The sequence below is a fragment of the Leptodactylus fuscus genome, chromosome 2 (assembly GCF_031893055.1).
Source record: "Leptodactylus fuscus isolate aLepFus1 chromosome 2, aLepFus1.hap2, whole genome shotgun sequence".
Taxonomy (NCBI): domain Eukaryota; kingdom Metazoa; phylum Chordata; class Amphibia; order Anura; family Leptodactylidae; genus Leptodactylus; species Leptodactylus fuscus.
Window position 1 is genome coordinate 221,081,034 of NC_134266.1, and position 72,089 is coordinate 221,153,122.

At 41.8% G+C, this 72,089-nt stretch overlaps 3 protein-coding genes across 3 annotated transcripts; all 3 read right to left on the reverse strand.

The window, feature by feature from the left end:
* Nucleotides 1–8,395: 8,395 nt before the first annotated feature.
* On the reverse strand, nt 8,396–21,075 carry PRIM1 (DNA primase subunit 1). The gene is made up of 13 exons (XM_075265707.1): nt 20,896–21,075; nt 19,587–19,744; nt 18,757–18,863; nt 17,324–17,397; nt 16,930–17,066; nt 14,579–14,637; nt 13,956–14,065; nt 13,512–13,600; nt 11,810–11,939; nt 11,546–11,615; nt 10,403–10,497; nt 9,664–9,762; nt 8,396–8,728 (listed from the first exon to the last, which is right to left on the reverse strand). The coding sequence occupies exons 1-13, from the start codon at nt 21,002–21,004 to the stop codon at nt 8,709–8,711; spliced, it is 1,257 nt and encodes a 418-aa protein (XP_075121808.1). The 5' UTR covers nt 21,005–21,075; the 3' UTR covers nt 8,396–8,708.
* Nucleotides 21,076–26,363: 5,288 nt separating this feature from the next.
* LOC142193850 (retinol dehydrogenase 7-like) lies at nt 26,364–38,544 on the reverse strand. Its single transcript, XM_075262862.1, has 5 exons — nt 38,463–38,544; nt 34,449–34,768; nt 30,248–30,506; nt 27,985–28,148; nt 26,364–26,726 (listed from the first exon to the last, which is right to left on the reverse strand). The coding sequence occupies exons 2-5, from the start codon at nt 34,759–34,761 to the stop codon at nt 26,536–26,538; spliced, it is 927 nt and encodes a 308-aa protein (XP_075118963.1). The 5' UTR covers nt 34,762–34,768; nt 38,463–38,544; the 3' UTR covers nt 26,364–26,535.
* Nucleotides 38,545–43,793: 5,249 nt separating this feature from the next.
* On the reverse strand, nt 43,794–56,288 carry LOC142193851 (retinol dehydrogenase 7-like). Its single transcript, XM_075262863.1, has 5 exons — nt 56,245–56,288; nt 50,313–50,651; nt 48,147–48,405; nt 47,023–47,186; nt 43,794–44,023 (listed from the first exon to the last, which is right to left on the reverse strand). Exons 2-5 carry the CDS (start codon nt 50,623–50,625, stop codon nt 43,794–43,796), a joined length of 966 nt encoding a protein of 321 aa, XP_075118964.1. The 5' UTR covers nt 50,626–50,651; nt 56,245–56,288.
* Between the last annotated feature and the right edge of the window lie 15,801 nt (nt 56,289–72,089).

A 72,089-nucleotide genomic window follows, 5' to 3' on the forward strand; every position in this document is an offset into this window, starting at 1 on the left:
TCTCTATACACAGAGGCACACGAGGGCTTCATTTTTGCAGGATGACTTGTGCTTCGCAATGATACCTTTTAATATTCTGTATGATGTACTGGGAAGCTGAAAAAAGTCACAATGGGGTGAAATTAGAGAAAAACTGGATTTGTGTGACTTTCTTACAGACTTAGTTTTTACAGTATTCACTGTACAGCTAATATTACACGTCACCAGTATTCTGTGGGCTGGTACAATTATGGCAATGCCAAATTTGTATAGTTTAATTTTTTACATTTTAACCCCTTAAATAATGATGCTCCAGTGGACCTCTTCACTGTATTAGCTACTGAGGCTTTATACTGGTGAGGTCCTGAAGAGTGAGGCGATCTATCTTAGGACCGGTTCACACCTGTGTTTGGGTCATTCTGTTCCTCTATTCACATGAAATAATGCGGAGAAAGAAAAGTCCAGCAAGCAGCACTTTTCTCTCCGAATTTTTTTTGTGTGAAAACTACACAGACCCTATTATAGTCTATGGGGTCTGCAGGTTTCCTTAGGTAACCATTTTTTTATGCGGACAGGTTTCTGTTTGGGGGAATACCAAAGCAGATTTCCCAAAAGCAGGCCTTACTCACATAGATGTGACTTTCCTATACACCGGTGGGACTTTCTCTTGTGTTAGATATTGAGGTTTTCTTATTAGTGTCCTTTGGAGTGATAAGATCTATTTGACATATGCAATGCTCACATTTCCTTGTGAGCCTTCTGACTGACTTATATGTTGGGATGTTTTTCCCATAAAGTTATACTTTGCCCATAATGCACCTTTCCCCTTCCTTGTGTGTCATCACATCTTCTCCCTGACTAGCCCCTTGCCTTTCTCCTCCATGTGACTCTAGGTTCACACCTGCGTTCTAGTCTCCGTTCTGTGGTTTCCGTCTTCTGCATGCAAGAAGACGGAAACCACAGACCGGGTCCGGCCGTGAGTGGCGTGAGCGTTTTATGCTCTCCGCCGCGAAACCTTTTTTTTTTTAATCCGAACACAGAGTACTGCATGTCCGACTCTGTGTCCGGATTAAAAAACCCGGTTTCGCGGCGGAGAGCATAAAATGCTCACGGCCAGACAGCTTTCTCACCCATTCAAATGAATGGGTGAGAAAGACTCCTGCAGGTTTCCGTCTCCTGCCTGTGTTTTATGCAGGAAACGGAAACCTGCATAACGGAGTGCCGGGCGCAGATGTGAACGAGCCCTGAGCATGGTTTCACCTGTCACCTCTTTCCCGCTCCAGCACACAGCCCTCACCCACAAAGATGGGTATTGTCTCCTTTCCTCCCATGTCTATAAACTGTGAGCAATTAGGTATCTGCAGCATCGTCCACTTTCAACCCTCAGCTGCACCCTCACTGAATCCTGCTTTTTAACTCTGTGTGGGAAACTATAGTGACTTCTCTGTCCATACTGCAAGTACAGTTACATCACAGGTACTTCTGTAAGCAAATATAAAAAGTGACTACCATCCACAGGAAAGCATCAGGAGTCAGAGCAGGTGCTGGGGACTTTTGTGTAAAGGGGACAGCTGCATGGACCTGAACAGTGGGTTCTGCCTATATGCTGTCTTTTCCCACGTTTACTGTCATCCTAGCAAAAACGTGTAGTGGAGCTGGACGGCCCTAGGCACCACGGGACCGGGACACGGAGAAGGTTTTGATATTTCTTCTCCTGGATAAGGGCTCGTTCACATCTGCGCCTGGTCTCCATTCTGCAGGTTTCCGTTTCCTGCACCAAACAGAGGCATATTGAATCACTCGCACGTTCATGTCACCTCCACCTCAAAAACATCTCCAGAATACGCCCTTCCTCACCAGAGATACACTAAAGACACTTATTGTCTCTCTGATTCATTCTCGCCTTGACTACTGTAACTCCTTACTAATCGGTCTTCCCCTCACTAAACTCTCCCTTCTACAATCTATTCTGAATGCAGCGGCCAGGCTCATCTATCAGGCTAGACGCTACAGCGATGCCTCAGGTCTGTGCTAGTCGTTACATTGGCTGCCTATTCATTATAGAATAAAATATAAAGTTATCACCCTCATCCACAAGGCTCTCCATAATGCTGCACCTCCCTACATTTCCTCCCTCATCTCTATCTACCGCCCAACCCGTGTTCTTCGCTCACTCAATGACCTAACACTTACATCCTCTATTATCAGAACCTCCCACGCTCGTATACAAGACTTCTCCCGAGCTTCACCACTTCTCTGGAATGCTCTATCCTGGACAATCAGTTTAACTCCCAATTTCTACAGTTTCAAACGTAAACTAAAGACGCATCTTTTCAGACAGGCCTATCACAATGTCTAACGTAAAACCTTCCGTACTATAATTAGAATCCCCAAAATTAACCCTCCTCTGTCCCCGCTCCCACATTACCCCACATGATATGATGTCTTTTCAGGCTAACTTTATAGGTCCAAGCTCCATCCACATGTTACAGGACACGACTAGTGATGGCTCATAAAGTGTTGTTTGTGTAATGACAGTCACCTCTATTACAAAATTGTCTGAATACTGTATAAGTAATGCCACCCCTGCTACCTCTTGTGTCACCCCCTCTACCTCATAGATTGTAAGCTCTTGTGAGCAGGGCCCTCAGTCCCATTGTGTGAAATGACATTCTTTGTTATATATCTGTCTGTATTTGAACCCTACAAATTGTACAGTGCTGCGGAATATGTTGGCGCTATATAAATAAAATTTATTATTATTAACCTGCAGGACTCTTTCTCACCCATTCATTTGAGCGGGTGAGAAAGCTGTCCAGCGGTGAGCGTTTTATGCTCTCCGCCACGAAACCGGTTTTTTAAATCCGGACAGAGAGTCGGACATGCAGGACTCTGTGTCTGGTTTAAAAAAAACCGGTTTCGCGGCAGGGAGCATAAAACGCTCACGGCCGGACCTGGTCTGTGGTTTCCGTCTTCTTGCATGCAGAAGACGGAAACCACAGAACAGAGACCCGAATGCATGTGTGAACCTAGCGTAAGTAATGAGCAGCTTTACTTACTGGGCCTCTGGTCATTCTCAACTGTTATGCTTGGTTCACACATCAGTATGCCATCCGTCCGTTTGAATTCAGTTTGAGACTTTAAAACGGACTGATGCACATACTGATTGTATACTGACACCTGTTTATGCTGATAGCATGTGTCCTTATCTCTACTCTGTTTACATTTTTCTACTTTTAATCCCCTTATCTGTCCTCTAGGGGGCGGACAGTGTTTGCTATCAGCATAAAAAGGTGTCAGTATACAATCAGTATGTGTATCAGTCCATTTTAAAGTCTCAAACTGAATTCAAACGGACGGATGGCATACTGATGTGTGAACCAAGCATTAGTCATACTGAGAACTATACTACACAGTACCATACTTATACAGCTTCCTAATAAACGAGTGCAGGACATTGCAGTATAGATCAGTGCTGATACTCTAAGCACAGCACTACGCTCAGCCACAGCTGCTAAGCTCCTCCATGTGCTAGGTGTATTGACTTTTCTAGTGCAGAAACTGAACCTCTCATGCTTGTAAGTGCTAGTAATAACTGTTTCAGTTTGGCCAGTGGCCTTGCTAGAGCCTCCCAGCATATACATAATAACATTCATCAAATATGGTATTCATTTTTTTTTTGCAGCATACTAATGTATACCAACCAGAAAGAGGCCTAGAAAGTAGAGATGAGCGAACACTATTCGAAACTGGCGTTTCGAAAAGCACGCTCCCATAGGAATGAATGGAAGCGGCCGGCACGCAGACTTTGCCGGCGACCGGCTGCGTCCATTCATTCCTATGGGTGCGTCCTATTCGAAACGGCAGTTTCGAATAGTGTTCGCTCATCTCTACTAGAAAGGAGTCTTGTCTTCAGTCTGACACAGTCACCTATGAACAGATTTAGCATATTTGTTGGGATCTTTCACGACATACATGATAAATGAAACCAAAACTTCCCAACTCTGAGAGGACAGAATCTACTTTGCTCAAGGTGCCCCATGATGAATTTACATATAAACCACTCTTCCATGTTATTTTGCAATAGTATAGTTACTCCTGGCAGAATGGCACAACATCATTTTACATGGATGGGAGGGGGGGATTGCTCCTAATTGAGCACACCCGCATCCTCCGACAGAAATGTAAAATGTGCTTTTTTTTTTTTATATAGAAAACTGTAAATCCCTCTACAGTTTATTAGTATTTACAAATCTGTAAGCACAGACATTTTTCACATGTGCAATGTTTTAATAGGACTTTTTTTCACAGTTTTACAGTTGTATTATTGTTAATTTCTGCAACCCCACTCCTTACTGTATGCGTTTAATCAAGTACTGCGGGACCCAATAGTAGTCTTAGGCTAGGTTTACTTATGCTCCGTTCTTTCCATCGTTTGGGTCTAATGGGGGACCCGAATAACGGAGAGACGGACTCCAGTTTTAGTGGTTACACACAGACATCGGAAGACTCCTTTGACTATAATGGGATCCGCTGAGTGTCCAATGAGTGTCTGTAGTTTCAAACCTGAAACCAGCAGAGAGAAAAGTCCAACGTGCAGGACTTTTCTCTTCGCACAGAAACAGCCAAATATCAGCGGAGACCCTGGTATGGGGGTGTCCTGCCTCTCCTTCCATGGCAGATGTTTTCACAGGCATATTTCATTAGCTTCGACATTTCTTAGCTCTTCATGTGATCCTGATCTTCATGTGGGTCTGATCCATGGAAAACCCACAGATTACCCACAACTCCTCCTTCCCTCACAGCTCTCCCACTTAGCTATGACCACAGCTTTCTTTTCCCAACCAGTTTACCAGCCCTCCCATAGTTTACGCACACACAAGTCCCTTTCCACCCTCTGCTATTTACCATGTACCTCACCACTCCTCCATAGTTTGCTGTGCACTCCATAGCTTACTATACATCCACAGCTTCCATGTCCCACTTCTTTTTTTCCAGGTTGTCTGTATTCAGAGAGTGAATCTTCTTATAATGTGTGCAGATTCTGCTGAGAATTATATATCTTAGAGCATGTCTGCTGCAGGATTATGGTTGGTTATGTTTCCCTTTAATCTAGAACCTGTGTGGTTGTACCAGGTGCTGAGGGGCAACCACCAGGAGCAGGTCATTGGTAAAATGACTGTATCCTCCAGGCTCTGCGGTGTCTGGTACCGCACTTGTTCCTGGTCAACTCACTGCTGTCCCCTACTTACCCTTTCTGAGCTGCCACCCAGCTAACTTGTAAGATTACAGGCTTCGAAGGTCGTCAAAGGGATTGTTGAAGAATCTCTTACAAGTGTCCTTAGAGTGCATTGGTTCATAGAACTGAATAGCAAATTTATAGTTTTCAGTCTCCTCTACTTGACAAGCTATTCAACAAGCCTCAAAGCTTCTTAAGACTTCACAAGTGGTCCAACCCTGTTTACAAGCCATCTCGCTCACTGAGAGCTCTGGAACATGTTCTTAAATATGGAACCAGTCCCACCATGAAAACCCAACGTCAAACTATAGGGAGCAGCAAACAACATGTCAAGTGGTGCCACTCATAGGCGTAACATCATTCTACCTTCAGATAGTCACATTTGTGTCTTAAAGGGATTTTCTGGACAAAATTTTTTTTTTATTTTTTTAAAATGTCTGTTAGGCTAAGTTCACACATGAATTACGTGTGAGGTAATTTGGTCTGGAAAAAACCCGCTTCCTAAGCGGTTTTTGGCCCTTGAGACTTTTTTTGGAGTGTTTTCTGGTAAAAACCACTTCAGAAAACGCCAGTTGGTTTTCCCCTCCCATAAAGTGAATGGACTATAAAAAAAAAACACGAAAACCGCAACGCGGTTTCTGGCTCCCATTCACTTTATGTTGCTTCTTTTTTCCGCTAGCGGCAACATCTCCATAGACCACCATTGTGATGGGGCGGATTATGACGTGGATACCGCGCCATAATCCGCCCCCTCTGTGCCCATCTGAACGGACCCTTAGAGCTATTAATGGGTTAATAAATGCACCCATATACCTTAGCTGTATTTTGAGTGATTTCTGGGAGCTCCTGGTATTTCCTGCATTTGTTTACACAGTTCAGTTTCCTGCTATGTAACTTCCTCAATAACCCCTCTCACCTTACTTTCCCCCCATACACCCTGGGGTTCTCAGTCAGCTCCTGGCATCTTCTCCATTTGTTTACATCCCTAACTTCCTGTGCTTGGTTTCCTACAAGTTCCATGAAGCCTCACTTCTCCTCCCTCTCACACTGACCCCCCCTCCCTGTTTCTGTAGCTAGCCCGCCCACTACATCAGCAGCCATCTGTAGTTCCATCAGGGGGAAAGGTAGGTATGAGGGGAGAGTACGGGGATATTGTATGTGACGCTCCATTTCTGGAATGGCAAAATGGAACGTCACAGGATTCACAGAAAATGTGCCTAGCGTGGTTATGTGACCGCTCCAGTGATGAAGTAATTTATAAAGTAGGTGGGATGGGGGTGTTTAGTTTAATACATACATTTTTAATTTATCCCAGACAACTCCGTTCTCCACTTTCTCCTGGGTCCTCCCTGCTACAGGGTCTGTTCTGTGTTTCACTTCTTCACTCCATGCAGCTTCGCTCTCCACTAGAGATGAGCGAGTACTGTTCGGATCAGCCGATCCGAACAGCACACACGCATTGAAATGAATGGACATAGCCGGCACGCGGGGAGGTTAAGCGGCCGGCCGGCATCAAAGCAGAAGTGCCAGGTGCTTCCATTCATTTCAATGCGTGCGTGCTGTTCGGATCGGCTGATCCAAACAGTACTCGCTCATCTCTACTCTCCACCACATATCTGACCAGGCAATAAATCACTCCTATGAGTGGCTTCAAGGGGCAAGCAGGTCACGTACTGCTGTGACATTTCATTTGCTAGCCAAACTACTCGTAAGGGGAAGCAGTGAGTTGGTAAATAAAACATCACAGTTGAGGTCAAAATAAATCAGATAAGAAGTTATATATTAGGAGATGTTTTGTATTGACACATCCTGTTATTTGGCCCATGTTTTTAAAAACTGGATAACCCCTTTAAAGCTTCAACTTAGTTCTACTGTGACTGTATGTAATTCCCTTGCACCAAGCGGTGGTTATAGACGGCCAGTTTTCTCATATACTGTTAGAAGGGAATCAGAAGGGATAGTTTTCACACATATATGTAGTGATACTCTTTGGATTTGTATGGAATAACAGAAGTATTTTTGTCAATTTATGTGGAAGAAAACAAAAATACATTTATCTTTTTGGATGTATAATCTAAAAACAAAACCTGACCACAGATATAATAATCATAACCAAATCTGTTCAGTGCAGCTTTATTTTTTGCGCCTGGTACAAGAACAATAGAGGAATGAGGTTTGTAGAATAAAAATAATTGTCCCCTTCCACAGATCAGTCATGCGGTTGTATAATCCAAGAATTTGTTCTTGGGAAAATAGTGATGATATTTTTGACTGCTGTGTGTGGAGTACTCGCCCATAGACTAGTAACGGGAGGGTAGGAGGTGTTCCTCACCACTCAGCGTCATGGTACGGAACGCCCCCTCACAATGCAGAGCTACGGACAGCACTGTGAGGAGGGGAGTTCCTGACAGACTGCCAAAACGCCGTTCTGACACTGAACAGCTACGGTAACGGCACAGATAGCTCTTCACCATAGGCACATAAAGGGAAAGCCTATAGTATGCTGAATTCAGGACACTGTCGGCTTTCTAGCAGTGTATTACACCGCATGTGCCCAAGGACATGAAAGGTCCTCTTTAAAGCAAAAATGGTTGCAAATGGCATCTCCTTGCTTAACTAGTCTGAATGCCTGTAGCATTCTCATGCAAGCCATTGTACTGTATGGTTTTGCAGCCACCACAAATTATCTCCTATTCACAGTCTAAGGAGTAATTTGCTGATCGGTGGGGCTTCTGACCACAGATTGCAAGAACTGGAGTGTTTCTGCATCTTAGTTTGAATGGTGGTCAGAAATGCACGTCCCTGCTCCTTTCATTTTAATGGGACCGCTGGAGAAATCCGAAGCACAGTGCTTGGCTATCTCCAGTGGCCACTGAAATGAAGGACGAGTAGGCATGTATTTCCAACAACGGTCTCGGTTCAAACTGAAGTGCAAAACACCCCAGTCCCCACAATTGGAGAGTCTCCCTAATGGTTGATTCCCCAATGGGCCACAAGTTACCCCCTAAACCTGTGATCTGGTTTGTTCCACAATGGTGTCCATCATTTGATCAAATACAATGCAACAGAATACATGGTGGAGGCTCAGAACAAAGTCTACATCGCTTATAAGCCTAGAGGAGTGTCTGTGGGGAGTGGGGGTCCGGAGAAATCATAATAAAAAGATATAGTGTCTAGGATAGGTACAATAAAGAGAGCCCACTTTTTATAGTGCCAAAATCACGCACATTTGCTCTAGGTAACCATCTTATGACAATGAACCACAGATGAGAACAGAAATCATACTAAACTATAATATAATTTATTTCAGAAGACCAGTCCTTTCACCGAGGCCGAAATTGGTCAGTAAGAAACAGGTTACAAAACTACATCCAACGTCTGTATAAAAATCCATAGTAACTGAGAGAAGCCAGAGTTCTTCAAGATGAATGACTTGTATTAAAACACCCAGAATTAGAGAGTGCCAAGCAAAGAGATGCTTTTATAATCTTCAAAACTCTTTCTTTATATCTAAGGTGAAAAAAAACCATAATATTCAGTATAATACAATGTAATAGTATAAGTTAAGCGTAATGTGTATGTTTACGGCATACATATAAATTATGTATATGTTACTACAACTAATATAACCTAAGGGAGAATATTTTGTGCTAACTTTTTATTTGCTAAGTACTTGTATGCCCACAAGTGGGATTTATACACTTTCCACACCATTTGGTTCCTATAAAATGATTCACATGGAATTTCAGTGTATGTCTGAATCACCGAAAGTAGATTTTGTAAGCTTAACTGGTGCTTGCCACCATTTACATAGTACGGTAGAGGTTTACTCTTATCTTGCCATACGTTTTTTGTGGTTATGCTAATGAGTCAGTTTAGGTCCCCAAAATATAAACGACTGGAGTCCAAAACCATTTAGTTGAATGGGAACTGATCTAGAGTAACCCAGCACGACCGCTACAGTGTACCAGTATCCCCTTCTAGTTCTGTAACCTGCTGTGTGTGTGTATGTAAGGGGGGGGGGGGGGGGGAGGTTGAGATGCTGGACCCCAACGATCCAATATTGATGCCCTAAGTTTGGGAAAAACCCCTTAGGCTAAGGCCCCATGGGTCATCCTGTAGCAAGAAAGTGCTGCGGGAAAAACCACGGCGGCAAAACATCACAGTTCTTCCCGCAGCGCTTTAGACAAAGTTCGCAGAGGTTTCCTCTCCAGACTGTTTCAATAATACCTATAGTGAAACCTATAAGTTATAGGTATAAACCTATAATAACTGACATGCTGCGTGTCCGCACAGCGGTTTTTACCACAAAGATAGCATGGAATTCGCTAGAATCCCATCCACTTTGCCTTGACTGTAAAATGCCGTGATTTTTCCCATGGGGCCCCGGCCTTAAGTGGCAAATTGTGGTTTAAATAAATTCTCCATACTGTGTTTCTACTTACCACTCTTCAAGAGCATTTGTCCTTTTCGAGACTGATCCAGTTGATCAAGAAACTGTTCAAATATTTTCACATATGGAGCCAGGCTGGTTCTTTTATAATCTAAAAAGTAATGGAAAATGATTAAAATTTTGATAGATTTGTTAGAGCAGTTATTTCTCAAATCTTCACATGACCCTCAGCAAATAATGAGGCATTCATCTGTAAGTTTCAATCAACACTCCCACATCTCTCCCTACCATATTGAACTAAGGATATTGCCAGCTGTAGACGAGTAGGAGTTCTCTAAATGGACAATAAGGATAAGATCACATACTCAGGTTTTTGTATAGTTTTTGAAGTCAAGGGTAAGGACAGATAAAGGACAGATGATACGTCTTTTTTTTTTTTTGGCATCATAAAACCAGAAGGACCCTAAAAGGTACCAGATAATAAGATGGAACTTTGCTGTCCTTACACAGAGGTAAATGAAACCTCATGGTTGCAGAAGTGACTTTTATTACTGAAGGGGGCTTTATGATAGGAACTTTTTTTTTTTAATCTGGCTCAAAATGAAGAACTACTTTAAGTGTAAAGGAATACTGTCACAAGCCAATATATCAGTTTTTGGAGGTTTTTTTTTTTCTCAACAAAAAAAAATAAAAACATACTGATGTGAACAATAATAATAACTACACGCACACAGATCACAATCGAGAACAATTTCACAATAGGCAAATTCATATCTATCTATATAAATCACCTCTAGTCCGTCGTTTCGCTTCTGGTTCTCCTTCATTAGGGCTACTTTGATCCTCTTCTTTTGTGTTTACATTGTCCAGCTCACTACATATTAAGCTGAAATGAACACAGATGATGTCTTATTAAAACAAGCTTATAAAACCAAATTATAGAATTCAAACAGACTAAAAAAAATCTTAAGTATGGGGTAGATGGCCATTTTGGTGTAGTTCGCTGGAGAACTGAACATACTGCTCAGTTCTATAGCGAACTAAAAATAGCGCTTGGACATGCGCAGCATCGCTCTAAACGGAGCAAAACTGCGCATGCCCAAGATTTCAACTGCATGAGCACGATCTGGGCGGACGAACATCCAGGGAGGAGGAGGGCAGACAGAACACAAGCAGTGGAGGGGCGTGAACAGAGGTATGATGTGGTGGTGGGTGCTCGGAGGCCCTGGGGAATGCCCACGGTGCTCCATGGGGTTGATTAGTGTAAACATTTATAAGGATTAAATAATGAAACAGTGGGGTGTCTTAAAAATATAAAGGCAGCAGTAGAATAGCCATTTATAAGGTTATTCAGGGATGTGTTTACTTAAAAATGAGTTTTACCAATGAGAGACTCCCGTTATATATAGTCTCAGACAACTTTAAGGGATGCAAATGTATTGAAAAAACATTTGCATGAAATTACAGGTGGAATTGTGTATCTTGATGCAGGTTTCACCCTGTTCATTTAAAGGGGTGAAATCCACAGTAAAAATTCACAGCATAAACTGACAATATAGCAGAGATCGGATTTATAGAATGTACATCTGATTTTGGGAAATCAAATCTACTTTTCTGACACTGTAAAACCCTGCAGATTTTCAGATGACAATTTGGGGTGGCAGAACATGTGTGAACCTAAAAGCTGTAAAGTGCCTGGAAAAATGCTCCACTGCTTTAAAAGTTTCACAAATAACTATTTTCCAATTTGATAAAAGTTAATTATATGTTAATTCTGGTTAAGACTATCATTTCCCTCTGATAAATTTGCACCAAACTAGTTTTTTTTTTTTTGTTTGTTTTTTTTTTTAAACTCTTCAAGCTTTCAAGCTGTTTCCTTCTTGTGTTTTAGAGATTAGCTGCCCAGGATATTACAATATATTGCTTTCGATTACCTTATCGTTGGGACTGCAAATGGATCAAAACTGTCCAACTTGTTTAAATCCATTGGAACAGAAATTCTACCTAGAAGACAAGACAAATAATTACTTCTAAGGGAGTCCACAGCGTTTCTTAGATTGGGTTCAGATTGTTAAGCAAGTGACCTGTACATATGATGAAAGTGTGCATTTGGCCCTAGTGACAGAAGAGCATAGCATACTACATCATTCTTGGAAGATTTAAGATAGCCAGATACTCTAGGAACTCTGCACACTTACCTGTTTTGGGATGGACACTGAAGGGACTTTTTAGCAAGTGATTCACCCCTTTGCTGACATTAACGTCCAAGCGGGGATAGCAATACTGTAACATAATTTCTTTATCTGAATATGCACCTTTTTTATGATCCTATAAATACAAAGAATGAAAAATTAATCTAAACATATTCATGTATTATCTAGGCAAATAAAACCTATGTACCGTATATACTCGAGTATAAGCCGACCCGAATATAAGCCGAGACCCCTAATTTTACCACAAAAAACTGGGAAAACTTATAGACTTGAGTATAAGCCGAGGGGGGGAATCCACCATTGCGGGTAAAAAGTCTGGTCATGTGCATTGCCGCTTAGTAACTCCATGGGGATCATAGTAATAGCAGTTAACCCCATCATGTCCCTCACATTAACCCCGTGTGCCTCACATAAGAGTTACTGATATGTGGGACATATGGAGGTAATAATTCGGTATCTTCATAATTAAGGTCCTTCATTAGTACCCTCATGTGTATCACATATTATTAACCCTTATATGGGGCACACAGGGGTTAATATGAGGGATATGATGGGGTTAACTGCTATTAATGTGAGGCACAGGGAATTACTAACACTAAATTAATAACCCCAAATACCTGACATTAATAGGCAGAGTAACTAAAGGAAGGTTCCTGTGTGTGTCACTTCACTGTAGCTTCCTCTCCTCCATACAACAGACATCTTCCATAAGACACAATAAATCCTGGCCACTCATCTGCAGGGTAGATGCTAAATCCTAGTGTGCTAAAGGACCTCTGATGACGTCATGACCATGTGATCGGACTCTGGTGTGGGCGGAGCTACTAGGATTTAGCCTCAACCTTATCTGCAGATGTTACATACCAGTGGCTACAGGACCTTTGATGACATCACAGTCTCGTGACCTCATGTCAAGCCAATCACAAGCAGTAGCACTAAAGGACCTCCCTCTTACAGGTCCTTCCAGTTTTCTGTGCTCTGTGGACCCTGACTCGTGTACAAGCCGAGGAGTTTTTTCAGCATGAAAAATGTGCTGAAAAAGTCAGCTTATACTCGAGTATATACGGTATGTTATACATCAACTTTTCCCAGTCCTCTAATCCAGAGGTAACCATATGCGGCTAAGCCTTGGCTCGTCTGAGCTATGCATCACACAGGCAAAACTGTACAGCAATTTATCACTGAAACCAGGAAGTGAAGGAGAGAAGATGAAACCCTTAATGCCCATTCATACAGCAGAATTTAGCATTGATTTTGAAGTGGATATTGTCTCAAGAATCAGCACCAGATTCCAGTATTAATCTGCCTCCATTCTTTTCAATGGAATGCAAAGTCTGAAATAGGACGCTGAAGAAACAAGCATACTGCTTGATCTTGCTAGCGATTCCGTGGTCGATCAGCTGCAGAACCTGTGGCATGCAGCACTCCGCTGAAGGGTCAGAATGTGAAGAAGTCACCCACCTCAATGCCTATTAATTTTTCACCATGTAATTAGCCCCTTATATGGGAAAATCACTTTAATTTGCATTCAGCTCAACTATAATAGAAGACAACATAAGCACAATAATGTTGTTTGTGGAAGTAATTTCAGATACCTTTAAATCAGAATAGAAAAATGACAATACAAGAATACAGACAGAGACCCTGCACCAAAGCTAATCATGGAGGATCATCAACGTTTACGCACCGGATTCTGTAAAGCTTTCTTTAACTTCGCCCAACGTTCTATAGAGGATCGTGCTTTCTGGAAGTCAGGTAGCAGATGCTCTCTCGCTGGTGGTTATATACATTAAGGAAACCTTCACTGCATGTACACACTGAAGATTATATGTGCATTTTCATGAGAAAATCAAGCCCCCACTATTCCCAAACAAGTACAGTTAGTTTTGGTGCGTGATGTGCTATTTAAGCCCTCCAATGTCAGACAGGCAGTGGGTGTGATTGAGAGCTCCTGTCAGAGACAGTCATAGCTCAGAATCACACCCCTTTCCTGTTCCTACCTGACAGTGCCATACTGACAGTACAGAGCCTAAATAGCATATCAGGTACCAAAAATAACTGTATCGATTGCTCAGGAACAGCGGGGGCTAGAAAAAAAAATAAAAACAACATAAAATAAGATAAAGGATATTATCCGGAATAAGTGCTAACACTTTGTCCCAGCACGACTTGTTCTCCAGGATGTCCTGATCCACCAAAGCATATTGTTCAAAGTATCTCTCTACAACCTTAATGGATTTCCTGTGAGATGAAGAACAAATACATTTATTCCTACCTTAAAAATTGCAACCCCACCTGAGAAAAAATTGGAAATTGAAAGTTACGCTAGGTTCACACCTGCGTTCGGGTTTCCGTTCTGTGGTTTCCGTCTTCTGCATGCAAGAAGATGGAAACCACAGACCAGGTCCGGCCGTGAGCGGTGGTGAGCGTTTTGTGCTCTCCGCCGCGAAACCATTTTTTTAAAACCAGACACAGAGTACTGCATGTCCGACTCTGTGTCCGGATTTAAAAAAACGGTTTTGCGGCGGAGAGCATAAAACGCTCACCGCCGCACAGCTTTCAAACCCATTCAAATGAATGGGTTTGAAAGAGTCCTGCAGGTTTCCGTATCCTGCCTCTGTTTTGTGCAGGAAACGGAAACCTGCAGAACGGAGACCGGGTGCAGATGTGAACGAGCCCTAAATTGAGAATTGACGGTCACTGAACATGTCCCTAACAAAAGCCGTAGTACTGACAGTAGTAGGATGGACATACTTTAAGAATGGATGGATTGGCTCAGAGAGATGAACTTTCTTTATAGTTTCTTCTCCTCCCTGCAAAGAAAACATTATGAAACTTATTGGAGAACAAACAATAAAAGGAATTTTCCAGAACGTTTTTTGTTTTCTTAAACAGTTACATAAATGAGTCATACAACTGTATAGGTGTGTGGACAAAAATATAGCACTGTTTGTTCAGACAGTTTTTGGACAGCGGTGTGCAGAAAGAAGATTTATATATTTAATTAAGTCTATTTTTTTTTTTTTTTTTTTTTAAACAAATTAAAATAATTCCAGAAAAAAAATTAAATGCCAAAGTACCATGAACTCTATTGATATACACAACTTACATTACACACTGTATACATGATGGTTAAAGGGGTCTTCTGGGACTTATTAATTCATCACCTATCCTCTTCAGTACTTACCAGGCAACTTTTGTGCAGTGGCTGTACTATACTGCGGCTCAGCCCATTCACCTGAATGGGACTGAGCTACAATCAGGCCATGTGAACAATGAATGTGACAGTACATGGTGAGGGAAGCGTAAGTTCACACAACTGACCCATGGGGGTCATGGGAATCAGACCCCACATAGATCTCCAATTGATAACCTATACTAATGATAGAAAGATTTCTCTGAATTATTTCAGAGAAATTCAGCTGATGAAGCAGTTATACAGTACAGACCAAAAGTTTGGACACACCTTCTCATTCAAAGAGTTTTCTGTATTTTCATGACTATGAAAATTGTAGATTCACACTGAAGGCATTAAAACTATGAAGTAACACATGTGGAATTATATACTTAACAAAAAAGTGTGACACAACTGAAAATATGTATTATATTCTCGGTTCTTCAAAGTAGCCTCCTTTTGCTTTGATTACTGCTTTGCACACTCTTGATCAGCTTCAAGAGGTAGTCACCTGAAATGGTCTTCCAACAGCCTTGAAGGAGTTCCCAGAGTTGCTTAGCACTTGTTGTCCCTTTTGCCTTCACTCTGTGGTCCAGCTCACCCCCAAACCATCTCGATTGGGTTCAGGTCTGGTGACTGTGGAGGCCAGGTCATCTGGTGTAGCACCCCAGCATTCTCCTTCTTGGTCAAACAGCCCTTACACAGCCTGGAGGTGTTTGGGGTCATTGTCCTGTTGAAAAATAAATGATGGTCCAACTAAACGCAAACCAGATGGAATAGCATGCCGCTGCAAGATGCTGTGGTAGCCATGCTGGTTCAGTATGCCTTCAATTTTGAATAAATCTCCAACAGTGTCACCAGCAAAGCACCCCCACACCATCACACCTCCTCCTCCATGCTTCACGGTGGGAACCAGGCATGTGGACTCCATCCGTTCACCTTTTCTGCGTCACACAAAGATACGGTGGTTGAACCAAAGATCTCAAATTTGGACTCATCAGACCAAAGCACAGATTTCCACTGGTCTAATGTCCATTCCTTGTGTTCTCTTCTGATTGTTGCCTGTCCTTAGCAGTGGTTTTCTAGCAGCTATTTTACCATGAAGGCCTGCTGCACAAAGTCTCCTCTTAACAGTTGTTGTAGAGATGTGTCTGCTGCTAGAACTCTGTGTGGCATTGATCTGGTCTCTAATCTGAGCTGCTATTAACCTGTGATTTCTGAGGCTGGTAACGCCGATGAACTTATCCTCCGCAGCAGAGGTGACTCTTGGTCTTCCTTTCCTGGGTCCATGTGAGCCAGTTTCTTTGTAGCGCTTGATGGTTTTTGCAACTTCACTTGGGGACACTTTCAAAGTTTTCGCAATTTTTTGGACTGACTGACCTTCATTTCATAAAGTAATGATGGCCACTCGTTTTTCTTTACTTAGCTGCTTTTTTCTTGCCATAATACAAATTCTAACAGTCTATTCAGTAGGACTATCAGCTGTGTATCCACCTGACTTCTGCACAACACAACTGGTGGTCCCAACCCCATTTATAAGGCAAGAAATCCCACTTATTAAACCTGACAGGGCACACCTGTGAAGTGAAAGCCATTTCCGGTGACTACCTCTTGAAGCTCATCAAGAGTGTGCCAAGAGTGTGCAAAGCAGTAATCAAAGCAGAAGGTGGCTACTTTGAAGAACCTAGAATATAAGACAGATTTTCAGTTGCTTCACACTTTTTTGTTAAGTATATAATTCCACATGTGCTAATTCATAGTTTTGATGCCTTCAGTGTGAATCTACAATTTGCATAGTCATGAAAATACAGAAAACTCTTTGAATGAGAAGGTATGTCCAAACTTTTCGTCTGTATTGTACATCAGCATTGTAATTGGTGTATATGGCGTCCTGATATTTTAATAGAAATAAGTATCGACATCACTGTACCTTCACTACAGTTAAATACTCGGCCACAGCTGATCTTTCCGCTTGAGAGAGTTTCCTTGCAGACTCATCACAAACCCAACAGTGAACTCCTCTCCTACCAGAGTAAACCCATAATCTGTGTTGGAAGCCAAAGTCCTCTGAAAAAGAAAGATTGGACACAACTGATTTTAGATAGTGTATTGTCTCATTCAGTAAGAGAGGTCACTTACAAAAACTATTTAGAAATAATAAAAGGAGGAACTCCTGACAGATCTGTACTGTAATGTAAAGTAGTCAAAGATCACAACAATGGAGCTAATATATCAGCATCAGACATGTTCCACTATAAATGATACGCATCAGCCTTATTTTCTGTTATATAAAATATATACCCTTATCAGCACTAGGTGCCTACCATCAAGGGCTCGGTCCAGGATCCGTATGGCAATGGTCATCAATGTCCAGCATTTATTGCATATATCTGCAGAACTAGACACCACATAATGATCAGACAGGTCAAAAACTCAACAGATGGCAAAATTATGCACTAAATTGTTTATACAGTGCAAATTCAACTCCAAACACACACACATATATTATATATATACCGTATATACTTAAGTATAAGCAGAGTTTTTCAGCAGTTTTTGTGCTGAAGAAGCCCCCCTCGGCTTATACTCGAGTCATTACTATGACCAGCCGCAATAGTAATGTATAGAGTCTCCCATAAAATAGTTAAAAACAAAAGAAGCTTTAAAAAAATATAAAAGAAAATAAATAAAAGTTCTAAATCCCTCCTTTCTCTAAAATACATATAAAAGTAGAAAATTACTGTGACACACATACACATTAGGTATCCCTGTGTCTGAAAGTGCCCGGTCTACTGAATATAGGGTATCTGCAGTGCTCCTGTTCTGTCGGGAAGGGGTTAATAGCAGCACTGCAGATACCCTATATTCAGCCAGGCTGAATTCCAAGTGAAATTTTCCAGTAGCTGCTGCATGTCCCCCTTCGGCTTATACTCGAGTCAATAAGTTTTCCCAGTTTTTTTGTGGTAAAATTAGGGGCCTCGGCTTATATTCGGGTCGGCTTATACTCGAGTATATACAGTGTATGTGTATATATATACATACATATATATATACATATATATATATATATATCACACACACACATACAGTCAGTGTGATAGTTTAAGGCATCAGTCAATCTTTTGTAAGCTTCAGAGGTGAATTCTGTAAATTTTCCTTTCTTTTAAATATTACTTTTTTGTAGCAGCATTTGCGGAATAAATTAAAGTATATTTCAAAATATATTTACAAATTTGGGATCCTTTCTGTAAAATCCTGCGATGTACGGGCTCTTGTATAATACAGTGAGAAAGGGGGAAGGGGGGTGTCACGTCAATCAGTTATTTCAGTAAATTAGAAGTTAGGCAGAGGGAGGGGGTTTAGTTAGGTGGTTAATTTTTGATTCACCCCAGACATCCACTTTAACGAAGCAGCCCAGTGAAAACATTGGTCATTCACTGCAGCCCTCGCCTGACTGTCTATCACACCCCACATCTTCTATGTCGTTTTCCTGCAGTTTACCATTCGGTTGTCTTTCTGTGTTTTCCCAAATAACTAAGAAACCATAAATTCCCCTAATATCTAAGAAACCATAAGTATACACTTAGGGCGGCTGAGTTGTCATCTTCTCTAATATAATTGTGTTATAGGTACTAGTATATTCATCTGTAACTTGTGATAGGAGTTTCTATTCAGGGACTGCAATAATATTTATTATACAATATATACACACACTGTAAAATGATCTTTAAATATATATGCTTTAAATCATTTTTACCTGCAGCACCTTCGAACATCGTCATAATCTGTCATATCGATATCAAATACCAGTTCCTTCTCCTGAGCTTGAAATGTTCCTGACTTCACAGAGTTGTGCATGCTGGGCTGCAATAATATTAATAAATTATTTAGAATATTAATGACTGACAGAAGAGAAAGAAAAAAATACCAATCCACTGCCATTCGATATTACTATCACACGTCTGAAACTCCATGGTGCTGATCCCGTGTGCCACCATTAAGGAGACTTATTCCAGTCTCAGTCAAAAATTTGATACAGTAAAATGTGCCAAATTTGTTCAAAAGAAAAGAAAATCTATCCCTTCTATAGGCATGTGTTAAATCAGATGATAATTTGCACCAATTTTAGTGCATTACAGTAACTCTCTTGGTTACCTGGAGGCAATGCCCAATTACAAAACACTTTTACAAAAGAACTGCTCAATTTTCTCACCACTTTTGAAAAGTGGCATAAAGCCTGACAAGGTGTAAATTTTGCCACACACTATATTTAATATTAAAATTTTCAACTTTCTTTATGTTGCAAAACTTACAATATTTTTCCCAATGTTAACAAAAATACAAACAACAAAGCAAGGGCAGATTTACATTTTTAGAACTATAAAAATGTAGCAAATTATAAATTCACTGAATCTTTAGATACATCTGCCATAAGATAAGAGCAGCGGACATCAATGGTAGTAAAGGGATGATGTAAACAGAGCCCCCTCCGTCTACGTCTGACTTTATGTCCTTTCTCATTGACTTTATTGAATATTAAAAAAAAAAAATGACAACTTCAGGTAGTAATGAGAAGCCACTCCTGACCTTGTGTGAATATACTGCGCCTATGTCTATTTTGTAGGGGTTCATCTTCTGCATTTCCTTCTCAAGCTCACTCATATTATTGAAGGACTGATACCGCACGTAGATGTCATCTTTCAAGGTGAAACTGAACTCTCTGTTTGGGAAGTAATTCTTTACAACTGGAATACAAGCACAAGCAGTTTTATTATATGCACAAACATCACGGTAGTAAAAGAAAAAAAATACCAATATAGAATGACTAATAATCCTATATTCTGTATATTAGCAACCACCAGGTATCTAAGCAAGTCTGTATCTTTAGTGAACCACCTTATATATACTACTAGAGATGTCTTAGCTAAGGACCGCTTTGGTCCGTGAAATAAGGACCAGATGTCGGTCCTATTTCCTGGACTGAACGCTGAGCTTTGACCGTAGTAGTCATCTATGACACTAGGACGTCTTATGTATCCACAGGATTATAGTATAGGACAGTCTTTATTTTATGGACAAAAATTAGGAAGGTTGTTTGTCATGAGAGGGCATATTCCATTCAGACTAATAAGCGAGAGCAGCTACTTCTGCGGGTACCTGCCCAGATCCAAAAAAGAAGAAACAACATGTGATACCGACATGTCACTGATCTACCAGTTATATTGGTCATGTACAGAGCTCTAAAGAGGGAACTTTTAATGTCCTCATCAATGTGCGGTATTATATACCGCTAGAAAGCCTACAGTGCACTAACTTCGGAGCACTGTCAGCTTTCCCGGTATCTGCCCCACTGCTGAATAAATCTATGCTGTTGATTTAAAGCACTGATAGCTCCCCATTGTCAGAAGGTGTTCTCATAGTTCAGCATCATCGCTGGGTGGTAAGGAGCGTCCCCTCTAACATTACAGGGCTATGGTAGAGTACAGTGGGGGCGTTTCTCAGACCCCAGCGATGACGCTCGGTTGTAAAGCTCACACTTCTGACAGTGGGGAAAAGCCAAGCACAGGGGGAAAGCCAAGAGTGCTCTGGATTCAGTGTAGTGCCGGCTTTCTTAACGGTATATAATCCCGCACACTGATGAGGACATGACAGGCTCATCCGGGGCACATACACTGCACCCACTGAGTCACCTGGCTCTGTCAGGGGATGGATGTGACATAGCAGTGCGGCTTCTCTTATATTAACGTCAGTATAAAGGCTATTCAGAACCCTGTGATCCCCTAGTAGGGCTGCCCTGTAATGTCACACTATAACAGGCTCCTCTCACCGCCCCCGTGCCCTGTGATCCCCTAATAGGGCTGCCCTGTAATGTCACACTATAACAGGCTCCTCTCACCGCCCCCGTAGTTCAGCCATCTGTAGTACTGATAGAAGGGAAACAGCCTCCTGTAGTAGAGCGGCAGCAGATCGGGCAGACTGGCCGGGTCATACTCTGACAGGTCCATGCTGCAGCACCACAAGGTCTCCGGCTCTCCCGCTCCTGACAGCAACAACACAAACTACGCGGGAATCACCACGCCACGCCCACTCGTCGTCCGTAAAATCTGACGTCACTTCCCGTTCCCGTCCACAGCATTATGGGAGATGTAGTTTTTCTGTCAACGCAAAGTCGCAACTCGACCAGAGGAGATTAGCACACAGAGAGTTGTTATGAGCAGAAGGGACAGTCTGTCTATCTGCTCCTCATCTTGTATGTTATCAGGGGTCACATAAGAAAAGTCAGAGATTGAAGAATGGAGTTCTCTGCAGTACTTCACCATTAGTAACCAGAAGGTGGCGCCAAACTGACCTGCAGCCACATGTGGGGAACACGCCACTAGATGGCGATCTAGTGCTATCGTGTATAAATCCCCTATGGGCCTGAGAGTTACCACGTACATAGACAGTCTCTACACTACTGATCTCTGGGTGCTTCAGGGATAAAAGGGCTTGTTCATACATTTTATTAGCCCACAACCCCTGTCTACAGGTCATACACTCTGGACTAATGCGCCCTGCTGCACACAAGCTCTATATTATATTCATAGGTCCACTAATCTTGTCCATGACTTCGGTCCCCATCCAGTCCTTTTGTGCACATACTATAATACCCCCTTACTAGCACCACATAGTATCATGCCCCTTGTACAGTAAATGACCCTATATAGTATATACTCTCCTGGTTCCCACACAGTATAGTACCAGGGACAATCCCTACTTTTGACCTAAATCATTCTGTCCCTGTCTTTTATAGAAATATATGTGCATTAATAAACTTAACTATATTGTCCTTAGCTGTACATAAGAGCCTAACTTATATGTCACAATTTAGTGTATTTTAGACCTTACAATGTCGATCTTCAGATATTGTTTGTGCTAATACATTCATAAGACTTATTCAGGGACATAGATGGAAATTTTGATGATATAAGTTCCTTGGAAAAATCAGGAGATGTTCACACGGAGTAACTCGGCGCTGATTCTGGCACGATAACTCGCATAAGAATCAGCGTTGCAAAACAGAATCCCATTGTGGGTTCTGTTTAACACACGTAACACATTGAAATCAATGGGAGGCTTTTTAACCCATTGCAGCAAAAAATTGCAGCGGCAACGCATCACGGTTTTGCCTGTAGCGCTTTTCACAAAAACTTTGCAGAGGTTTCCGCAACAGTTTTGGAAATTGCAGCGTGTTGGCTACGCACATTTTACCATTCTGCCAGATTTTTTCCAATCTGTGTGTGAAAAAAATGCGGATGTAGTATTATTAAAGTATGCAGCAGATGTGCCAAAATTATTAAGGGGCTCTGGTCTCTGATTTCTGGCGCACTACTGGAGGTCCCGTGTGTGAAAAATCTAAGTTACGCCAGTTAGGAACTGACATAGATTTTCTCTATGTTCACACCACAGTGAAAATTGTCTGCATTAATTTCAATATCTGTGAATGGGGCTATTCACATGACCAAAATCTTGACGGGACGTTGTCATAGACCATCAAAGTGTTCCCTATTTTTATCCACTGTAGGCTCCTCTGGCAGTTGCTTATCTCCCCTTGGATTGGGCATGTTGAATTCCAGTTGCTTAATTCTTCTTTCATTAGAGGGTTGGACGACCCAATCAAAATTGACAGGTTCAGCTGACATTGATCTTATGTGTATGACTGACTTGAATTGCAAACATTATATAGGATCTGATATAACAGATGGGTAAATGTAATAAATAGAGATGAGCGAGTACTATTCAAAAATACCGTTTCGAATAGCACACTCCCATAGGATTGAATGGGAGCGACCAGCGCGCAGGGGGTTAAGCGGCAGGACGCCAGCCTCGGCTTCGTCCATTCATTCCTATGGGAGTGTGCTATTCAAAACAGTAGTTTCGAATAGTACTCGCTCATTTCTAGTAATAAATGTAATATTCGGCTTGATGTCATACATATGACGCTAGGTTCACACTTGCGCCTGGTATCTGTCCACTTGCAAACCGTTTTAAGAGAAGAACGGTTTGGTACAAAAAAGATTCCAAACGGTTACACAGTGGATGCCCGAATCCATCTTTTTAGACAGTTAGTCAATGGGCGTCCATTAAAAAATTGAGTGTATGTGTCTATCTCCATTTTGGACAGTCCGTTTTTGTTTTTGTTTTGTTTGTTTGTTTTTTTGTTGTTTTTTTTTTTTTTTTTTTTTTTGGGGGGGGGGGGGGTGGTTCAACTGCTTCATTCCAAGCATGTGCAAAGGCAAAAACAGATTGCAAAACAGACACAAACTGATTACTGTATATACTCGAGTATAAGCTGAGATTTTCAGCACAGTTTTTGTGCTGAAAGAGCACCCCTCAGCTTATACTCGAGTCATGCAAAAAAAAAATTATTATTTTTTTTTTTTTTTGAGAGGGAAGGGTTGGGGGGGGGGGGGGTCTATGACTAGCCGCAATAGTAATGTATAGAATCTCCCATAAAATAGTGAAGAAAAGAAAGCTTAAAAAAATATAATATAAAATAAATAAAAGTTCTAAATCCCTCCTTTCCCTAGAATACATATAAAAGTAGAAAATGACTATGAAACACAAACACATTAGGTATCCCTGTCTCTGAAAGTTCCCGGTCTACTGAATATAGGGTATCTGCAGTGCTCCTGTTCTGTCGGGAAGGGGTTAATAGGAGCACTGCAGATACCCTATATTCAGCCAGGCTGAATTCCAAGTGGGGGAAGAAAAAACATTTTGTGGTAAAATTAGGGGCCTTGGGTTATATTCGGGTCAGCTTATACTCGAGTATATACGGTACTATTAGAGATGAGTGAGTACTATTCAAAATGGTAGTTTTCGAATAGCTCGCTCCCATAGGTATGAATGGAAGCGGCAGGATGCTGGCCCCGGCTGCATGCCGGCTGCATCCATTCATTCCCATGAGAGCGTGCTATTCGAAACTACCGTTTCGAATACTACTCGCTCATCTCTAATTACTATCCCTTTGTAATTCACTTTCCATAGACCTCAATTATTTGTTGCTGTCCATCTGGAATCCTTATTTTACTGAACGGAGAAGAAGTCCTGCAAGTCCAACTTTTTTCTTCACTCAAAAGAGCGGATACCAGACGGAAATGCTCCACACGGATGCTTTTTCAGCCCATTGAAATAAATTGATTTTGATTGAGGATTTTGAGACGGTTTCAAAATCTGATTTCGCGCTGAGAGACAAATGCAGATGTGAACCCAGTCTTATCTTATACAGATGAGATGAGATGTGTATAATTGGGTGTCATCCGCATAAAGATGGTACCGGAAGCCAAATCTGGTGATGGTTTGTCTATTGGGGGCTGTGTAGAGAGAAAAGAGCAGGGGGCCTAGGACCGAGCCCTGAGGAGCCCCAACAGCAAGGGAAAGAGGGGAGGAAACAGAGCCCGCAAATGATACACTGAAAGTGCGGTCTGAGAGATAAGAGAAGAACCAGGAGAGCGCAGTGTCATTGAGGCCGACTGAGCAGAGCATAGTGAGGAGGAGATGGTTAGTGTCAAATGCTGCAGAGAGGGCCAGAAGAATAAGAAGGGAGAAGTCACCATTGGATTTAGCCATTAAGAGATCATTGGAGACTTCTGTGTTCGGGTCATTCCGTTCCTCTCTCCACATGAAAAATGCAGAGAGAAAATCGCCGCAAGGAGCACATTTCTCTCCGCATTTTTGTGCGGAAACCGCACAGACCCCATTATAGTCTATGGAGTCCGCGGGTTTCCTAGGGTAACCACTTTTTTAATGCAAACTAGATTTTCGTTTGGAGGGGTCCCCAAGCAGACTCCCCAAACAGAAACTCATATGTAGATGTGAACCAGGCCTTATTTGTTTTATTAACTCTTCAAGTGTCTCCCTGTCAGACATTCTTCCATGAGTGGTTAGAGGATTTTGTTAGTCAATGGTGGGCTGGCAGCATGGTAAATGTGAAGGAAATGAGAATGCTTGATCATCAGAATCCATACACAGTACAGCTAAGGCTGTGTATGTTGGTATGTTGTACCCAATAATAAAAAAAAATGCACGCATTTTTGGACAATATATGCTGTTTTTAAAAATGCACGTGCTGGTTTCTTATATCTCTTTTTTCTTTTTAGCAAAAATGCACCGTGTGAACACAGCAATAATAAGAGGTGTTGTATCATGGGACCAGATTGTGTGATTGTGCTTAAGGCTGAGGCCCCATGTTGCGGAAAAGCAGCTTTTTTTGTTGCAGCTTTTGCTGTGGTTTTCTTGAGCCAAAGTCAGGAGAGGATTGAGCAGAAGGGAGAAGTATAGAAAGCTTCCTATATATTTCCCATTCCTCTTGTAGCCATTCTTGGCTTTGGCTCAAGCTGCTTTTCCGCACCATGGGGCCTCATATGCATATTCTTCTATACTATACATACAAATACATTTTCATATCTATATGTAAATACGTATACAGAGAGATACACTATATATATAGTGTCCAGAAAGTAAGTACACAAAATGAAAGGGTGGACTTTAGCCGGTATATGAAGCGTTTTTTTTATTAATGAACATGTGACCGTAAATGCACCGTCGTGGCGCAGCAGGTAGACCCAGATGTCGGTTTCCTATCCTTCGCTGCGCCATGTGAAAGGTGAAACGAAGAAGAGAAAGCGCTTTAATGGGAAATCAGTTTAATCACTGTTACTTATTTACAAGAATTGCAGAAAGTGCTGGCCGCCTACTCGATGCAAGCAGTGTAACACCGGGAGATGGATTGATGCACCTGTTCACAGACTCCTGGCATGGCCCTCACCACGATGAACGCAGCCTGAATGCGGTTTATGAGCTCATCGCGGGTTGCAACAGGTGTTGCGTACACAACGGACTTGACATGTCCCCATGTGAATCGATGCATGGATTATGTCAACAAAAAGCCTGAAAGCGAATACGCTTACATTCACTGTGTCGTTCTACCTGCAGCACCGCCATGGTGCATTTCTTTGTTTTCTTTTATGTAGATTGTGAGCTCCATATAGGGATCACAATGTACTTTTTTTCCCCTATCAGTATGTCTTTGTAGAATGGGAGGAAATCCATGCAAACACGGGGAGAACATAAAAACTACTTGCAGATGTTGTTCCTGGCGGTATTCAAACCCAGGACTCCAGCGCTGCAAGGTTGCAGTGCTAACCACTGAGTCACCGTGTTGCCCCCTACACCGCCATGGTGCATTTCTGGTCACATGTTCATTAATAAAAAAACGTTTCATATACCGGCTAAAATCTGCCCCTTCATTTTGTGTACTCACTTTCCGGACACCCTGTATATACTGTATACAACTATATAATGTGTATAATATATATATATATATATATATGTACACACAACCAAATATATGTATATGTATACAGTATATTGCAGGCACATGTTTTACATTCACATATGAATTTATACCTAAGTATATGCAGTTACATTTGTTTATTCATATAATAAGCATTTCATGCCTTTAGTCACATTTTCTTAGTGCCTGAAAATCCCTTTAAGAACCAAATAAATAATCAGTAACAAATGTTGGAAGATAAGACAGCGGCATGTAGTAGAATTTGGCATACAGGCCACCAGAATAACGGGTCCATGGATGTACAGCAGTCAGGGCGTGCTCCATACAGTCTGTAACAATTGTAAGTTTGGTGCTAGTCCGTGAGCACATAGCATCGAAAAATTTACAATCTGTGCAGAGAAAATACATATTTTTATAGCATACAGATGTACAGTTTTATCCTAATATCATTTATTGTGAATAAATAAATATGCCAATACTTATGCTAAAAAGGGCCTCTGATTTACTAAATACTTGTATTCCCTATATAATAACAATTCTAGAGTGTATTTCATTATAAGCTTGTGTTGTGCACTGTCTTTGTTATACCTCCTACCAATTTATGAATATACCACCATTCCCTTTGTGAAAGAGGTGTATACCAGTCTTGCATAGCACTGTTTGTAAAGGTGACGCCCATTTGTCAATTTATAGATACAGTTCACACAGGGTTTTTTGGTCAGGATTTTGAGGCAGTATGCGCCTCAAAATCCTGACCAAAAGACGACTCCCATTGAAATCAATGGGAGCCGGGCAGTTATTTTTTCCGGCTCCTGGAAAAAAAGAAGCTACATGCTCATTCTTTCAGGCGGATTCGCCTCGCAACATCCGCCTGAAGACGCTCCCTCCCGTCTAGGCCCATTCATTTAGGCCTAATCCGGAGCGGAGTGCACGACTGGATGCTGCCACACTGCACTGGCATCCAGTCACAGCTACCCGTATTGTAAAACCCATGTGAACTTACCCTAAAGCTGGGCTCCTACATGGTGTAAAAACACATTATTTTACAGTCTCTGCATAGTGGAATTTTATCCACAGATTGTAAAAAAATACGCGTAGGGGGCTTGCTGTAATTTTCAAAACCATTGAAGTTTTGGAAATCGCATCATGTCAGCTATACCTACGGAAATACTGGCAGTTTCCCTATAGGTATAATGGAAGCATAAAGTCCACAGAGGAAACCTCTGTGGACTTTCTGAAAAAAAAGCTGTGGGAAAAAACGTTGCATTGCTGCCTCGGTTTTTCCCACAACGTTTTTTCGCAGCTGCGCGCTGTGTGGCATTAGCCTAAGGCTGGGTTCACGCAGTGCTTGCATGGTTTTTTCTCTTATTATTATTTGCAGTAATGCTTAGCACATTTACTGCACCTTTCAGCTGTACGCCTTTACTAAACCTCTGGTCTACTGGCATAAAAAAAATGTGGTACTCATTACTGCAGTAAGAATGTATGTAGTTATTAATTTAAAAAATCACACTGTGAGGTCCATGACTTAAGTAGCAGGCACCATTCTGTGCCAAAATGAGTGGCTCACTTTTCATTTATGAAGTTTATACCACAATATCAATAAATATTCCCCATTATGCCTTTATGAACATATACCATACTTACAATTCTCATAGTATTCTTCCCCATAGTCGTTTTTTATATTTGGGGGTACTTTTTTCCAGCAGTTTGTTACATTTTCTCTTAATCTTGTTGCATTCAGGATTTCAGTTTTAAAAAAATCTGGAGCAATGATGGAGACTTTGACGCCAAATTGTTTGAGCTCTCGTCTGCAATAATCAACAGAGAAAGGTCATTTTTTAAAAACATTTTTTTAATTAGAATCTGTTCCCGCTCCTGACATGCCTGAATACTTATGTTCTTATAATATAACAATTCTGGAGCATATTTTCTTAGATTTCTATTAATGTGCAATTCCTTTGTTATTCCTACATAGGAATATATTTGTAACTGACTGACTTGATATACTGCAGAAAAAAAAATGCAACATGTTCTACATTTTTTGGCTTTTCTTTGTTGCAGTTTTTGTAGTGTTTTTTGAGCCAAACCACAAATGACTACAGAAGGAATGGGAAATATATAGGAAGTTCTTATACTTCTACCTTCTAGGCAATACACTTCTGGCTTTAGCTAAAAAAAAAAAAAAACGCAAAAAATCTGCAACAAAAAAGCTGCGTTTCTGCGAAGTGTGGCCATAAAGCTGTGAATTGCTATATGGGGCATTAGCATAAAGGGCCAAAATGCTGTGCTAATTAATGTAATAATTAAACAAGTTTCAGGCATATCTGTTGGATAGGTAATCAGTATCTGATTGTTAGGGAACTGACACCTGAAAAACCTATGTATCAGCTACTCAAAGTGGCAATGACATGTGCTGCTTCTGCTTTACAAGCTAAATGGCATTACATTCATTCTTCACAGGGACTGCTCGCAGCTCACTCCCATTCACATGGATGAGGCTGAGCTTCAGTAACCAGCATAGACCCTTCACAATGTACAACTCTGTGCTAAGTGTTCAGTGATAAGGCTGCAACACTCACCAAAATGTTGCAGACTCTTCAAACAGCTGATTGGTGGGGGTACCAGATATCAGTCCCCCACTGATCAGTTAATGATGTCCTATCCTAAGGAGGGTCATCAAAACTACAGTCCTGGAAAATCCCTTTAGTTTAATGTCAATCCTCTTTACAGATTTTAAATTTTAAACACAGAAAAAGTCTGATGCAGCACTATACAAATATGTTTAATATCAATCCTGGTGGACAAAGAGGAAATTTACATCGCTATTTATGAAGAGCCTTCTGTTTCAGAGTTTAGTTCTTCAAGATGTGTCAAATTTCTACCTGATTCACTTGATGTTGAGAGTCTGTCATATTCTATAATATATTGTGTCTCTACGTTTGACATGGTAGCACATGACAAAATGTCCAAGATCCAGGACTTATACCAAGAAAGACTAGGCTCTTGAACATGACCGAGTTCCGTAGGTAGAGAATTGTCCATGTGTGGAATGTATTCCCCACACTGAACTTGGCTGTGTACATACAAGTCACTTCAGCACAGTCAGTTATGCTGTATTGAGCCCCCAAATGGCCCGATCGCTGTTATGCCAGTCACTACTGCAGCAATTTGGCCTTTTGAGAGCTCAATACATCATATCCGACTATGTTGTAGAAACTTCTATGTACTCGGCTGAATTCTGTCCAGGTACTAGGCCTAAACAGACCGTGTTCCATGGACGGGACTCTGTGTTGAAAGGGCCCTTACATATAAGAAGATGACGTTGACACATCCCAAAATTCAATGATGGAATTTTATAATAATCTCAAATCATCAATACTTATAGGTAATGGATACTGATGACCTATGTACAGGGTCGGTCATCAGTATCAGATTGTTGAGGGTCCGACACCATACCCAAACAGATCAGCTAATTTGGCTGACGGAAAACATTTAAAAAGTATATGGCCAGAAGTGGCTTGAAGTGAATGGATGGTGATGGCCTTACGATTGATTAATAATATCAGATTGATGAGGTTCTTATACTTGGCACCCCCACCAATCAACTGATAACTGGAACTTTGGCTGAACCAGGTTACTGAAAGTCAATTCACATTAAAATAAATGGGAGCTGATTTACAATAACCCAGCTGGGTCACTAAACTGCTTCCGGCTATTTTCACTGGTTTTGCTGGAAGTGTAGCTGCTGATATCAGCTGATCTGTGGGGGTGTTGGACCATCACCAATCGAATATTGATGACCTATATTGATAGGTTTTCCATCATTTTGGTGTTGATGACCTATTTAATTTACTTGAGGTAGCGGATTTATCATGCATGTTTCTAGATGTCCCAGACACTATTTTACCTTATGCTGTCTGAAAAGGCTTCAACTCCAAATTTAGATATGCAATATCCACCGCCACATATCGCATGCCTTCCAGCAATGCTAGACACATTCACAATACGTCCTTTGGATTTTCTGACCAAGTAGAGCAAGCTGATTGTTACATCTATCAATCCTAAGAGATTGACATCTAGAATTTTGCGAAAGTCCTCCTTCTTCAGCCATTCATTAGGACTCACTGGGATTAAAATTCCGGCATTATTTACTAGTCCCCACAGACCTGTAAGAAAATAATATTACAATGATATTGTATAAACCCTTTTATTTGGATTCCTGGGGGTCTGTGCTTGGAACATTCCTTCACAGAGTAAGGGGGCGTTCACACTACCGTCGGAGTCCGACATGTAGTGTCCGCTCCTAGTGTCCGCTCAAAATCTGTCACGGACACTAGGAGCGGACACTAGCTGTGTCCGTGACACCTGTCATTCACTTGAATGGGCATCGGGTGCGTTCTTTTGCACTCTGTGCCCGTCCTTCCCTGTCCGCAAGAGAAGATGTCCGACTTCTCAAGCGGACAGAAAAACCCTGCATGCAGGGGCTCTATCATTGGGAAAAGTCATTTTTAGATAAGCACATCCTTGCTTAGCTTTTAGAAAGGCTATTCCACACATACCTTTTGTATGTAAATCGCCTCAGTAGTGTTTGAATAAATCGGTTTTTATTCATAAGCTAATGAGCTTCGACCTTGCACCGGAAATATCTGTATTCACAGTCTGCTCTATATGTATGTACAGCAGAGATGAGTCATCAGCACAGCAGCCTCTGCTATACATACACATAGAGCAGAGAAACGGTGCATGGTCGAAGTTCATTAGCATATGAATAAAAACGGACTTATTCAAAATCTACTGAGTCGATTTACATACAAAATGTATGTGTGAAATAGCCTTTCGAAAGGCTATGCAAGGATGTGCTTATCTAAAAATTACTTTTTCCCAATGATAGAGCCCCTTTAAAAAGTTTTTTTCTTCATTAACCCTTTTCTACTGCAGTCATTCATTTGAATGGGTTTTAAAAGCAAACCAGTGTCAGTGTCCGCCTGCAGCCTTTCCCAGGGCCAGCGGAATGACACAGGGCAGACAAATGTGAATGTCCTATTACAGGTTTTGGTTTTACATTTACTGTGCAGCAAAAATCACGTTGCCTTTATTCTGTGAGTCAATATTAAGGATTAAAGTGATACCAAATTAGTTTTTTTAAGTTTTGTCAGGATTTAATTAAAAACTGTGAAAATAAATTCTTTACATTCTGTAGCTTTTTTAGATTTCCATCTATGAAGCCGTGTTATGTCTCTTCAGGGCAAGTTATAGTTTCTATCGATTTTTGCATAATATACTTTATTATTTATGTAACTTTTTAGGCAAATCCCCATGTAGTGGGCCACAGCAAGAAAGCAGTATGGGAGAAAAACACAGTGGCAACACATTGCGGTTTTTCCTGCACTTTTTACAAAAAGTCTGCAAGGTTTCCTCTGCGTTCTTTCTGCTTCCCTTATACACACAGTCCTATGAAAAAGTTTGGGCACCCCTATTAATCTTAATCATTTTTAGTTCTAAATATTTTGGTGTATGCAACAGCCATTTCAGTTTGATAGATCTAATAACTGATGGACACAGTAATATTTCAGGATTGAAATGAGGTTTATTGTACTAACAGAAAATGTGCAATATGCATTAAACCAAAATTTGACCGGTGCAAAAGTATGGGCACCTCAACAGAAAAGTGACATTAATATTTAGTAGATCCTCCTTTTGCCTCTAGTCGCTTCCTGTAGCTTTTAATCAGTTCCTGGATCCTGGATGAAGGTATTTTGGACCATTCCTCTTTACAAAACAATTCAAGTTCAGTTAAGTTTGATGGTCGCCGAGCATGGACAGCCCGCTTCACATCATCCCACAGATGTTCAATGATATTCAGGTCTGGGGACTGGGATGGCCATTCCAGAACATTGTAATTGTTCCTCTGCATGAATGCCTGAGTCGATTTGGAGCGGTGTTTTGGATCATTGTCTTGCTGAAATATCCATCCCCGGCGTAACTTCAACTTCGTCACTGATTCTTGAACATTATTCTCAAGAATCTGCTGATACTGAGTGGAATCCATGCGACCCTCAACTTTAACAAGATTCCCGATGCCGGCATTGGCCACACAGCCCCAAAGCATGATGGAACCTCCACCAAATTTTACAGTGGGTAGCAAGTGTTTTTCTTGGAATGCTGTTTTTTTTGGACGCCATGCATAACGCCTTTTTGTATGACCAAACAACTCAATCTTTGTTTCATCAGTCCACAGGACTTTCTTCCAAAATGAAGCTGGCTTGTCCAAATGTGCTTTTGCATACCTCAGGCGACTCTGTTTGTGGCGTGCTTGCAGAAACGGCTTCTTTCTCATCACTCTCCCATACAGCTTCTCCTTGTGCAAAGTGCGCTGTATTGTTGACCGATGCACAGTGACACCATCTGCAGCAAGATGATGCTGCAGCTCTTTGGAGGTGGTCTGTGGATTGTCCTTGACTGTTCTCACCATTCTTCTTCTCTGCCTTTCTGATATTTTTCTTGGCCTGCCACTTCTGGGCTTAACAAGAACTGTCCCTGTGGTCTTCCATTTCCTTACTATATTCCTCACAGTGGAAACTGACAGGTTAAATCTCTGAGACAACTTTTTGTATCCTTCCCCTTAACAACTATGCTGAACAATCTTTGTTTTTAGACCATTTGAGAGCAGGCTGTCCATGCTTGGCGACCATCAAACTTAACTGAACTTGAATTGTTTTGTAAAGAGGAATGGTCCAAAATACCTTCATCCAGGATCCAGGAACTGATTAAAAGCTACAGGAAGCGACTAGAGGCAAAAGGAGGATCTACTAAATATTAATGTCACTTTACTGTTGAGGTGCCCATACTTTTGCATCGGTCAAATTTTGGTTTAATGCATATTGCACATTTTCTGTTAGTACAATAAACTTCTTCAATCCTGAAATATTACTGTGTCCATCAGTTATTAGATATATCAAACTGAAATGGCTGCTGCAAACACCAAAATATTTAGAACTAAAAATGATTAAGATTAATAGGGAGGCCCAAACTTTTTCATAGGACTGTATAGGGAAACCACTGCCATTTCCGTAGGTATAATTGTCAAGCTGCAATTTCCAAAACTGTTTGCGCCTCATATGGCCCTGGCCTTATTCATTTTTTTTTTCTGGATGGTGGCTAAGTGGCATATAATGGTGATTCAGGTATTTTTATTTATTCCCAATGTCGTGTTCACAGTATTGATCCATTTTTTTAATATCTTAATAAAATAAGACTTTTTTGTTTGTTTTTTCCATTTTTCACAACCCAAAAGGTTGAACATGTAATCATTAGATTGTTTATACCATTGAAATGTTGCATTATTTTACCACTGACTGCTGTAACTGAGGCATTGTTTAATAGAAACAGAATTGGCAGGCCTGGGCAACTTTAGAAGTGACAACAGTGAAAGTTGTAGCAGCTGAAGACAGACAGAGGAATGGGAGATCAAGGTGTATATTACTAATAAAGTTTAGCCACTGCCTAGAATGCTTTATTAAGCATATTACTCCACAGATAAGCTTTTAGGCTGAGGCCCCACCTTCCTATATATTTCCCATTCCTTTTGTAGCCATTCTTGGCTTTGACAGAAAGTTTTAACTCAAAAGTAGCTATGTTTCTGTACCATGGGGCCTTAGCCTTAAATGGCCCTTACAGTACAGCTAACTAGAGATGAGCGAACACTGTTCGGATCAGCCGATCCGAACAGCACTTTCCCATAGAAATTAATGGAAGGACCCGTGACACTGACTTTGCCGGCGGCCGGCCGGCGTCACAGGTGCTTCCATTCATTTCTATGGGAGCGTGCTGTTCGGATCGGCTGATCCGAACAGTGTTCGCTCATCTCTACAGCTAACCTCTCAGATATTGTGGTTAGTTGTCTATGACTGAATTGTTTCCAATCACAAAACATTACTGTATAGGTCGCTGCTGCCTAAAACATGTTTAAAGATGCAATTTTCACTGTACATGGATGTCAGATGTTGGAAAGGTTAAAAGTTAAATATGTTGGTTCCACTGGCTGGAAAATCGGGTCCCAGGTAACCCCAAAGCACTGTACTTAGAAAATTTTTACGGTTAAGTCTTACCTTTGTCACTAACATTGTTAGCAACCCACTTGGCTGCAGCACTGACGCTTTGGCTGTCTGTAACGTTAAGGATCACAGTTTGGAGTCTACTGGAGGTCTCCTTCTTTAACGTATTTGCTCCTTCTTCTGTTAAACAAGCAGCTAAAACCTTCATTCCTCGATTGTCCAGCTGCTTAGCTAACTGCCTTCCAAATCCAGTGTCACATCCAGTGATGAAGACATATTTATCTGAGAGGTTTTCTAGGATCTGATTCTGCCTGTGCCACCTGTACAGTAGGATCAGACCCAATAACACCAAGAGAAAGATCCACATGATTTCACTGTAAGACATAAAGTGTGAATACTTAAGACTGTGAAGTGCATATGTATGCCAGCTGTAGACTTCCTTTGGTTTTTCCTAAATGCCGTTCTAGAGATGTTCCCAACCACAACGATATCACTATCACTATTCCACCTCCATATCAATATCACTATACCACCTCCATATCAATATCACTATAGCACCTCCATATCAATATCACTATACCACCTCCATATCAATATCACTATAGCACTTCCATATCAATATCACTATACCACCTCCATACCAATATCACTATACTACCGCTTTTGGCCCAACTAACTGTGGTTCAGCTCTGTTGATTGAGGTAATGTCATTTTGGCATAAGAGTTGAGCAGCAATGCAGGAAGTGCTACCGTAGGAATCTATTCTCTGCTGCAGTAAGAAGCTGTATCGGGGACTCTAATAATGGTATTGGAGGCCATTCAGGACACTATAATGAAGCTCCAGGGCATAGGCTTTTCAACTAGGTAGTATACCCTTGAGTATAACACTTTTGGGCTTGGCTAAAAAATGGTGGAGAGTGAGGTATCAATGTAATTGAAAAAGGCACCATTATTGCATTGTAAAAGGTTTTTTTGTGTGTGTTTTCAAATTAATCTAACTAGAATAATCTTGCCTTTGAAACTTAGCTTTATCTTAAAGTTTATAAACATTTTCATCAGAAAATGTGTGTGACTCTTTTCAGTGGTGGAAGCATTTATAATCTCACAGTACATGTGGAGCTGTCATCACTGCATGCCCCACCTCTAATGGTAATAATGAGATGGCTCTGCTAACTCTGCCCTAGTCTGTACCACAGAGATGAAAAGTGAAAATATCCAGAACAAATAGACTAATTAACAAATAAGTATTTATGCAGACTGTTTAACTACTTCCTGACCAATGGATGAATTTAAACATTCAGCATAGTAGGATATAACTTTGCAAGGATATTTACACAAAAGCCAACATATAGGAATGGTCGACTCTGGTTCACTAGCAACCATCAAAACTAAGGAGCCTCTCCCTATGCCCTAGAGTGTCCCATCAGACTGTACATCAACAGAGATTGAAACAAAATTCTGATACGTTTAAACAATTAGATTATTGGCTAATAAACTTTCATGCTGTTTACCTGATATCTCTACATCCACATGATCTAAACCACAGCTGATTCCATTTGTTCACACCTACTATCCCATCATCTGCAAAGTTCAACATGTTATGCAAAAAATTGTCCCCTGCCACAGAGAGCGTACCGAACAGTCACACATTTTCACAAACGTTTCATATTTGCCACAAATGATTTTAGAACATCAGTGACCAACTGGTATAAGCAGATATAGGTGGCTTTAGAAAAGTCAATTGCCGGTCATTTCTTCATACTCCTAAGAGAAGGACTTTCCTCTGCTTACATTGACTTGCCTGTAGCAACATCATCAGAGGCAATACCTTCTATCATCCTCATACAGGAATGTTCTTACTCCATCAAAAAGTATGTCCCAGGTGACACTTCCTTTGTTGTCTACTTAATTAAAAGTCCATGTGGCCTACTATTTAATGGGGAGATTGTATACGAGACAGGAAGACGTTACCACAACTGCTTCCCTTTTCTACTGCTAATCCCTCAGTATCCTAACTTAAGTTTCCAGATCATCAAACATGTTCCTTATCTCTGAAGAGGTGGTGGTAACCACATCAAGCTGTTAAAACAAGACTTAATAGAGAATATAACTCGATTGTCTTGTATTATATATGCTATCATTACTTATATCTCCCATTTTTTTTTGCAGATTCTGTCTTAAATGAGTTCCTGGAGATCTCCTGATGACAGGTACCATAACCCCAGCCCTCTTCTTTTCCTACTTCCTCTCTTCTTTTCTTCCCCCTCTGTTTTAGCCTTTCTCTTGTTTCTAACACCCCTGTTTGTGTTATATTTTACTTTATGTCTTATTCTCCCGTCCATTCTTTTTTTACTCCCCTCCATTATATTTATATATCTATATATATCCAGCCTTTCCCCCTTTTATTTGTACTTTTTATGTTTATTTTAGCATTTCCACCTCTTTTTCATGTTTTGCACTTTGCCCCACTTATTATCAGCAGTCGCTTGGGTGTGAGCCATGACATTGCCATACCTACTATTTTCCATTGACTATACAGGCACTACCCATAGGCGTGGAGTTCTCCTGTGCATGCAGTGGTACGTCTATTTACCTGTATCATGATGGAGGCCCTTGTATCCCCGCACTATTTTATCCACTATGTACCTAGTCTTGCTGAGCTTTTATACTTTATCTTTATTCTTTGTTCTTCTTGTCTTCAGGCTAGATTATGGTTTTACTTTGTCTTCTACTATGAAATGGGTTGCCAGTGGGTAGTCAACACTTCCACAGATATAATATCATATTTACCACCAATCCTTACCTCCATGAGATATATGTAGGCATTATATTGTGAGGACATTAACTTTTCCCCATGTGCTATACATTTATTCTTATGCTATTAATGCACTGCTGTGATGATACATGGTTTCACACTATGTGTCTTAATTGTTTATTTAATTGGTTGCAACCTCAATAAAGGCATATTACAAGCTAAAATGGCATGGTTGCAGTCACCATCGCTGTATGAATTGTAGGGACTTTTTGCACTTATTAAAAATTTGCAGTGGCAACTAAAAGAACTGTACAGTAGTGATCTTTCATGCATGCAGTTGAAGTTGCACTTTTAAGCTAGGATCACAGTTGTGCTTTTCTCTCTGGACCTGTTGGAGGATCCAAATGACAGAGAGCCTCTTAGACTATAATGGGGTTAGCTGGGTGTCTATCGAGTTTATGACGCGGATATGAACCTAGCCTATATACTCTGTTAATCTAATTAGCCAGTCAAACTTATACAATGTCATCTAGGGTTTTATTCAGCCCATCAGAGGAAATATGTGTGTGTGTGTGTGTGTGTGTGTGTGTGTGTGTGTGTGTGTGTGTGTGTGTGATATATGAAAAATTGCATAGTAAACTTTGTTCATATCATTATGTAAACAATATATTGTGATTAAGTATAATAGGTTATATTGGAATGAGCCCATTAACAATAAAGAACCTGTGCACGTTGCAGAATGCCACTACAGCAGGCTACTATCCCATGCCCACTTCTGTGTTATCAATCTTTTATAAGGACTTATATAAAAGCCTGGATTATTAGGTTTATTTTTCTCATGGATACATCAAGGGAACAATATCTACAAATGTAGATACATGGCGTGCACTCTAAGTCAGTACACCCATCTTTCCATATGCCCTATTTAAAATAGATACACACAACCTATAAAATGAACAGTGGGTATGTTCTGCTGCCTTGTTCACACTTGTGTATTATGGAGAGTTTTTCGCAAGCCAAAAGCAGGAATGTTTCCAAACCAAAGAATAGATTATCATATTTCCCTTTATATTTTTGCTGTGCTCTGGTCTTAGTTTTGCTTGCAAAACGCTAACCAAAATACCTAAATGTCAATTTGGTCATATTTTAAGCAGTAGCTTTATATTTAATGTGACTGTAAATGCAATGTAAATAGTACAAGGAAATATTTACTGTTACATTCACAGTTCTGGAGAAGCTTCAAGTCTGAATCTGTATATACTGCTGGGAAGTATATAACAGTATTATGTGTAGGTCATATAAAATCCACTTACCCTTTGGTATATATTCTTCTTATGAAGTTATAGTTAATAGTCCTTGCTGTTGTAAAAATGTAGTTACTTTAGTAGAAACTTTGTGGAGGGAGGAGAGAAGGACGGATCTGCTGACTTGACACACTCAATCCAATTTTTTTTTTAATGTTAGCACAGCATGTTCTAGGGTTCAAGTATATACAGAACAAACTGAGTGTTAGATGCCAACACTGAACTGAAACAGGGAAAGCAAAGATACTGTTATTCCTTAATAGGAAACATAAAAGACTAGGAATCTGATCTCTGGAGCTTTTGATGCTTCCCTCTGTCAGATGGGTTTCCTGGCAGATATACTGTATTTGTGAGCTAATAGTTTTACTTCATTTTTGGAAATATTTATTAAGACGGTAATCCATTCCCCTGCTAGCATTTGATACACCAGAGGTTTTGGCCCTCTTAATTCTGGCACACCATGGGAGGTCCTGCGCACTAGAATCGAAATCTGGCAGAAACTGACATAGATTTCCAGTATAAGTCACACCAGTTTTATGGCATGAGTTGTAAAGAGTTCGACTTGTCCGTGTCATAGCCCATCTTTATATCTGCTAGTTTTAGGGTATGTTCACACATCAGTATGCCATCCGTGTGTTTGAATTCAGTTTGACACTTCAAAAAGGACTGATACACATTCTGATTGTATACTGACACCTTTTTATGCTGATAGCAAACGTTCTCCTCCCCTAGAGGACAGATAAGGAGATTAAAAGTAGCAATTGTAAACAGAGTAGAGATAAGGAGGACACAGGGACATTTATTATATCTCCTTATCTCTACTCTGTTTACAATTGCTACTTTTAATCCCCTTATCTGTCCTCTAGGGGACTGAGAACGTTTGCTATCAGCATAAAAAGGTGTCAGTATACAATCAGTATGTGCATCAGTCCGTTTTGAAGTGTCAAACTGAATTCAAACAGACGGACGGCATACTGATGTGTGAACACAGCATTAGAGCAAAGGGAGCTAAGCGGATTAACATATATGTTTGTGAGAATATTCAGCATAACCTTCCATTTATCTATTGAAGTCTCTGCTCTATGTTAAGACTTTGAGGAGTTGGTCCTATCAGTCTCTGCTCTCTGACTGTGCATACAGAGATAGCTTTTAATCTCTGAGAGGACCGCCTCCTTGACTTAGCATAGAAAGCACCTAAGCAGATTGCTGCAATCACACTATATCTCCCCCAGGTTTTTAACTTATTTGTGGTCCAGTGCAGGTCTTGAGTAGGTCTCATACTGGGCCAGAAAAGGCTGCAGAGCCTGCGCTTCAGGGCAGATCCTGGGAGTGAGAGGAGGCGTCTGGGTCTGCCCTGCTCTGAGCCTGGTGAGAGTATATTGTGCTTATTGGTTTGTTTGTGTGGCTATTAGTCACTCAGACAAGCAGGATTTTGTTTCTTATTGTTTTGCCTGAAGTTAAGGCAATATTTTATTTTACTCATTTTGTGCCTGAAGTCAAGGTTTATTTTCCTGTTTTTTTTTTCTAAATAAACCTGTTTTCTGCATATTTTGTGTCCCAGTCTCTGACTGGTTGGGTCCGCACCACTGCTGCTACCAAGCTATCTATATAAGCACTTTTGTGGCAATTAAAGACTCCCCAGGTCCCGAGTCACTGAACCATGGAAAGGTCAATAAAATAGTTCTGTCCTATCAGATGCATGGGGCACCACAAATAAAGCTTTATATACCAGAGTCAGTCAAGCAATATATCCCAGTCCCCATCAACCAGCTAAAAGTGACTGCAAGCCCATGAGTAGCATTCTGGTTCTCTGGGGAGTTTGGCAGGTGTGTACTTGATGACCCAAATGCAATTACAAGTCTTTTCTTATGGGCCCAGCACAAATAATAAGTGAGAGGGTAATACAGGACTCTGAGTGAAGGACTGTTTGCTGATGTGGATGAAAGCCTTATTACCGGACTTGTATTGTTGTGGAAAAGTCGCTGTCATTTGCCATTGTGTGTTTTATGCAGAAATCTATACATTACTTTTGAACAAAGTGTCCATTGTCTATAGCCCCCTCCGGTCTTACATTTCTATTGTATTTTAAAAATAACCTACAAGAATCTGTATAGATTATTTTTAAATAATATCTTGAAAGAAGTCCCTTTAAAGGATTGCACAATGAATAGTACAAAGTCCAGTTTTGGTTAGCCCAGATAATATTGAAACATTACCAAATAAATGTCAAACAAAGTTTATCAAATTAATGTTTGCTTAAAAAAGGTTTAAGGTCACCGAACAGGTCAGAGAACATAGGATGTAGAAACAGGAAACAGGAGAAGCCTCAGATGAAGGCATGGCTACTGCTGGAATATTGCAGTATTTAGATCTTACATATAACCAGAAAAAGCCCTATTTATATGATGTAAGATGAAGCAATGGTTCACAGTAGGATGCAGACAGGCCTAAGTGGTATATGATGGTACAATCCATAAACAGGGAGGGTGGTTATTATGATAATGTGAGTTTATAGCCAGAGTTGTCACTCCAATATGAGTAGATCACTAGGCAGGCTGTAAACCATTTGTATTTGTACACCCCCTAGTTATAAGCACCCCATTTTCCCACTAAAACAAATATCACATGGCTTGGCAGCATTCTACAAAAATGAATAATAACCATGAGGTATTAGTAGATATGTTGGCCAAAATACGTAAGCTCCCAACCCAGTCCAAGAGGTCCATGTGGTTGTTAATCTTTATGCTAAAGTCAAAGACAATTCATTTAAAGAGACATTATTATGAATCATTTCACTGAACAGGAGACCATATTTAGGTGAAGCAATGGTTCACTGCAGGATGCAGACAGGCCAAGGTGGTACATTGTGAAGGTGGCAGTGGTGCAAAATACTGACTGATGAAACAACCACTCACATACCTATACTCCATGAGGGGAGTGGATACCTTGTATCCCTAATGCACACAGATAAGATTTATATAAGGCCACTTGGAATAGTACAAGCTGGACACAGCTGCTTATTGACTGTGTAAGAGAGTGATGTCAGCTGTGTTGAGCAGCCATATTACCGGTGTCCCAGTGCAGGCACCTGTTGTATTATGCAGTAAACAATTGTTTCACCTTACATCTAGTGAATATACTAGGGCATTTTTTCAGCGATATGATTTATAATGTATTATAAATTTCTTCCCTTCCCTGTATTATGCATTTCTTCCCTGGATAGGTATATACTGTAGACCCAATATTTTGAAGATTAGTGTAGAACAAAGGAGAAAATGGGGAAGTGGGGAACAAAAGGGAAAGTAAGAAAAGGGGAGATAATAGGAAAATGGAAAAAATTAGGGAGTAGCAACACAGATGTCTACAGATTTTGGATACCCAAAACACCATATTTAAAGGAGTTTTCTCATCTCCATTTCTCAGCAGTTTCCAGGCTGTCTCTTGTCTATTCCTCTATTATCGGTTTGTGGGCAGTCTTTGACTGTTTGAACGACAGGACCCTATTAAGTATTTCAGTAGATATAAATATTGCCTTTATCATGAGAGATTATTATTATTAAAAACCTAATATAAATGCAGATCAAATAATATGCACATTAAATGTATATTACATTACATAGGTTTGGAGAGAAAAAAAACGTACATGTTGTAGGGGAGACAATGGAATTACAGTAAACTTTTATTTTGTATTTACATAAAGAGATTTGATATTGATAATATACTGTATTTTGGTATTGTCATCCAAAATGGCAACCATTAAAGACAACCATAAATGACAAGTTGCTTAAGAAAACAGATAGTTCTGGTGCTGTTTGAATTTTTCTCTAGCTCTTACTGCAATCGATGCTGTCAGTTTCATCACCCAAAACGCTAATTAGATTCTTTACTGTCAGGTGGAAGGTCCTGGGCTGCAGCAGACGAACTGGGACCGCTCACCTGAAAGTACAGTAGTTCAATAAAACATGCCATATTTTTTCCCTCTCATATTCCTACAGATATCTGAATGATTCCCTATGAAAGCAGTGTTGCTCTTGCATAGCAGAATTATAGTAGGGCCATTTTATCCATCATTCTCTTGCAACCATTCCATCAATGTCAACTAAAATTGCTTTTATCATAGAGAAGAGGTGCAATAGAGAAATGTAACCAATTGTGTAAAATGTTCACATCTATCTCAGACCAAAAAGTTAAAGGGATTACCTACTTTCTTAAAGAGGTCCTTTCACCACCTGGGGCACATGTGGATTAATAAACCGCTAGAAAGCCGACAGTGCTCTGAATTCAGCACACTATCGGCTTTCCCACTCTGTGCCCCCGGTGAAGAGCTATTGGTGCCACTACTGTAACTCTTCACCATCAGAAGGGCGTTTCTGACAGTCAGTCTATAGCGCTGTACTGTGAGAAGGAGTGATGGCGCTGAGCGGTGAGGAACGCCCCCTCAGTACTCGTCTATAGACGAGTACTGTGAGGAGAGGGAGGGGGTGTTCCTCACTGCTCTCACAGTATAGCTCAATAGACGCTACTGTGAGGGACGGCGTTCCTGACTGACTGTTAGAAACACCCTTCTGACAGTGAAGAGCTACGGTACCAGCACTGATAGCTCTTTACCGGGGGCACAGAACGCAAAAGCTGAGTCATCTTTTTAGTGGTGTATTAAACCACATATGCCCCAAATGGTGAAAGGTCCTCTAAAATAGATGGCTTATTATTAAGATAGGTCATCAGTTATAGATTGGTAGGGTCCAACTGTTGAGGCAATCACAGATCAGCTGTTTTCCTCTGACCACATCTTTGCTGGGAGCTGCAGTGCTCACTGGCTGTCTCTTTCATAGCAGCGGTTATGAATACCACTGTGGTGTCTCATTTAAGTGTATGGGACATGGCTGCAGCACTCATATCTGCTGCTATGAAGAGATAGTAAGTGAGCGCTGCAGCTCTACCATGCAAACAATTTGGAGGCAATCATCACATAAAAACAGTTGATCCCCAGGGGTCTCCACAGTTGAACCCCTGCTGATCTAAATGTAATAGCTTGTTTTAAGGCCATCATTTTTTTAAAGTGAATAATCCCTTAAAACGGGCTATATTTGGCTAGGAAAATGTGGCAGCTTTCCTCCAAAAACAGTGCCACACTCACATGTGGGTAATGTGTAGTTTTGCACCTCAACCCTATCCTCTATAATAGAGCTGAGCTGTAATACCAGATACAATCCTTGGTCTGGAGTGGCAGGTGCTGACTATGGATGGACACACACTTAATGTTTGTTTTTGCTTTGCTTTTGTCAAGTGGACCTTGGTGCCTGTATAGAAATATGTATGATATAGGTATAATTTTTTTTACTATGTAGAAGATGAAGACACTTGGGCTGGTTTGGGTTGTCCCAAGGTTAGAAGGAAGTCTGTGAAAGCTGAAGGCATATATGAGATCGGAATCAGAATTAATTTAGTATCCCATCCAGCAGAATAACGTGTCCAGGGGTGTACAGCTGTCAGTGCATGCTCCATGCTGTCTGTAACAAGGGAAAATCTAGTAGAGCAGAATGATGACGCTTTGTCCACATACTCACAACCTAAAATACAAACACAAACACTTAGAGCTTATTGGTGCTTTAGAATCCCATTTTTAGCTAAACCCACGTCGGAATAGCCTTAAGAAAGGTCATTCTTTTCCTACCTTTAGATGTCTTCTCCGCGCTGCAGTTCCTTCGATATCACGGTTTTTGTCCATATACTAATTAGTATTCTCGCAGCACTGGGGGCCTCCCCTGCACTGCTAGAAAACTATCCAGCGTCACCTTCTTGTACGCCACCTCCGCCTCCACTTTCCTGTTCGGCCACAGTAAAATGGCCAACTGTGCATGTCCGTCGGCCATTTTCCTGTGGCCTCAGCGCTTTTTGAAGAAGACGTGATGGGACAAGGAAGAAGAGGCGGAGGCGGTGAACAAGAAAAAGGCAGCACTGGATAGTCTTCTTGCAGCGCAGGGGACACCCCCAGTGCTGTCTGAGCGCTGGGGACCGCACCCAGTGCTGCGAGAAAATTAATTAGCATATGGACGAAAACCGGGATATCTAAGGAACGGCTGCTCAGAGAAGACTTCTAAAGTTAGGGGAAGAATAGCCTTTTTCACCTCCCTAAAAGGCATGGGTAGCAATTTATACTGTATGACTATTTCTTACTTTTCTTATGGTAGAGTTGGAAGGGACCTCAAGGGCCATCGGGTCCAACCCCCTGCGAGTGCAGGTTTTCCTAAATCATCCCAGCTATATGTTTATCCAGATTTCGCTTGAAGATTTCCATTGATGGAGCGCCCACCACCTCCCGTGGCAGCCTATTCCACTCTCTCACTACCCTCACTGTCAGAAAGTTTTTCCTAATGTCTAATCTGTATCTCTTTCCCTTTAGTTTCATCCCATTGCTTCTTGTACTTCCTTGTGCTAATGAGAATAGGGTAGATCCCTCTGCACTGTGACTACCTTTCAGATATTTGTAGACTGCTATTAAATCTCCCCTCAGCCTTCTCTTCTGCAAACTAAACAATCCCAGTTCTTTTAGCCGCTCCTCATAGGACATGGTTTGCAGACCTTCCGCCATTTTGGTTGCTCTTCTCTGGACTTGCACCAATATATCGATGTCTTTCTTGAATTGAGGCGCCCAGAACTGTACACAGTATTCCAGGTGTGGTCTGACCAGGGAAGAGTACAGCGGAATAATGACCTCTCTTGATCTAGATTCAATGCTTGTCTTAATACATCCCAGAATTTTATTAGCCTTTTTTGCAGCAGCACCGCACTGTTGGCTCATGTGGAATTTGTGATCTACTATTATGCCCAAGTCCTTTTCCCCTATGCTATCACTTAGTTCTATTCCTCCCATACTATATATGTTTTTTACATTTCTGTTACCCAGATGTAGAACTTTGCATTTGTCCCTGTTAAATACCATTTTGTTTGCCTCAGCCCATTGTTCCAGTGTGTCTAAGTCCTTTTGAATACACTCTCTCTCCTCTCTAGTGTTGGCTATTCCTCCTATCTTCGTATCATCTGCAAATTTTATGAGTTCCCCAATAATTCCATCGTCCAAATCATTTATAAAGATATTAAAAAGTACTGGGCCCAGAACAGAGCCCTGCGGCACCCCGCTTTTGACTTTCTTCCAGTTCGATGTGTAGCCATTTAGTATTACTCGTTGTGCCCGATCATTCATTCATTCATTTCATGTGATTTCTGTTTTTATTTTAATTTGTGTTCTTTGATTTCAGCCACACCTATTTTTAATTGGCCACACTTCAATCCATTATATTGGATTCTTGATTGGATGGCATTATGAAACAGTCCCCTAATCCTTCAGGTGTGGTATGAATATGATTTAATCCAGTCTTTGATGCAACATCAATTTATTATACTCCTTTTTATAATATATTGATTATGGATATTCATTGATATACTGTACATATTAACTGGTATATAATTTTCCAGTACTCTGTGGAATGCCAATGTCTTTGTACAGGGGTAGAGTGTAAGGGAATTGCTGGGACAGCAATTCCCCAGTAACTGTTTGAATCCTGGGATGGGACATAAGAGACAGTGAGCCCTAAGATGAAGCCACCAACTGACCCTTCCTATTGCTAAGCCCTATCCTATGTAATAGGTGGCAACCACGAAGACAGTCCCTCCCTGAATAGGTGAGACACAAAACGCAGACAAGACGGACAACAAAAAAAAGAGGTCAGCTAGCCAAGGGTCAGTAACAGTCGAGCGATGCAGTGCCAAATTGGTGTCCAAAGAATAGTCAGTGAGGAAAGCCAAAGGTCAAGGATAATAGTGTAAGCAAAAACAGGGACAGTAAAGAGCAAGTATGCACACGGCAATAGCAAGCACTGGTGTGAATGAGAGCCAAGGTTAAATAGGGAGGAAGAACCTGCCCATGGAGTTGACAGGAAGGCAGCTGTCAATCACAGGGCAAGGCAGATAAACCATTAGAGGAGCAGAGACAAACAAGGGCAGAAGACAGGTGTGGTGCAAATACAATCACAGCACTAGAGCCATGTTCACACAGTGCGACCAAAAACTTTAAGCCATGAACCAAACTGCACACGCCTCCTGCGCCAGAGCACGCAAGCAGAGGGTGGTGCGGAGACCCGAACAGGCAGAGATGTTACATAGAGGCTCCAAATTATTGTAAGCTAATAAAAAATTTTTACATTATATGTGTTGCTGTAGCTTGCTTATATTAATTTCTGTGGTGATAAGCCGGGCCCCAAGTTCAGCGCAAGTCCGTCTAGCTTTGCAGCTGGCACTAGTGAAGATGTATGGGTGCCTGGGATTTATCTCTCAGTGCTATGTAAATAAAATATCAATCTAAAATACAGTTTCTAATAAAATACTGGAATCCTTAATACAGGTATACAGTAATCCAGTAAGATTCATCCCTGTGCTTTCTCTATGCACACATCCATTATACGACTACATGAGCTGTTCCTATACTATGAAAGATTTGATCAAATCTTGTCCATTAAGAATAAAAATCCTTCTACATATTGAAGATAATTGAATTTGGGCAAACACTTACATTTACTGAAATACTGAGCTCCATAACTTTTTCGGACTTCTTCCGATGTTTTTTCCCACGTGAGCTTAACAGTTTGCATTTGTATCTCTGGATTTGTAAGCTCAGTTTTAAAAAAGCCAGGTTCAATGATAGAAACCTTCACTCCAAATGGAAGCATTTCACGGCTGAAAAAGATGGCTAATATGAATATATATCATCATATTGTATATATACAATATAGAGTGTTCTTTTTTCACAAACTGAGTTTCTTGGATATCAGAAGTAGACAGTAGACAAAATCTCCCCTGATATCTCTTGTCTGGGAGTCAGGAGTCCTCATACACATTAGATGGTTAGCTAAACCTGTCAAAATGGATGGATGATGTATATGGTAAGTATTACTACTTGCAAATATTAAAATGTATTACTAACTGGCAGTATGCATTATTTTCTATTATGCTAAGAGTTACTACAAATCCACAAAATTGGAAAGTATAAATTGCTGTCTGTCATTAAGCTAAACATTTCTTTAAGATACAAAATTATTGACAAGCTGTATGACAAATAATGTTACCACCTACCTTCTACCATGCCATATGTTGAAATGTATTCAGTGTTGCACAGTAAAACCTTATTCTCTGTTTATGTCCAGAAACCTACAAGTGGGCTATCTCCCATGGATTGGACAATTATGGCATATCTTATTATTATACCATAAATGTCTATGACGTGGAAACAGTTTGTTAGTCACACATTAAAACCGTAGTGCACTACTACGTTGCGGCCTATGCTATTCAATGTAATTCATATACAGCCCAGCTACACTCCTGAACTGGACAGTTTATCCCATGTTTCATGTATCACATAGTCATTAGTACAGACCTCGCTAGATGATTTTTCAAGCGTTGTGTGGTTGGTAACTATCCCCACTATATGGCACTGATCTAATGCCCAAGACACAACCATCCACATGTATTAGTGAGTCTTCTCCCTTCAATAGGGTTCCCAGCTCCTATCTGATAATTTTCCATTGTGATTTATTGGAATTTCCCATCTAGAGGAGCCAATCCTATAGACAGTTTAGATTTTTCTTATAGTAATGTTACCATCCAAAAAGACATGATGACTTAAAAGAAAATACACACCGAAGACTGTCTGAAAAGGATTCTACTCCATGCTTTGATATGCAATAACCTCCACCACAAATAGTGATTCTTCCAGCCACACTGCTTACATTCACAACGCGGCCTTGTGCTTTACGTATCATTGGCAGCATATTGAGTGTCACATCAATGACTCCAATTAGGTTTACTTTCAGAATCTTCACAAAGTCTTCTGTAGTCAGCCATTCATTAATTCCTCCTGGGATACCAATGCCTGCATTGTTCACCAAGCCCCAAAGACCTGGAGATGAGACGGGAGGGAGAAAGTAATAGTCGTAATAAAGTTAGAGCACTTATATCAATCCTATCCTGAAACAAAAAATATTGTAATAACATTTAAAACTTTTTGTTGGCCCCAGTACGCTGTATCTGCTGGGGGCTGCCATCACAGGGGGTTGAACCATTGACTTCTTTGTTAAAAGGGTTGTCTAGTTTCTGCAAATAAATGTTATTGTTTGTATAATGAAAAGTTATACGATTTTCCAATATACTTTCTGTATCAATTCCTCACAGCTTTCTAGATCTCTGCTTACTGTCATTCATTCTATTCCAGTGAATACAAAGTCAGTCCATGGTCATGTGATGGACACATAGGTGCACAGCTCGTTACAGTCACAGCACAGTAATCAGACCTTTGTCTTGTAACAAGCTCAATCACATTACCAGGGACTTGTGACACAAAGAGTCTGATGGACCGTATTCACTATATTGGGATCCGTTGTTTTAAAACTGAAACTGGAGGAGGGAAAGATTTCTCTGTGCAGTTTTCAGGCAGGCATGAAGGAAATTGGAAAGTAGACAGACCGTAATAAAAAGGAATTATATAATTAAGTAGACTCATTTTGATTATTTTAGTAAATAATATGATAGTAATTCTAATCACTTTACCACCCTAGACCACAGGACTGTACCTATCAACTACTGTATATCAATTGTCTGCAGGTGACTGGAGGAAGAGGATGAAGACCCCATAGTCTATAATGGGGTCTGTGTGGTTTCCACTCAGTTTCCGCACGAAATATGTGGAGAGAAAAGTCCTGCAAACAGCACTTTTCTCTGCGCAAGTTTTGTGCAGAAACCATATGGACCCCATTATAGTTGTCCATTTTCTTAATAGTAAAGGGTAGATTAGATGGAGAAGGGCAGACCAGATGGATCATGTGGACTTTTTTTTACTTCAGTCTTCTATGTAAAAATGGCGCTCATGGCCAGACACATCTTTTGAACTCTTCCTCTGTGTCCAGCACTGACGGCTGGGACAGTCTTTAACCATTTTATTATAAAAAATTGGAATATTGGAAATAGTATTCTGGGAGATTTACGACCTATAGCTCCTCTCCTCTTGAGTGACAACAAGCTATGGTAAAATGGTGGACGGAATATACTGTATATCTCACCTGGTTTCCTCAGCCAGGCACAGTAGTGGAAATCCAGAAGGATACATGTTGTTTTAGCAGAACGTAGTCTGCTACAGCTCTTTATTTACGTTACATGGGCTGGATTTCCTGTACTGGAGGACAGGTTGGCAGTGGGAGTCTTCCAGTCCACACCACTAGTCCACTACAGGTTGTTCCCTAGTCCCAGGTTTTCTCAGGTGAGGCTTCGTCATTACTGGGGAAGGAAGCCTGGTAAAAGGAGGGCTGTCTAGTTTTGCAGCCTGACTGAGAGAGAGATCACTGGACTGGATGTTTGCACAGTATGCTACTGTTTTTGGTAACACATTTTGGCCTCGACTAGATTAGTGAGACATGCTGCTGTTTAGTCTGAGCCCGACAGGTTTAGACTTTTGTTTTGTTTGCACAATGTTTTTTTGGGCTGAAACACCTAAATAAGGCACCCTTGGACTTTGAAACCCGCTGCCTGTGTAAACTTTGTCATTGCCGACCTCGCTGTGGGAGCCAACAGAGCCTTATCCAGTCTATGTATCATGCACATTACTGTATTAGGATATTTTACAACTCCTTAGTTATACAGAGCCCATAATCTTCTATGGATTCCTACTGTAGCTGTATGATTTACAGAGGGGTATATTTTTTATAGCAAAATAAAGTGGCATGCTCCACTGGATCCAGTAATATAGTGAATATCAAAATAATACAAATAATATAACACAAATATGAGAGATATTGAACGTAGTGTAATTCTTACCTTTATTTTTGACTATAGTAGAAACCCACTTGGTAGCAGATCTAACATTCTCACTATTAGTGACATCAAGGACTATGGTTTGCACTCTACTAGAAGTCTCCATCTTTAGGTTTTCAGCCCCCTTCTCTGTTAGACAGGATGCAAGAACATTCATTCCACGTTTGTCCAGTTGCTTTGCCAGGAGGTATCCAAATCCAGTGTCACATCCGGTGATAAAAACATATTTATCTGAGAGATTCTCCAGTATTTGACTCTGCCTGTACCATTTGTACAGGAGGGCGAACCCCAGCAATGCTAGTGCAAGGAACCACATGACAGTAGTAGAAGTGAATCACTGTACTAAGAAAAGAGATAAAAGAGATGTTGAATTGAATCCAGAAATCATCACGACCGGTCAATTCTCATGTAACCTCTCATGATGAATTACTTAGTATTCAGCTAACAAAGTAAGAACCAAAAACCTGGACTACAGCACCCTGTATAAACCATGTGTGATGGACAAGCCTATGCATGATCACAGCAGGTTCACTTCTGCGTTCGGGTGTCCGTTTGGGAAGTCCTCTTTGGATCCCCCGAATGGAAACGTATATGCATAAAAAAGTGGTTACCAAAGGAAACCTGCGGACCCCATAGTCTATAATGGGGTCTGTGTGCTTTCCACTCAGTTTCCGCACGAAACATGTGGAGAGAAAAGTCCTCCAAACAGCACTTTTTTCTGCGCAAGTTTTGTGCAGAAACCACACGAACCCCATTATAGTCTATAGCAGGGGTAGGCAACCTTTTTTTGTTCGGCGTGCCGATTTAAATTAAAAAATCAAAGATGAGGTCCTTGGAGTGCCGGGCAATAATTGTAAAGCCGACGACACCTACACTAAAGTCATATAGCACAGGGGTGCTGTCATACTGTAATCCAAGCCACATGCACTTACCACTATTTGCCTCGATACACATGTTCTTTTCCATTAGAAGCAATGTAAGTACATGCGTAACCCACAATTAGTGGTAATGTATGTGACTGGGAGCAGAGTGAGGTCATACCTGTAAAGAGCTGACACACAATGTACCTGTATGCTCCATCCAGTCCTCGGCTGTTAGTAACTTCAGTATTCTGTAAGGGAGCGTTCACACTACCGTCGGTGTCCGACAGCTAGTGTCCGCTGCTAATGTCCGCACAAGATTTTGAACAGACATTAGCAGCGGACACTAGCTGTTGGACACAGACGGTAGTGTGAACGCTCCCTAAGTGAAACGCAGATTAATTTCAGTCACTTTTAGTTCCTGGCAGTGCAGTAACAGCAAAACCCCAGCCAGGAATTAATCGGGGTCACACTTTCAACAAAGTGACTGCACTGGTGCCCAGGAACTGGATTTGGCTATAATTGCATCTAGTTACAGTGTCACCACCCAATAGAATCACACTAAGGCTGAGGCCCCACATTACAAAAATGCATCTTTTTAATTGCAGATTTAGCTGCGTTTTTTTTTCCGTCAAAGCCAAGAATGGCTAGAAAAGGAACGGGAAATATATAGGAAGCTTCTTATATGTCTCCCTCCTGCTCAATCTACTCCTGGCTTCGGCTAAAAAAACCCAGCAAAATCTGCAATGAAAAAAAGCTGTTTCTGCAACGTGGGGCTTTAGCCTAAGGCTGAGGCACAGGGAACACAGCTTTTTTTGTTACATATTTTGCTGTGTTTTTCTGAGCCTGAGCCCGCAAATGATACACTGAAGGTGCGGTCTGAGAGATAAGAGGAGAACCAGGAGAGCGCAGTGTCATTGAGGCCAACTGAGCGGAGCATAGTGAGGAGGAGTTGATGGTCAACAGTGTCAAAAGCTGCAGAGAGGTCCAGAAGAATAAGAAGAGAGAAGTCGCCACTGGATTTAGCCATTAGGAGATCATTGGAGACTTTTGTGAGAGCCGTTTCAGTAGAGTGCAGAGCACGGAAGCCAGAATGTAAGGGGTCAAGCAGAGAGATAGCGTATTAAACGAGAATAGACCAGGCGTTCCAAGAGTTTAGAGATGAAGGGGAGGTTAGAGCAGTTAACCCCATCATGTCTCTCACATTAACCCCCTGTGGGCTTGACATAATTGACACGGATATGTGAGACATATGGAGGTAATAAGTGAATATCTTCATTATATAGGTCCTTTATTAGTACTCCCATATGTCACACATCAGTAACCCTTATGTGAGCCACACAGGGGTTAATGTGAGGGACATGATGGGGTTAGCTGCTATTAATGTGAGGCACATGGAGTTACTAAAACTAAATTAATAAAACCAAATGCCTGACATTAATAAGAATAGTTAGTAACACACATGTACCTGGTGTTGTTTTTACTTTCATTTTACTCACCGGAGCTTCCTCTCCTCCTCAGGGCTGCAGACAGCAGGAGCTCCTCACGTGTAACAGCAGGTCCAGGGAGCCCTTATCCTGTGCAGTGACAGGCTCACCTCTGATTGGTGGGCAGTGAGAGAAGGGGCGTGTCCTACACCTCAGCTCTAGCAGAGCACTGAAGGGACGCTCTCTCTCTCAATTTAGTGTATGAAAGTTGCAGGCTGGCTGCCGTGCCAGCAAAATATGCCTCACGTGCCTTCTTGGCACGCGTGCCAGGGGTTGCCGACCCCTGGTCTATAGGGTCTGCAGGTTTCATTTGGTAACTGCTTTTATATGTGTATAGGTTTCCATTCGAGGGGTCCCTAAGTGGACACCCTGAATAGAAACCCGAACGCAGATGTAAATCGGGCCTTAGCCGATGGCAGTGTACAGTAACAGCACTGGGAATTAGACGGCCTAGGACTACATGGCCCACAACAAAAGTATGCAGATAGTGATAAGGAGGGAAAACACGCACAGCACAGATTCTGTGCACGCTGCAATTTCTGCAGTTTTTGGAAATCGCAGTATGTCAATTATACCTACAGAAACTCCGACGGTTTCCCTATAGGTATATTGGAAGCAGAAAGTCCGCAGAAGAAACATGTTCAGTCTTTGTGGTAAAAACCACAATGTGTTGCTGCAGCGTTTTTTCCCCACAGGGCTTTTTTGCTGGGGTCGGCTACGTGTGGCCTTAGCCTAAAACTTATGTTCGAGAATGCCATCATTGCTGCAGGGTTATAAGGACATCACTGGTTAAGCCTTTCGACGACCTGCCAGGTAGTGAGCTTGGTTCTACACTGTCTACCAATAAGTATTTGGACAGCCATTCAAATGAAGATATCTGTGGTCGTGATGTACGTTACGCCTTCTGCTGTTAAATAGGAAACAACATTGACATTAGTCGCATGCAAGATGCCACGAAGTCCAGAGTTGTCCAATTTCAAGAAAGGAGTAATTGTGGGGTACCACAGAAATGGTCAATCCTAAAAGGGGCTCTATCATTGGGAAGAGTCATTTTTAGATAAGCACATACTTGTATAGCTTTTAGAAAGGCTATTCCACACCTACCTTTTATATGTAAACTAGCTGGTACCCGCGACTTCGTCTGCGGTGATTGTAGAAGTGGGTATATACAGGCGCGGGTAAGGTTTTCGTACTGTGTATAAGGTATGGGATATGAAATGTAACTTTGTATCTTGTTTTTGCTGTAATTCTGAAAATACGTGAGACTTTTGTGATGAATGTAATTTGTATTTCAGCTGCTATACGGTGTTGGTATAAACTGTACATAGTGTCTTTGGGACAGAGGTTTTTCCAGTGAATATACTTCGATATACGACATTGTATGATTTGTTATTTTCCGCCAGTACAAGTAAGTTTTGGGCACAGGATACTCTCGAGCAGCCACATAAAGTCTGTCCCTGTGCATGACAGTTTAGTAACTCCATGTGCCTCTTATTAATAGCAATTAACCCCATCATGTCCCTCACATTAACCCTTGTGTAAGAATTACTGATATGGGAGTACTTGGAGGTAATAATTAAGTATCTTCATTATTGAGGTCTTTTATTAGTACCTCCATGTCTCACATATTAGTAACCTTTATATGAGTCACACAGGGGTTAATATGAGGGACATGATGGGGTTTATTCCTATTAATGTGAGGCACACAGGGGTTAATATGAGGGACATGATGGGGTTTATTGCTATTAATGTGAGGCACATGGAGTTACTAAGACTAAACTAATAACCCCAAATGCCTGACATTAATGAGAACAGTAATCCTATGTACCTGTGTGTTTTTCAGTTTCACTTTGCTAGCAGCTTCCTCTTCTCCTCGGGGAATGTTTGCAGGATGCAGACCACTATAGCAGGCACAGACCTGAGCGATTAAGCTCCATCCCCTGGGTTTCCTGCACCCCTCTCAAAGGGGAGTGTCCTCATTCTTGAGCTCTAGCAGCCCACTGAAGAGACTCGGACTTCATTTAACTCTTGCAGGTCTTGTGCTGCTGGTGTGCCAGTGAAATATGGCAGGAGTGCCACTCTTGGCATGTGTGCCAGGGGTTGCTGACCTCTGCTGTAGAAGGTAATATGAATTTTGTGGCTTGCTATGGTCCAAAGTGTGTGAGATTGCAGAGATAGTGATGTGAGTTTGGGTTTTGTGGGGGTCTTGGGAAAAACGTATGTGCGCTATTGTGACGAAAAGTAGCCTATTGCGCAATCGAGTGTAGTAACTATGTTTGTGGAAAATTTCAGCCAAATCGGTCAAGCGGGTTTTGCGTGATTGAGTAACAAACATCCAAACCCACAAACATCCAAACTCACAAACTTTCACCTTTATAATATTAATAGGATTACCTCAGTGTTTTTTGAATAAGCCCGTTTTTATTCATATGCTAATTAGCCTCTCGGTGCACCCTGGAAGTCTCATCGTGCACCCTCTGCTATTCATTCCTATGTGTGTGTACAGCACAGGCTGCTGCTGATGACTTCCTGCTTCCTGTTTGTACACACAGATAGGAGAGAATAGCAGAGATGAGGCTGCTGGGAACTTCCTGTGCTGGCTGGAAGCTAATTAGCATATGAATAAAAACGGGCTCATTCAAAAACCACTGAGGAAATTTACATAGGTAGGTAGGTGTGGAGTAGCCTTTCTAAAGGCTATGCATGTATGTGCTTAGTTAAAAATGACTTTTTCCAATGATAGAGCCCCTTTAAGGGACATAGCAAGCGAACTGAATTACCCAAAATCGAAAGTGGCCTATGCGATTATGAAGTGGAAGGTGAATGGTGATTGTCCGAATGTTCCCCGAGTTGGCAGACCCCCGAAACTGGGAGATAGAGACAGATGAGTGCTGGCCAGAGAAACCGCACCCAACCGATGGCTCACATACACCAGGAGTTTCAGCAGGCATCCGGGAGTATTTTGTCGAGCAATACCATCCGTAAGGAAGCATCTGCTGGGTTCTACCAACTATTGAATATGAGTAAATGTTTTTCTATTCTACCACAGGTGTCCAAATACTTATTGCTAGACAGTGTATTAGCTAAATTCTGCTGACAGGTTCCCTTTAAGTATATTACAAAAATGTCTGCAAAACACAACACAAACAAAACTGGAGTTACACTTTTAGGCCCATGCACAAGACCATGTGCACAGTCATCCATTAATTTCTAGGGCCCCATACACACAACCGTGTCTTTTCACAGTCCTGTGGATGGGGCGGTGAGCAAAAACTAGTCCTATTCCTGTCTGTTTCGCAGACTCATTGAATGGGGAACAGAATGACAAGCAGCACATTGATGTCATCATGTACATGTCACCTAACAACTTGACCATCATAAACAAACAAACATAACCTTCTGACTTGTGCCTGTTCTCTGTCCTGACCTGGTCATTATAATTGAACCCCGCCCCAAATACTCTAGTTTGCCTCTTACATATATATCTCATCTTTCACTATGTTCATGCCCTCTTAATATTTATGGGTCCCAATAGCCCCAATTATGGCTCCTTTCCCTGAGTATGTGGCACTTGTCGCTCTTTCTTACCTTAGGTTTGTGTAATCCGGAGTGACGTAATGAAGATGTTCAGGACTGGACTATGTACATGCTCTCGATCACATATAGTCTGGTACTTTTATGTAGTAGAAAAGTAAAGAAACCAATACCGAAAAGCAAATAGTCTACAAGACAACGTAATAAACTGCATTAACCGCGCTCTGTCTGAAGCGACAGATGGGTGTGGAAACTATGAAGAATGCACCAAGATGTATCTACTGTAGCTAGTGTGTGTCCCTGACCTACGTATGTGAGACATATGTGCCTGGTATCCTCCGTGATAAGGATTGTGTACTGCCTGACTAGAATACAAAGATCAGATTGATTAGAGGAACTTTGGCCTCATGTGTGTGGCTGCAGTCAGGATATGTCTTACCTGGATTCCAAAAATAAGATAACATAAGATAAGATATTCCTTTAATAGTCCCACAATGGGGAAATTTCAGTGATACAGTTTCATAGATGGTACAGTAGTATATAACAGGAGAAAAACACATACAAGCTCATGGCAGAGAAATCCTAGGAATTAGAGCAACTAAAAAAGAAAGAAACACAGACACACTGCAGGATCATTCAGTTCTCTGTGCGGATTGATGTTAATAATAATAATAATAATACAGCCGACTTGGTTGTAGGACACAAGGAGGGGGGGGGGGGTCACAGCATGTAGATATAACAAGCAGAAATTTTTGCAGAGGTGGGGGACATAGTCAGCTATTATGATAACATGTGGCAGTTCTTGGTAGGTAGTGAGATCTCCTGCTCACAGCTGATAGTTCGGTATCTTGCATCAGCGCTATTGTCCTTTTAACCACAAAAAAAAAAAAATGCCCCAAATGTCCTTCGTCACAAGCCCTCCTCCTCCTTACCACAGTGTTCTACTGCCCCAAAGAAGTCTGAAGCCATCCAGGTATACAAGGTGCTGCTCTCTTGCCAAGATTCCATAACTCATCCCATAGGTAGTCTAAGGATCAAACAGCACCTCCTTTGTACATGCTATTGCAGTGTGAATGTGTCCTAAGCATGTTTACTTTTACAAAAGACAGAACTTTTGGGAGAGGGTAGTCTGAGATGACAGGCAGGTTACTAATCTTGTTGCAGCCTTAGTCTTCAGTTGTTATGCAATCTTGCGCTCTGCTAAAGAAGCCGCATAAGAGTAAAGTTCTTTACTGTAATGATCTTATTAGTGACAACCAAGAATGCAGACACTTTTTATGGCCTGGCGCTTATCAGAAACCTAGCCATAAACCTAGCCATAGGTTATTGACAAGTGCCAGACCATAGAAAGCTCATGGTTGTATCTATTGACAACCAACCAAGACAACAAACTGTCAGCACTAAAATGGTTAGAGAAAATCTTTAAAACTCTACAAAATTTTAACTTTTAATTTCTACACATTTAAGTATGGTTATGTTTGTAGAAATACTCCTTTAACTGGCCTATTGTGCCCCGTTTAGGCTAAGGTCCCACATTATAGAAACTTAGATCTATATGAGTTAAAGGGAATCTATCATTAGATTTAGCCAAATTTCCCTAACAACACATAGGAATAATAATCTTTAGAAAGTCTTATTCTAGCCCTACCTTTCTTTATCTGTTCTTCAACGCCATTTTTGAATAAAAGACGTTATTATTATATGCAAATTCTGAGCGTGGAGCACGGGGTGTTCCCCCTGAGCTCCGAGCATAGCACCATAAGGCCTAGAGTATAGCGCATTTGTGGGATTTGCATACGTTGTATAGAGGAATGCTGCTGCTGACGCAGCAAAGAATAAGAAGAGGAGGATACCACCCAGACAACTTCATAAAAATAGGACAATGACACAAGAAAGTTGGCACTTATTCACACACAGAGTTTTTTTTCTCCAATATACAACTGGACAAAGGGTTGTGTCAACTGAGGTCACAATTGAGCTCATCTTCTCAAGAGGTACAGCCTGCAGTGATCCACTTTTTATAAGAAGAAATAACAGTGGCACTCACCAGTCCTCCTCTATAAAAAGCATAAGACCTCTCTAAAAAAATCTTCAGATAATCCTTATCAAATATCTCTGAAAACGAGAGAAAATAGACTGAAACAAAAATAAAGGAACAAAAAAATAAAGATAAACAGGACTTTGATGTGAATCAGACATTTCTTTGAATCAATGGAGGTTAAGGAAGAAAACAATCAAAAATGCTAAATACTGGACCACAGAATCAGATAGCTGATGAACAAAATACAGGTGCACACCATGAAAGACCGCATAGGAATCAAGATGAACAGGCTCAGGCCCATTTAGGAAACACATCAGAAGAAGATGCAGGAAGTAGAAGAGGGACTAAGTAAGAGAAAATAAGTATCTTATAGACCAGTGGTTCCCAAGGTGTCATCTCTGACGTCATCTCTGTAGGCCAGTGGAGCATGGGGAGCAGCATTGGAGCCCAGGACATGTGAGTAGAATTGATTTTATGTTTATTCACCTCCCCTGGGCTTATGAGGGTCTGAAAAGACCCTTAGAGTATAATTATAGTTTGTGTGTGACAAACCCCAGAAAAAAATTGTAAGAAATTGGGGACATTATATTGTGTGGGGCCCACTTTTGGACATTATACTGCAGGGAGGAGCTAATGTGAGACATTACACTGTATGGGGGCCACTACAGGACATTATACTTTGTGGGGGCCTCTGTGGGATATTATACTGCATGAAGGGTCCATTATATACATTACACTGTATGGGGCCACTATGGAAAATTATAATGTATAGGGCCACTGTAGGACATTATACTGCATGGGGGGCCACTATAGAACATTATAGTTATGGGACAGTTTACTGTATGGAATGGCCAGTATAGGACATTATACTGTATGGAGGAGCCACGATGGGACAAGAGTTTTATTGACCTACCAAGGATTGGTTCCATTATGGAGCCTCTATCTAAGTAGCTGCACTGGCATTTACGACCCTTGTATATAAAGGATACAGATGAGCTATTGAAAGCGATTGAAGGGGTAGTAGCATTTTATATTAGTCTCTATAGATATGGGAAGTCTATATATATGAATACCTCATGAGAGACCAGTAGAGGTGAGCTTCCATTTTTCCAGCAAGCTAGGGGTAACATGGAATATGTTGAATCTGTCGTTGAGGTATTGATATTGATATTAAGGAGTAATTCCTTTCAGTTTAGGGATAAACAATATGCCCAAAACTTTGTCACAGCTATGGGGATATTGGTCTTTTGCACTTATGCCAATTTGTATTTTGCAGTTCTTGAAGAAAAGTATACAGTATATCCAATGTCAAAAATCCAAATGTTAAATATTTCAAGACATTCTTGAAATACATCGATGATGCTTTCATATACTAGGGGAATCTTCTGCATGCTTTGATGTATTTTTTCAGTATCTCAATGATGCCATTGATATGAATATGATTTTACCTAACAAAAGTAGTGATATACAACTTAAATTATTAGATGTCTTAGTTGAAGTTAGAGATGGAAAATTGTGGACATCAGCATATAGGAAACGCTATATGCATTATCATCCTCAACCTACAAAGGTATCAGCCCTCTACGGTCAGTTTATAAGGTTAAAAAAGATCAACAATAACCCCAAGACTTTATACTAGTCAAGCTCAAGATCTGAAAATAAGGGATACTTGGAGGAAGTGATTGATAAAGCCATGTAAAGAGCTGATGGACTGGGTCAAGGTTTGATGGTTTGTGTTTTCTTTCAGGTCTTCTCCAAAGGCTGATCAGTTTGGGGCAGTTACATGATTGAAAAGGATCCGGTTCTACATGCTATACCGATGAGGCAGCCCTGTATGACATTCAGGTAGAGTAAGAGTCTAAAAGACGTCTTCATTAGGAGTAAAGTGATGGAAAGGAGACATAACTGGATTGAAAAAGGAATCCCAAAAGGTTTCACAAGAGGAAGTTGTCAGTTTTGCCAATTGAATCTTGAACAACCTAATTTTAGGTTAGAGGTTTAGAGCAGGGGGAGATAGGCACAAAGTATTACTGTGGAAAGAGGAAAAGTGGATACTATCCATAGACATATTGGGGTTAAAATGATTTCTTATTGTTGTGGCCTGGATTTGTTTTTTTTTAAATGCTAATGTGAATACTGTAGTATGTGGCGGAGCATTTTGCACGTAGCACAGTATCAGTCACGTTTGGTTTGTGCTTGTACTATGGCAGTCCTATGCATACTGGTCTCCTGTAGAGATGAGCGAACACTAAAATGTTCGAGGTTCGAAATTCGATTCGAACAGCCACTCACTGTTCGAGTGTTCGAATGGGTTTCGAACCCCATTATAGTCTATGGGGAACATAAACTCGTTAAGGGGGAAACCCAAATTCGTGTCTGGAGGGTCACCAAGTCCACTATGACACCCCAGGAAATGATACCAACACCCTGGAATGACACTGGGACAGCAGGGGAAGCATGTCTGGGGGCAAAAAAGTCACTTTATTTCATGGAAATCCCTGTCAGTTTGCGATTTTCGCAAGCTAACTTTTCCCCATAGAAATGCATTGGCCAGTGCTGATTGGCCAGAGTACGGAACTCGACCAATCAGCGCTGGCTTTGCTGGAGGAGGCGGAGTCTAAGATCGCTCCACACCAGTCTCCATTCAGGTCCGACCTTAGACTCCGCCTCCTCCGGCAGAGCCAGCGCTGATTGGCCGAAGGCTGGCCAATGCATTCCTATGCGAATGCAGAGACTTAGCAGTGCTGAGCCAGTTCTGCTCAACTACACATCTGATGCACACTCGGCACTGCTACATCAGATGTAGCAATCTGATGTAGCAGAGCCGAGGGTGCACTAGAACCCCTGTGCAAACTCAGTTCACGCTAATAGAATGCATTGGCCAGCGCTGATTGGCCAATGCATTCTATTAGCCCGATGAAGTAGAGCTGAATGTGTGTGCTAAGCACACACATTCAGCTCTACTTCATCGGGCTAATAGAATGCATTGGCCAGTGCTGATTGGCCAGAGTACGGAATTCGGCCAATCAGCGCTGGCTCTGCTGGAGGAGGCGGAGTCTAAGATCGCTCCACACCAGTCTCCATTCAGGTCCGACCTTAGACTCCGCCTCCTCCAGCAGAGCCAGCGCTGATTGGCCGAATTCCGTACTCTGGCCAATCAGCACTGGCTAATGCATTGTATTGGCGTGATGAAGCAGTGCTGAATGTGTGTGCTTAGCACACACATTCAGCTCTACTTCATCGGGCTAATAGAATGCATTGGCCAATCAGCGCTGGCCAATGCATTCTATTAGCTTGATGAAGCAGAGTGTGCACAAGGGTTCAAGCGCACCCTCGGCTCTGATGTAGCAGAGCCGAGGCTGCACAAGGGTTCAAGTGCACCCTCGGCTCTGATGTAGCAGAGCCGAGGCTGCACAAGGGTTCAAGCGCACCCTCGGCTCTGATGTAGCAGAGCCGAGGGTGCACCAGGGTTCAAGTGCACCCTCGGCTCTGCTACATCAGAGCCGAGGGTGCGCTTGAACCCTTGTGCAGCCTCGGCTCTGCTACATCAGAGCCGAGGGTGCGCTTGAACCCTTGTGCACACTCTGCTTCATCAAGCTAATAGAATGCATTGACCAGCGCTGATTGGCCAATGCATTCTATTAGCCCGATGAAGTAGAGCTGAATGTGTGTGCTAAGCACACACATTCAGCTCTACTTCATCGGGCTAATAGAATGCATTGGCCAGCGCTGATTGGACAGAGTACGGAACTCGACCAATCAGCGCTGGCTCTGCTGGAGGAAGCGGAGTCTAAGATCGCTCCACACCAGTCTCCATTCAGGTCCGACCTTAGACTCTGCCTCCTCCAGCAGAGCCAGCGCTGATTGGCCGAATTCCGTACTCTGGCCAATCAGCACTGGCTAATGCATTGTATTGGCGTGATGAAGCAGTGCTGAATGTGTGTGCTTAGCACACACATTCAGCTCTACTTCATCGGGCTAATAGAATGCATTGGCCAATCAGCGCTGGCCAATGCATTCTATTAGCTTGATGAAGCAGAGTGTGTACAAGGGTTCAAGTGCACCCTCGGCTCTGATGTAGCAGAGCCGAGGGTGCACAAGGGTTCAAGCGCACCCTCGGCTCTGATGTAGCAGAGCCGAGGCTGCACAAGGGTTCAAGCGCACCCTCAGCTCTGATGTAGCAGAGCCGAGGGTGCACAAGGGTTCAAGTGCACCCTCGGCTCTGCTACATCAGAGCCGAGGGTGCGCTTGAACCCTTGTGCACACTCTGCTTCATCAAGCTAATAGAATGCATTGGCCAGCACTGATTGGCCAGAGTACGGAATTCGGCCAATCAGCGCTGGCCAATGCATCCCTATGGGAAAAAGTTTATCTCACAAAAATCACAATTACACACCCGATAGAGCCCCAAAAAGTTATTTTTAATAACATTCCCCCCTAAATAAAGGTTATCCCTAGCTATCCCTGCCTGTACAGCTATCCCTGTCTCATAGTCACAAAGTTCACATTCTCATATGACCCGGATTTGAAATCCACTATTCGTCTAAAATGGAGGTCACCTGATTTCGGCAGCCAATGACTTTTTCCAATTTTTTTCAATGCCCCCGGTGTCGTAGTTCCTGTCCCACCTCCCCTGCGCTGTTATTGGTGCAAAAAAGGCGCCAGGGAACGTGGGAGGGGAATCGAATTTTGGCGCACTTTACCACGCGGTGTTCGATTCGATTCGAACATGGCGAACACCCTGATATCCGATCGAACATGTGTTCGATAGAACACTGTTCGCTCATCTCTAGTCTCCTGTCATCCACTTATGATGCATCTACATTTATAAGGTGTGTCAACGCCTGGGTCAGGTGAACTGGATGAAGAGCACAGTACTGAAACAATACTGTGTATACAATACTTCATTTCCACAATGCAATCCAACAAGTATAATAAAGAAGAGTTGTTTTTTTTCTATAGAGGAGGATTGGGGAATACTGCTGCCATTTGCTACACAGAAGTCTAACATCACCATATACAATACCATATGTCAACAATCTCATGGATAAATCTGGGCTTAGAAACTGTCTGATTGAAAGAACGCTGATAACCAAGTTTATTAGTTCTCTTTTAAAATAATGAAGATGAGCTAAAGCCAACCAGATTTACATAAACATTCAGTCAGGCTTCAGGGTGGGGCTGAAATGGAGCCAACCAAATTCACATAAATATTCCGGATTCTGAGTGAGTCATGCTTAACTGGTGGTGAGAGCCTTGGATAGATACACTGCAGGGTATTATTCAGTTATCCTCTGCATTATAGACGCCAGTAAACAATAAACATAGAGAGGCCCCAACCCAGACTGATACAGAGGTGATTATTGTATCTAGAAATACACTGGTACCCTATTAGGGCATCAGAAGCACAATCATGCATTTACCAATACACCAATGTGTCTTTTGCACACAGTATGCACACCTTACTGTAAAGGCAATAATGGTATTAAAAAATACACTTGTTGTGACCTATTAGTGCATCAGAAGCACAATTATGTGTTTAAAACACAGCTGTGCCTATTTTGCACATAGTACCTTACATAGCTTCACTAGCAGCATTTGTTTTCCTGCCCTCAAGCAGATGCATCTCCAGTGATGGTTTTTGGAAAAGCTGGGTAGCCAGAGAAGCAAGCTAACTCTGTCCAATCCTTCACTCATACATAGAAGGCCCTGCAGAAAGGATAGACCTTCGAGACTTGTACCCGCCATTGCTTTGCTTCTAGATAACAAAGTACTCAAAAGATTACCTGCCATCTTGTACTCTGTAATCAATCGCTCCCCAGAGCCTCTTACGATTGTACACAATTGTTCTTCTTTTATTACTTCCCGGACCCATCGTACGGGGTCCATGGGGACCCTACTGACTACAAGTGACTATGTTTGCCATCCTCTTCTCCTCTACCTCCCATCTTCTTGATTTATAGTTATTTGCTTTCTGCCAACACTTTAGAATTACCTGGGTTTTGTCGTGGCTGAGAAGTGGATTTTGGGAAGCAATTGTGATGAGACTCAATGGCGCAGCTCATTTCGCTTCTCTCATAAATCCCAGACTGTGACCAAAGTTTTGGAGACTTCATTTAAGATCCTCTTCTGTTGGTCCCTGCCATTTTGCATAAATAGTACCCATCGTTCTCAGACTCTTGTTGGCATTGTGGTTGTGAGGAGGGGGCGATAACTCATTTTTGGTGGGGTTTCCCACTTCTTCTTTTTGGTTCCATATGGTTTCCATACCTCCCAACCGTCCCGATTTCCGTGGGACATTCTCGATTCCAGTGACGTGTCCCGCGGTCCCGGTTGGAGGGAGGTATGTCCCGATTTCAACTCGGATCTGCGTCCAGAGGACGCAGATCTGAGTTGAACACATACGCGGCTGAAGCAAGGAGCTGTCACAGTTCAGCTCCTTGCTTCGCCGCTGCACGTAGCCTACTGGCTGTGTAGACGCGATGACATCGCGTCCACAACTGTGCGCGAGAGAGAAAGAGCGGCGAGGGAACGAGGAGAAGGTAAGTGTAATGTGTACACTGAGGTGGAACGTGAAACACTGGGGGCAGATGAAGGAGAGGACGGCATGACACTGGGGGCAGAGATGTGGGGACATGAATCTGGGGGCAGAGATGTGGAGACATGAATCTGGGGGTAGAGATGGAGGGGACATGAATCGGGGGCAGAGATGGAGGGAACATGAATCTGGGGGCAGAGATGTGGGGACATGAATCTGGGGGCAGAGATGGGGGGAACATCAATCTGGGGGCAGAAATGGGGTGACATGAATCTGGGGGCAGAGATGGAGGGGACATGAATCTGGGGGGCAGAGATGGAGGGGACATGAATCTGGGGGCAGAGATGGAGGGGACATGAATCTGGGGGCAGAGATGTGGGGACATGAATCTGGGGGCAGAGATGGAGGGGGGACATGAATCTGTGGGCAGAGATGGAGGGGGACATGAATCTGGGGGCAGAGATGGAGAGGGGACATGAATCTGGGGGCAGAGATGGAGGGGACATGAAACTGGGGGAAGAGATGGAGGGGACATGAATCTGGGGGCAGAGATGGGGGGCATGAATCTGGGGGCAGAGATGGAGGGGGGACATGAAACTGGGGCAGAGATGGAGGGGGGACATGAAACTGGGGGCAGATGAAGGGTGTATATGAAACTGGGGGGAAGAGATGGAGGGGGGACATATAATTTATGGGTGACTGTAGGAGGATTATACTGTGTGCGGGCACATGAAAAATTAATGAGACTGGGCAGAGTCAGCACAAAAGTGGGTGGGGCTAAATTTGTGCACCGCACATTTTGTCCCTCTTTCGTTTCTTCAAAAGTTGGGAGGTATGGGTTTCATATACGTCAACTGCTACACAATACCTCAGAAGTTTTACTCTTATTCATGCTCACCATAGCCTTTTCTAAATACAAGCACTATCTTACTAACCTTCTCCTGCAGGCAGCAAAAAATGTATTTTCAAGGCTTTGGAAGAACCAATCAGCACCAACAGTAGAAGAGTGGTTTGCAGAGGTCATATTTCTATATCGAATGGACGACCTCATTCCTCATACTACTGCCCAACTGGAGCGCTTCATTTGAACCTGAAGCCCTTGAATTGCCTTCCAGTATTCAGATTCTTACTATCATGCTGAGTGGACTGACTAAATGCTCGGGTATCTTCTCCATAGGTTCATCGCCTATTATTTCCTGAGTATTGATCTAAGCTGTATCATCGCCACCTTCTGGACAATACAATACAATACAAAAAGGCTTTATTAGCACAACCGAATATACATTTGGCATTGCCAAAGCAAAGATTGGAGAGGGGTGGAGGTAGGCATGGAGTGGGTGGTTTGGAGGCATAATAGTCTTTGGGTCTCTTCATTCTTGTTTGAGACATGTGGGTATGGGCAGACGTAGGGTGGGTGGGTGATTAGGATGGGTGGTAATGAGGTATAATACTCTTTGGGGTCTCATCTTCCCCTTATTTGGTGGCAGGTGGACACATATTGGGCATCGATATCCACAGTAGACTCCTCTTCTCCCAGTATGATCTAGAGTTTCCTTTTCTCGTCTGCAGATATGAAGTCTGGGATGTGGGCAGAGTCTTTGGAAGTAGGTGGCCTTGTTGCTGAGTATTTGGTGCAGTGTAGGAGGAAATGGACCTCGTCTTCTAGGACCCCTTGGTCACAGTGTTGGAACAGTCTGTTCTCCCGTGGCTTGTAAGACTGCCTGTGCTGCCTCGTTTCAATCTCTAGGCTGTAAGCGCTTAGTCTGTACAAGTTCAGGGTTTGTCTGTGTTTGGGGTGGGGTATCTTCTCCAGGTAGGTGGCCATGGTGTAGTTCCTTTGACTGGTATACGGTGAGTTACTTGGAGTTATTTATTTCATTTCTCCATTCTTCGATGTGTAACACTCAGGAGGGCCAGGGCTGGTATCACGGGTAAAATATCAGATGTGCCGGCTTGTAGAGAGTCCCTGGGTCCCAAAATGTGCACAAAATCTCCTTTTTGATGTCTCCGACTACCCACCCCCACGTGGTACGTGACAATGACAACATGACAACAGACAACCAGGTCTCGGGGGTAGTCGTTGCTCTTTTACTAGCAGGACAAGGTAAAACAAATGTACATATGGAGTAATTCTTCACATACAATACAGTGATCTTTGTAAATAGTGTCCAGTCAAGCAGGTGATGGAGCTTGGAGCAGGAATGCTTTGGATAGTTTAATTAGTACTTGCTTGGGTAGTTAAACTTGTATATACTTGTAAAGATGGCCTGTATCAGGGGTTTAGTCCTCAACAAACTGGGTACGTATGTAGGAGAGGAAATAGGGGTGTCGACAGCGGGAGACCCTCAAATTCTGTCAGACTAGCTATGGGCTCCTTAAATATAGATTTGTCCCAAAGACTTACTTGAATAGAGAGATACGTGTGAGGTTCCAGATGAGATGGATAAGCAGGTCCGTAAACTTTAGTACTTGCAGACTTGGAGCTTCAGAGGAAAACACTCTCTGAGGAGGATCTTGAGTACAGAGGAAAAGACATCTCTGTTTGAAGTGCCCTGATGCTTGGCTGCCATTTTCAACTCCACATGTGTAGATCGCTTCACACAAAGAGAACATAAAGGGTTCCCAACTCCCTCTAGAGAGGGCTTTAACCAGGGGCGTAACTACCGTGGTAGCAGCAGTAGCAGCTGCCACAGGGCCCGGGCCATTAGGGGGCCCGGTGACAGCCGCTACCGCTGCGGTTTTTTTTAAATAGGCTGTTACGGGCCCTATTCACTTGCCGATCCTGGCTGGGCTGGGATCAGCAAGTGACACCGCGGGCCCCACAGGGGCTATCATTATACTCGGGGGTCTTTGCAGACCCCCGAGTATAATGACCGGCGGACCGGAGAGGTAAGGGAACATAAAAAACTGTTACTTACCTCTCCGCGATCCTGCCAGGCCTCCGTCCTACTGTTGTCTGACGTCTCTGACGTCACATGAACCCGGCATGCTTCCCGGGTCATGTGACGTCCGACGTCATTAACGAAGGACAGCAGAGCACAGGAGCCGGGGAACAGGTAAGAAGCAACAGTGTTCTTGTTTTTTTTTATGTTTTTATTCCCCGGGTCTCCGATTATTATACTCTGGGGTCTGAAAAGACCCCAGAGTATAATAATTGTTTATGGGTGTCCACAGAGGGACACTATTGGGGTATAATACTGTGTGCAGGGGACACTATTGGGGTTAATACTGTGTGCAGGGGCCACTATTGGGGTTAATAGTGTGTGCAGGGGCCACTATTGGGGTTAATACTGTGTGCAGGGGCCACTATTGGGGTTAATAGTGTGTGCAGGGGCCACTATTGGGGTTAATACTGTGTGCAGGGGCCACTATTGGGGTTAATACTGTGTGCAGGGGACACTATTGGGGTTAATACTGTGTGCAGGGGACACTATTGGGGTTAATACTGTGTGCAGGGGCCACTATTGGGGTTAATACTGTGTGCAGGGGCCACTATTGGGGTTAATACTGTGTGCAGGGAACACTATTGGGGTTAATACTGTGTGCAGGGGACACTATTGGGGTTAATACTGTGTGCAGGGGACACTATTGGGGTTAATACTGTGTGCAGGGGACACTATTGGGGTTAATACTGTGTGCAGGAGACACTATTGGGGTTAATACTGTGTGCAGGGGCCACTATTGGGGTTAATACTGTGTGCAGGGGACACTATTGGGGTTAATACTGTGTGCAGGGGACACTATTGGGGTTAATACTGTGTGCAGGGGCCACTATTGGGGTTAATACTGTGTGCAGGGGACACTATTGGGGTTAATACTGTGTGCAGGGGCCACTATTGGGGTTAATACTGTGTGCAGGGGCCACTATTGGGGTTAATACTGTGTGCAGGGGACACTATTGGGGTTAATACTGTGTGCAGGGGACACTATTGGGGTTAATACTGTGTGCAGGGGACACTATTGGGGTTAATACTGTGTGCAGGGGACACTATTGGGGTTAATACTGTGTGCAGGGGACACTATTGGGGTTAATACTATGTGCAGGGGCCACTATTGGGGTTAATACTGTGTGCAGGAGACACTATTGGGGTTAATACTGTGTGCAGGAGACACTATTGGGGTTAATACTGTGTGCAGGGGCCAGTAAGGGACATAATAGAGTGTGGAGGAGGGGGTCGGTCTAGGTCTTCGGCGTCAGTTGGGATGGGTGGGCCCCATGTCAAAAGTTCACCACGGGGCCCCGCCATTCCTAGTTACGCCACTGGCTTTAACTCCTCCTCCTCCAGGTCAGTCAAGGGAGCTTGATTGGTCCTGAAGGTCACCTGATCATACTGGACACTCCTTTACATTGGCAACATAAATTACAATGGGAAGTATAGGCAGGTGTAGTTCACAAAACATCCACAAGATGGCGCATTAATAGACCCCCCTGTGTGCTGGCTCTGGTGAAATAGAAATACTGTTAATATAGAAGGAATGGGGGAGGAACCTCTTTACCTTATATGCAAATGTCCATACCATCTCGGTCTGCAAGGACTATTAAAGGGAATTGGACGAGCAGGACCGGGACATTACAGATGTACTGCTCTTTGCTTTCATCTATGGCCACCTTTATTTGGGCCTTGGTCATTGCCTGTTGGTGGTTCTGGTTTGGCGGTTGGCTGTCATTTGGTTGGGAGGTACCAGGTTTGTTCCGAGTTCTGTGTTCTGAACATATGCACTTTATACAGCATATGTCAGCAAAGTGTCTGAATACTTATGACCATGTGATATATCAGTTTTTCTTTTTTAATAAATTTGTAAAAATATCTACATTTTTGGTTTTTATCTGTCAAGATGGGGTGCTGAGTGTACATTAATGAGAAATAAAATGAATGTTTTTGATTTTAGCAAATGGCTGCAATGAAACAAAGAGTGAAAAATTTAAAGGGGTCTGAATACTTTCTGTACCCACTATAGCTGATGCCTTAAGTGACTACTACTCTTTGCTCTATAATCTAAACCAAGACAACGCTACTATGTAACCGAATAGTATATACTATATGCAATATCCTGGGGATCAAGAGTGTCTTCCACTGCGGCTCTGCCACTTTTTTATAGCGCCAACTGATACTGCAGCTGCTCACTCTGTGCGACAAAGGTGTAGCGACTGAAGCGTCACCAACCATAACTGATACTGCCAATAACTTCATGTATCTAATTTCAGTACTGCAAGGAGTGTGAAGTTATTTCAACTATTGCATTTTGAGGCTTGAGAAAGCACACATAGCTGCGCGAAACGGCTGTTGCCTTCTTGCCATTCTATGCTGTTTTTCCCTCCCTGCACGAATTGTTCTTAAAGATGTGTTACCTTAATAAAAGAAGTCTTTTATGAAGATGAGCCTCGGTGTGGGTGAGTGCCCTTCCAATTTTTCTATATTTTTTTTATTTCAACTATTTCTACCCCACAATGGAGCCAAATGAAAGTACAATTCATCGCAGTAAGAGTAAGCATTGGTTATGGAAAATATGAAAAAAGATGGGTAGCAAACTACACTGCATCATTAAAGAGATAAAACCTACCCAAACTATAAAAAAGTTAATATCCCATTTCACACAATGAAGTTCTAAAAGCCATCTAATAATTAAAAAAGAAAAAAAATACTCTGGGCGAGATTATACCTAGGAATATTACATACTATTTATAGAGGGCAGTGTACAGAGGCAGTGTTTCTCTATTTACATCTTGGGAAACATATTTGCATATTCTTCCCACATACTATTTAAAGACATACTTCTTCCCACTTATGTAGCGTCTTCAATAGAGCAAGATTAGAGGGCATCTACATAAATGAGATGCTTCAGACTATAATCACAACAATTCCCAAACCTGGCATGGACCCAGCTTATGTTACTAACTATAGACCAATCCTCTTATTCAATGGAGATAATATTATACTATATGCTTAAATAGTGACTTTCAGATTGCTAGACCTCCTGCCCAATTTGGACAATACAGAGAAGGTAAGGTTTATTAAATCCAGGCAGGCTCCAGATACCACTAGAAGATTTATAGACAAACTGGAATGAGTGGAAAACAACATCGTTACCTTCACTGTTTGATGCAGAGAAGACGATCAATAGATTCAACTGGACATATGCGTTCCAAGCTTTGGAGACGTTCAGATTTACTGACTGATCCTCCAGTCAATTAAAGCCTTATACTCAAATCCATATGCTATATTGACAAACGCCTTGATTTTGCATTTCTGAATTTGTGTCCGGTTAAAAAACAAACGGTTTCGCCGCGGAGAGCATAAAACGCTCACCGGTGCTCACGGCCGGACACTTTTCAAACCCATTCAAATGAATGGGTTTGAAAACTGACTGCAGGTTTCAGTTTCCTGCCCAGTTTTGGGCAGGAAACAGAAACCTGTATAAACGGAGACCGGGCGCAGATGTGAACGAGCCCTTACCCACTTCTCCTACGAGCAACTTTAACCATGTGCTCTCCTCCACAGTACATGTGGGATCACAAAACTAGATTCAATAATGGCATATAGAGACTTCAATAAACAATTTCAATATGAAATATGGCCAAAAACCTATAGAATAATACCCAAATCTTCATCATGCACCAACCATAATCAACTATATTATAAAATACCACACAGATGGTACTTGAACCTTGCATACTATCTAAACCCCTTCCCTGATGTAGGAGATACTGTGGGCAAATAGGCATCATACTACACACATTCTGACCATCAATGCAACCTTTGTGGCATTTCATTAAAACCATAGTATACTCAATGACTTGCTGTTTTATATCTCTTATCACAGAATTGGTCATACAAGGAGTAGGCCTAAACTCAATCCCCAAATCATATTAAACAGTTCTTTGTCACATGTCTCTAATGAAAATCTCAGGGATAAACCAGAACTGGAAATCAACTAATACACCAGCAAAAATCTACAGAACACAAGGAGTTAATAGAAACTACCACTATGAATATGTGTACGCATGTAGTCAAAATAAACACCACAAGTTCCTAGAAGAATGCAAATGCTGATAAGATCACTTTTCATATATCTTTTTATCCTGGTATACTGAATTTATTTGGCGTTACATGTTCACACTCTACTAGATCATAGGTGTATCTTAATATGCCGCCTTTAACTCTAGTGATGTAGAATTTAGTGTTTGTAATAAATTTTGATTCTGTTATAATTCTATGATAATTCTGCTATAGAATACTTAGGTCTTGTGTTATAGAAGGATTGTATAATGTACTTGCTTTGCACAGATTTGTATTGTACTGTTCTTTATTGTACTGTCAG

Bases quoted from the DNA above. Each gene is read 5' to 3' on its own strand.
- PRIM1 (XM_075265707.1), bottom strand. From the start codon at position 21,004: ATGGACCTGTCAGAGTATGACCCGGCCAGTCTGCCCGATCTGCTGCCG. The intron at 19,745-20,895 runs GTGAGAGGAGCC...CTTGTATTCCAG, and splicing joins ATGGCTGAACTACGGGGGCG to TTGTAAAGAATTACTTCCCA. The intron at 14,638-16,929 runs GTACAGTGATGT...TTTTCTTTGCAG, and splicing joins AGTATTTAACTGTAGTGAAG to GGAGGAGAAGAAACTATAAA.
- LOC142193850 (XM_075262862.1), bottom strand. From the start codon at position 34,761: ATGTGGATCTTTCTCTTGGTGTTATTGGGTCTGATCCTACTGTACAGG. The intron at 30,507-34,448 runs GTAAGACTTAAC...ATTTTCTTACAG, and splicing joins TAACAATGTTAGTGACAAAG to GTCTGTGGGGACTAGTAAAT. The intron at 28,149-30,247 runs GTAAAATAGTGT...TGATTATTGCAG, and splicing joins GCCTTTTCAGACAGCATAAG to ACGAGAGCTCAAACAATTTG.
- LOC142193851 (XM_075262863.1), bottom strand. From the start codon at position 50,625: ATGTGGTTCCTTGCACTAGCATTGCTGGGGTTCGCCCTCCTGTACAAA. The intron at 47,187-48,146 runs GTGTGTATTTTC...CATCTTTTTCAG, and splicing joins TCCTTTTCAGACAGTCTTCG to CCGTGAAATGCTTCCATTTG. The intron at 44,024-47,022 runs GTAAGTGTTTGC...TTTGTATTTTAG, and splicing joins AGCTCAGTATTTCAGTAAAT to GTTGTGAGTATGTGGACAAA.